Source organism: Rhyacophila brunnea, unplaced genomic scaffold (genome assembly GCF_057557595.1).
Source record: "Rhyacophila brunnea isolate RB1 unplaced genomic scaffold, BYU_Rbru_1.0 scaffold_23, whole genome shotgun sequence".
Classification (NCBI taxonomy): Eukaryota; Metazoa; Arthropoda; class Insecta; order Trichoptera; family Rhyacophilidae; genus Rhyacophila; species Rhyacophila brunnea.
Window position 1 is genome coordinate 23,581,912 of NW_028232893.1, and position 72,089 is coordinate 23,654,000.

General features: G+C 35.4%; 1 protein-coding gene across 1 annotated transcript; it reads right to left on the reverse strand.

The window, feature by feature from the left end:
* Positions 1–3,794: 3,794 nt before the first annotated feature.
* Positions 3,795–30,675, reverse strand: Rph (Rabphilin; the record flags this gene model as incomplete). Its single annotated transcript, XM_085950450.1, has 9 exons — positions 3,795–4,970; positions 9,825–10,000; positions 13,193–13,438; positions 16,133–16,277; positions 17,957–18,166; positions 20,106–20,376; positions 21,785–21,962; positions 24,057–24,280; positions 30,568–30,675. Coding segments are annotated over 9 exons (1,677 nt in total), but the record flags the coding sequence as incomplete, so codon positions are not given.
* Between the last annotated feature and the right edge of the window lie 41,414 nt (positions 30,676–72,089).

Here is a 72,089-nt window from a genome sequence, read left to right on the forward strand (position 1 = left end):
TCTTGAATTCATGAATTTTGACAAAATCAGCTATGAAAATTGAATTAATGTTCATATTGAATCTAATATAATTGGAGACCGTATAGTATACGGTCATCTCTTTCCGATAAGAAAGCTCACGGCGAACTGTGCCACGGTGAAATGTTTTACGTGTATGTAAATTATATTGTAACCGTATATTGTGTGAAAAATAAATTATAAAGGCGATGTGACGAGAGATTTGGTGGAATAAAACAAATTGATAATTTTGATATTTAAATATAATATATTATATTTATGTACTGAATATTGTCACGACATAATACATTGATGGGCATTTTACATAATATATGTAATATATAGATATATGTAAGTATATATTATATAATATATTTTTTTATTAAAAAAAATAGACAGGTTAGTGAAGATATAGCCCTAATTATACGATTAATCCTCGGACGACGGTTATAGTAATTAAATAAACAGAAGTGTTGTATTTTTAAAATTCAATATTTTTATTGAGCCTATTGGTTTCAAAGTCAGTTAACTAAATGCAGGCGCGCACGCAGAAAAAATATTAGGGGGTCCATTTCGAAAAAAATATCCACAATAACTTATTACTTATTCATTTTTAAGGCGCCGGGGGAGGGGGTGGGATTAATATAATCTAGCAGATGCCAATATCTTTCACATTTACCCCAAATTTTAATTAGTTTCTAGTCACTTCAATCGCGGACCCCACACTTTTCCTGGCACATTCCTCATACCCAAACTTTGGGTCTGGCGCAATGACATTATTAATGGACAACGCACTCAATACAGTAGCTAGCAAGTAAATTCGCACATAACGACATTCGCACACGTATAGGTAGACGTCACGCAATTTCCATTATGCGATATCACGCATCGAGAATTTATAGCAATAATTATGACCTTTATTGTAATGGCGTTAGAACAGTGAACCCGTTCGAACCGAACCATTCGGCAGACCCGACAAAAAGCATCGGGAATTTATAGCAATATCACCTTTATTGTAATGACGTTAGAACAGATTATGCCATTCGGCAGACCCGACAAAAAAGTGAGTGTCATTTTTTTTCCAGATGCTTTGTCCATATTGATGTCATTGGTCTGGCGAAAAACACTTGGCCTGCAGGTATAACTAAGTTAAACTAAGTGTGCTCACATATGAGTTATTGAGAGCTGTCGCATCCGCAAGTGGTTATCTAATGCACGAAGCCTAATGGTCATAATAATTATTATCGTTAATGGCCGTTTGTGTCGTCCACGCTGTTTTGTCTTTTAGACATACAGCATCATAATATTAAAGCAAACATTGGATGTCCCAAATCGTGAGTGCCACGAGTCATGCCGTGGTCAACGGACTTGCGTAGAATGCCGACAGGAGTGGGACCAACCCATAAGAATAAATTTTCCTGATCACGGCATGTGGTCCTGATGAAAATAAATAAGAACTAATACCCCGTGTACACGTGCGTGGATTTACTGCTGACAGTAAGCATTATCGCGGCCATAACAAGAAAATGTATGGGTAAACATGTATTATCCTGTAGTTTGTAAGATTGCATGCATGAATCAAAAAAGTTTGGAAGCTTCTGAATTATTTTCATGCGACAGTAGAATTTTTTCGATCTGCGCCTGCGCAGTAGAACGATAGTGGTGAACCTGCCGGCAAAAAAACCTTTTCACTACCTGTCAAACACTACGAAATAGTACCATAAAATGACAACATCGCGTCTCGCTCAATCTTAAAGAATGAATTGAAGAGACAGTCAGCACTTTTACGCGTAAACAGTTATTGTCATGATAGTTTATAATACTCACTATTGCTGCCAGTAAATCCATGCACGTGTACAGGCGCTATAATATTCATATTTGTATTTTTTCCGTCCCCGGGGGGGGGGGGGAACCCTGACCTCCTCCTCCACCCCCTTGAGTGCGCGCCTGCCATCATGAACTGATATTTAGAGATAATCACAACAACTGCCAACCAAATTTACGATAATAAATGGAATATTTCGTTTTGTAAGCATATTCAATAAATAATAATTATAAAAGTCAATGATGAATGTTAGCGACTTTGCAGCCAATCTCTGGTTTAATGTTACTTTTACTACTTTACTATATAAAGGATCTGGATTTAATGAACTTAGATTTACGTGACAACCAACGTTGGAAACGTCTCAATATATTGATCTTTGGAAAATGTCCTACACAACGACATGGGTAGTGATTTATTTAAAACACAAAAGTGAAAGAAGTCCTACATAATATACAGAATTGTGGTTTAAATATACAGCTGACTGACTCACTTATGGATAAACTCCGATGAAACTTGAGAAGAGTAAACTTTATTAAAACTTAAAAATACATTTAGAAAAGATACAAATGTATGTATATATATTATATAATAATATATTTTCGGAAATATCAGCTGTTAGATATTATACTAATGATGAATTGTGTGAATCAGAACCAGACTTGTCCAACCCACAAAAACGAAAAAACTAGACACCTAATTGCTATTAAATATTATTTTTTTGTCAGGTTCAAATATGACTATCACTAAAAATTGTCGTCTTAATTATGTTATGACATTACCATCTACAGTAATTTCTTGCAATCACATAAAGTAATTCATTATGAGTGTCACATTTGTCTATTCCACATAAAAAATGCGGACAAGTCTGACATTCGTGTAATGCTGCAAGAAACAAATGCAGATTTTTCTACAGGTAACAGAGAATACAAGCCTTCAAGTAATTCATCTGATATATTATCAGGTATGTTGCTAAAACAATATTGAGTTTTTTAAAAATGAATCTATAACTGAATAATTATTGTGGGTTGGATAAGCTGGTTCTGGTCCACATAATTCAGTGACGTCCCTAGTCAAAATGCCGCCCCTGGACAGCGCCAAAATGCCGCCACATTTTTTTATACAATATTTTTCATCATCCGCGTGTCGTTTCTGGTTACCAAGGACGTCGAAGGGCAACGAAAGTAAACTAGACATCGCGAACCCGACAAAAAAATACAGTCCTGTTAAACCTTTTATGTTAATTAATACATTTTGTTTCCAACCAGTGAGCTGAAATTTTAATGGAAATTTATTATTAAGTTTAAGTAGGTAGCTATTTCTATATATACCAAATGATTATCCTCGATTTGCCGCCCTTCGAGTAACTGCCGCCCCCAAGTGACGCTCAATCTGCCTACCCCCACGGGACGTCACTGACACAATTGATGCAGTGCTCTAAATAGACGAGAACGCAGCTACGGTCGAACCCTTGAGAATGTCGCTCCGTTTCGTGGTCAATTTATAAATTACATTTTGGATCATGAATTCTAATAAAATATTAAATTCATTTAATTACAATTTTTATGTTTAAAGTTCAATACGAAATACATAGTACGTATAGAACAAAAAATCGAACACACATTTAATATTTTCGAAAAATTATCGAGCGCTCCGGTTAGTATAATTTTCCATTTCAAGCGCTGAAGTGATGGATACCTATCCACACTTTTTTAATCAGGGAAGCAGTTTTATTTTAATAATAATTTGACATTGATTTAATACAATAATTATATTTTAACATAGCCAAGTACACGAAAAAGTCTAATACATAATACATCAGGAAAGTCTTTATTAATAAGCTGCCGATTAATTTCATATAATATATATTTTCACGGAAAATTGACCACACAGACAATTATTATTAACCGCAGATAGATTAAAAAAAATATTTGTTTATTTTATGGTTGATACATTATTCAGGAATGGGTTACAAGAAAAATTCACTTTTATCACTCATTTAATTGTCTGTAAGCTCGATGTATTCAAAATTAAAAATATGACACTCCAATCGTTATCTATGGTAAAACAACAATACAGTTTTTTATTATTTTAGATTGTCATAATAAGCTTGTGAATCTATCAGGGCATACAATATTTTTTTGTTATTATTAATAACCATGCCCTTGTTTTTTCATACAACGTGGTTGTTAGTAATAATTTTTGAACAATCACAAACACCCAGGCTTTGAGAAAATCACATATATTGTGTCCTCACCGGGTCGAACCCAGAGCTCCCGGATGGAAGGCCAACGTCTTATGCACTGCACCACGAGACCCGTCACATACAATTATTAATATTGTCCGCGTATGTTAGTTGGTACCTATTTCATATTCTATACGGTTTAAGAAATTAAATAGGTTTCGATTTCATTTGTACATACATAAGCAGATAGATTTAATATCAACAATAATTCGATAAAAATACAGAAATTTTTACTAATGTTTTTTGTTGATATAATTATGAGATTAATTATAGGGGAATGGATTGAGTGTGCATACAGACATTTTATAATACATAATATGTACAGACCTACAAACTTATCTGAAGAATGGGATGGGGGAGCCACTGTCGAAAACTACCTAATCAAGACTCGTAACTGGACAAAATCTTTCAATCATACAAATGAAATTTTCAAAATGGTGTCCTATGGTAGTTTGTTGTTCCATTTTTGGCCATTCTACAGGTACGTTAATTTGTAGGTGCTTCGATTTAAAATTTCAAATAACATATAGTGCTGCCCGTTGACAAAATTGCGAACTTCTTCTCTGTTCAAAGATTAATTCATAAAATAATAATATAGGTAGGTAATCAATTATTTTCACAAAATATGTATTTATTTCGTTCGAAGCGCTTGAAAATAATATATCAATAGCCGATTTGAAAAGAGAAATCGTAATAATATTGATCAAGTCTTGTACAATTCGATTTGAAAAATATTTTATTTTATATTACTATTATAATAGGTAGGTAAATAATTTTGTGCTTTTGTTTATGGTTCCGTTTCAGTCAAGCAGTGCCATTGTTCGTGTCTGTGGTCGGGAAACTTGATACAATCCAGCCAGTGCTTTAATCTCTTTCCTTTGCTGGACGCACCGATTACTAGACTGCCTGGAAAATTAAACAAAACAAAGTCATTAGTCATTGCTAGAGACCGGATTATATTATGCAACATAAAAAGCTTGGAAAAATGCTTAAAATATGCATGAAAAGTGTCAAAATATGCAACAGTAAATAGTAAAAATAGTATTTTTTAGTTTTTTTATTTCGAAATCAGCATACAATTAGTAAGTATTGACGATAATTATTATTAATTAACAATTCTTTAACATTTTGTTACTCTTGTAAACGTTAACAATCGGGTACTGTTCCAAATGTTCAGTAGTAACGTTGTGTCTTCGATCACTCAAAATATTTTTATAAGTGGAAAAGAACCGTTCCACATCCACTGAGGTAACTGGGCAGTATTTGAATTTGGGTGCTATGTTAGCACTTATTGTTTCTGGCAAAAGTTCACCCGTCCCATTAACCCATCGCACCCTATCGGCGCCAATTTGGCGCCGGTGTTACAGGATCCAGGACATGGTGAAAATCAAACAATTTTAATAAGTTGAAATTACTGTTAGTTATATATAGTCCAATATATATTTTTTTTGTAAGAAATATTTGATTTATAAAATCTATGTTTATTTAAATTTGTCAAAATAATGATCAATTCGCTAGGTATGCGGTGTTTGAGACAGTAATAACCATAAAATGGCCCTCCATCTTCTAAATATCTTGAAGTATTATATTTAGCTCCAGTTTTAGTATATCTTTCTTTTATTATTTACTTCTATCATGGACTTTTTATCTATGTCATTTTATATAAAAAAAGGCTAAAAAAACCCAAAAAACTATATTTGACATGTTTTTTTCACTCCACTTATACACAAAGTTTACTTAAAATGTAAATACTTAATAGAAAAATTCAAAACCTATAAATATTTAAAAGATTCATTTGAATTTAATGAATAATACATGAGTTATATCAATTTTAGTAATCAGTGTGCCTTTTTAAGTGATCCTGAAAAATTAATTCTGTCTGCATTAATAAAACTATCAATTGAAAGAAAGGTTCAAAGCATCGGTTATTGTTCAAAATGTTTTCAAACTTTTCTCTAAGTTTACGCGGGAATACCTCTGGCAATGCGGAGTTCATTTGGCGGATTTTATTCATTGACTGGATAGATTCAGTCAACCTTGAGTTTCAAGGTTTTTAATATTCGCAGGTATGTGGGGAAAATCACAGCTATGTTTTACTTTGTACTAGAATCGTTTAATGCTTCCTTGCACTGACAAACTGCCATAGCCTCTGCACTATCGAAGTCATTTACTACACCTTTGATGGCCTCGAAATATAAAATATGTATAGCGAAAATATGCATCATCACTAGATTTCAGTGGCGAAGGGTTACTTTTGGAAAGAGGTAGGCTGTGGAGATCTGATAAAAAGAGCACACTTGTCAGGTATACTTACGAGAATAGTACGATATTTACTACTAATGAATAGGTACACACTAGTAAATGACAACGACACACTAATTCAATGAAATTTCAAAAACTCATTGACGACATAAAAATGAGCGATGTGTTTAAATTACGTATTTTTCAAAACATGTATACCCATCAAAAATCATTGGATAAAAATTATTTTTATTTATAGAAACAATCTATACTTATTTATTTATTAATATTCGATTAAACGCCGTTGAAACTATTTTTTTAATTATCTAATTATTAATGATTTTGGACAAAGTGCGCAGTCGTGACAACATTATTATGCGCGAATGTTTTAGGCTCTGCGATAGGAGCTTACCTTATTTCGTACAAATCAGCAGACTTGCTAAGGTTCCGAGACGTAAAGTCCATACGAAAAAAATTCAGAATTATTTCACACATAATCGGAGATTTATTTACGTCGAGACGTCGCGGCGTTTATTATTTATTTACGGTACGCTGTGGTATATTTTTTAATACCTTTGCAGTTGTTTTGTAAACTGTGTAATACTGTAATACATTCCTACATATACGACATCTCTCGTTGGCAAAATAAATTATTTTTATATAACATAAAATAATGAAGTGATTAAGTATATAAATATGTCAATATGCAAAAATATTTTTCTTAAGAAGGTAGGCTTCAAATAATCGCCTAGTGGGGAGTCTTCGCCACTGCTAGATTTTAGGTAACATATGCAAAAACCGGTGAGAATGGGCTAAATATGCAAATGCCCGGTATCTCTACTCATTAGCTGATATCAATAATGTTTACTTGGCGGATGTTGGTCTTCTACAGAAACTTTCTCCATTCCGGACTAACCAGTGCTGTGTATGCAGTTCGCCGTATCACACTTCACCGTGAAATACATGGTCGTATATCAAAGACCGTCCAACCTCTTTGGTTGGGTCATCAAGCATCAGCCTGGCGGAGTCTTTGTAGTCTCCTGACTTGCCATCACTGTCATATTTTGTCAAGCGGAGGCGCTTAGCTGCTGGTTCTTCCTCATCCATAATGCTTCTATTTTTTATCATTGATTACGTAGGTATGTTGCCTAAAGTTACAGTAGGTTACATCACCCAATTCCTATTATTATAATTACCATTAAATCTGTTAGTTAACACACTAATCTCTCGATATGCCATTACCACTGTAAGCATCTGTCATTTTTTTATGATAATATTTATAAACAAATTCATTTGTTTTCTTTCATGACCCGATTTAAAAACAAACGATTCCTCCAATTTTTCAAATTAAGAATTCGCATTTATGCATATCCTTTTCCTGTTTCGCTTTCTCTTATGCTAAGATCACATAGGCAGGTGCCTTGCTTGGTGGCTACGTGCTAGGTGACATATCCTAGCGAACGAACGCACACTATTCTATCGCAATGGCCACACTGCACGCTTCGTGATTTATTTATTTAAGAATACAAAATATTGTGGACATAACAAATCTAAATTCAAGACGTAGGTACACAACATGAGATTTATATTATAACAAATATTACAATATAGATAATAATAATAATAACAACAGAAAAACAAATTAAACCAAAACATACTTAACCCTTTACTGCATAGTGTCGCAAATTTGCGACATTTCAAACTATTTCGATATAGCCAATGCCATCTGTGTAAATTATCAAATACTATCCTTTTTCGATGCCTAGAAAACTGTTTTACCATAAACATCCTACTTTACCGATTTTGTTTGGACATTTCAAGAAATAAAGCATTTCTGCATTATAGTCCCTGCATTTCTGGTTTGACAGTTGACGAATTAGTATGTACGCAAAAATCCGTATTTGTAAATAAATAAAAAAAAATATACAGAAGATTGAAATTGGTTGAATAAAAATATCTACACATCAAATAAGGTGTGTACATTAGTTTTTTATAATTGTTTTCATTTGGTTTTGTATTTTGTCATACTAAAATGTAAGATTTCCAAATGTCATAAATCTGCGACACCACGCAGTAACATACAAAATTTAATGAAATTTTCGAAAAATATTTTTTTCATTATTTTTCCTTCATTCACAAGGCATTTTAACACCAATAAAAAATAAAATTTTTCAAAAAAAAAAAATCATGCAGTAAAGGGTTAAGTACAATTTAATACAGACAATAAAATTACACAGAAAAATTAAGTTTCAAAAACAAAATGCAAAGTACATCACTGAAAATGTCTATGTCTTTAGGGAGCGCATTTACTAATCTTGCACCCCTCGCTAATGGTGCCTGATAGGCTTGACACGAGGAAACGGTTCCGATCCAGAATAAATCATGACTGCGACCACGTAGGTAATTGGCAATCGTATGTAAGTCGTGAGTCTCCCGGCGAACGTTGGTTATTTTTATTGTGTCACCTAGTGATTTTGCAAGATGGCGGATGTTTCTTCAGTATGACACACGTCAAACACCGTATATTTTGAGGTTATGAATAATGACGCACGGGAAAAATTGACATTTATTATGCACCCAACAAGTTCGAATTTGAGACTTTCGAAATTTTAAACTTAAATTCTCTGTGAGAAGTAGCTTTCTGGTTAGTTTTGAGAGTGACATATCCAGTGGCGGCTCGACGACTTTCTAGGTGGTGGGGTTTAGTCATTAATTATCAAATATAGGTACAACTGGTACAAGTATGTACCTACCTACACTCTCATATTATTATAGGCACATTATGTACGAAACTACTTATTATATATATATATATATATATATGATTTTATTAATGAGGAAATAGATTTACCATCATCAGTTTTGAACAACAACATACAACGAGCGTTTTTATTCACCTATGGGGTCATTCTATTCGGTCCCTAGTATGCGTATAACAACGCTAATGCTTTCACATACTTTGTAGAAAGCGATAGTACCGCAGCAACGGGATGGGACTGAATGACCCCGATCAGCAAACCATAGACGCCATAGCTTTCTTTTGTACATAGGTGTCACCGCGAAATAAGGCGTATTTAATTTAATAAGTTATTTTAATACCGCGTAATCATTATGACGTTATTACATAATTTACAATTATTGCTTTATTTATTTGTATAATAATAATAAATATCTCTCTAAAATTGCGACAGGTTTAGATAGATGAAATAAGTTAAATAATTCATTTAAATAAGTAGGTATAGTATGACAATGATAAAAATATCGGATGTTTTTTACGCATTCTCCACATGATAACGATGTGGGGATGGTCCCTATGAACCCTTAAGGTAGAGCTGCCCCTGGACATATCGTTGTTGATTTGAGCGCTCCCAAATGTCAAATGAATTTGTACCTAATCACGTAGCGTGCAATGTGGCAGTAATGTTTTTAGTAGACAAGCATATGTCTTCTCTCATACGTGACAGATAATCCATTACAAAATATGTATAAATTTAATAAAGTAATAATATAATTACTTACCTAAAAAGTCATTTGATTTCCCATAGTCTTTGTCCCATACCGTGAGCGCCAGGCATTGTTTTGATAGTTCTGTCGGCCTCGTCTCGAAAAGAAATTCTTCGTTGTAAACCGGATTTAAATTCCGCCATTTTATGGACGTTTTGTGCTTCCTGTGGTATGGGTCTGGTTCTAGATGCCTGTGGAAAAATAAAGAGCCCCTTCTAACATCATTCTATTATTATAAATCATTTATATCGTCACCACAATACTACAACTAGATAACTTGATTTTCACTGTTTTTGAGATGCTATTGAATATGATTCTACAATTAATTCATTCTCTACAAAATGATAAAACTACGTAAGTCAGAAGATAATGGGAACTGTATTAATTTTGTGTTTGAAAATATTAGAGAACTTTAAAACCATACATGCATTAAATAAATAAAATAATATAAGTAGGTACCTACAATATTTTTTCATATAATTGAACTTTATTTAATTGTTCCCAATTAGACATGCACAATTTTCCATTTTTATCATAAATAATAATTATAGCCTAGATTTATGTTAATCAATTAAAGCTTAAATTTCATTTTCCTGACAATGACCAAAAATCAGAGTTATTTAGTTGTAGTATTGAGATGACGATATATATTTTTTTTAAAGTTGCCATTATCACTCTTAATGACGTCCCATGGTTAGGCGCGCCCACAGAAAACTGGTTTGGGGGGGGGGGGGGGTCAATTTTAGAAAAATACCCATCATATCTCCACATTTACCCCGCCTACTACTTATATCTTCTCGTCGCTTAAACCGCCAATGTAGGTACCGAACTTTTACACGTACATTTCCCATACCCAGACACTCCTCACTTAGAGTCTAGCAATAAACATGTGGCCTACAGGTATAACTAAGGTTGTTAACCTACGATTTATTGCGAGTTGTCGCATCCACAAGTGGTTATCAAATGAGCGTGGCTTAACAGTCATTAATAAGTGTCTGTTTGTATTGTCCGTGCTGTCTTGTTTGTTAGACATGAGCATCGGAATATTAAAGCAAACATTGGACGCCCCAGATAGTTGCACCAATTTATGAGTGTCACATGTCTTCCAGTCACTACATGTGTCGCGTGTCGTAGAATTCCGAGTAGAGTGGGACCAACCCGTTGAGAAGACTATTCGACAGCCAAATCATGGATCACGATTTTCAGTCACAATGTCCTGATGAAGATGAAGAAGAATTAATTCACCATTTACCTAAATAGTTTGTATTTTTCCGTTTCTGGGGGCGGGGGGGTCCAGAACTGAAACCCCACCTTTGTGTACGCGCCTGCTGGTGGGGATAAGCAAAACATGCGTTGCAAATGACGGGGAGTGATGGAACGAATACAAATATTACGACTATTGAGACCAGTGGCGGTTTTCCATGGAGCATACGTCGACATCTCAGTTTAAAACATAATCGAAGCTTAAAAATCCTGACAACAATAACAATTTTTTCAATCAAGGATGCCTCCAAACCTGTCAGCGCCACAAACCTTCACATACCTAAAACCGCAACTGTTTGAGAGTAAGATTAATGGAAATTCTTTAATTTGCAGTAGATGGTGAGTATGTCAATTTAAAGCTTTTTGGTGTATTTGTCTGTTTAAGATAAACGAAAATAAATAATAAAATTGACAACTAGGTATATGGGTACCATCATACATTGTCAGGTGTTCAAATTTAGAACTAAGCTCATCACAGTATAAAAAGTATGCTTATGCTTTAATTCGCAGTAGACGGTGCGTATGTCAATTTAAAGCTTTTTGGTGTATTTATCTTTTTAAGATAACGATTCTAAGTAAATAATAATAATTACAAGATAAAAAGAAGTTTTTACATACAACGTTTTTAAATTTTCTGTTGAATTGTTATGCTCAATATGCTCAAACTTTTACTTGATATGAAGTAAATAAAAACAACCAAATATAGAATACTGAAATGTCATTGACATTTCATTTTGATTTCCATAGGAACGCACGTATATATTAATAATTTAGTTGCTAGGACCATCCCCTTAGCAACTAATAATAGTCTTTTACTTTTACGGATTTTTCTGAAATAACTTTCCATACAAAACAGAATTAACTGAAAATGAATTCAATTCTGCTTAAAAATGGCTAAAAGTATTAAAAGAATGCATTGGCATCGTGTTCTGATATATTCTAAAAGTTTCAAATGTCTAGCTAGTCGGGAAGTTAGTCAAAAATCGATTGCAAGATTTTTACTGGACAAACAACCACCGGACAAGCAAGAATACGAGCGAATAAAAACGTTGTAAAATAGGCAAAAATGAAAGGGGACGGCATTCTGTTTAGGGACGCCACTGATCACTCTCAGGGAACAATTTTCATGTGTAATGACTAATGAGTAATGAGATTGCTCGTAGAACTAATCTAACATGGACCAAATTTAGTTGGATGCAGGATGGTTAAATTGGTAAAGCCCATTCGCCGTAATCCGATTTTTGTCTCTAAAACTTTGTTTTAAATCCAGGCAGATCAAAAATATTACAGTCAAACATTGGCACCACACTCGGTCTTAATCGAGCATATCACGTGGCCCTACATTGGCGATGTGAAGCATCTAGTTCAGTTTTAGGCCGGGAATGCCCTAGGAGAACATACCCAGGACTGAGGTTGCTATGCTCAAAGTGAGCTCTGACTGAGTTTAAAGAAGTTACTTTCTAATGCAAAGTGCCGGGGAGAAGAGCGCACATGGAAATTATAAAAATAAAAATGATTCTAGTGTATGTTTATAACAAAAATAATGAAGCTAATCATACGGACAGTAAACATTATGTGAAGGGATCTTCACGCCCGCAGTAAGACGCCGCATTTTTTTTAAATGCAAGATAATTTGCCTTAGTAGCAATGACATTAATATGGACGAAGTATCTGGGGAAAAAAATGACACTCACTTTTTTGTCGGGTCTGCCGAATGGCATAATCTGTTCTGACGCCATTACAATAAATGTGATATTGCTATAAATTCCCGATGCTTTTTGTCGGGTCTGCCGAATGGTCCGCTTCGAACGGATTCGCTCAAATGAATATTGACACTAAAAACACTGTTCTAACGCAATTACAATAAAGGTGATATTGCTATAAATTCCCGATGCGTGATATCGCATAATGGAAATTGCGTGACGTCTACCTATACATGTGCGAATGTCGTATGCGCGAATTTACTTGCTAGCTACTGTATTGAGTGCGTTGACCATTAATAATGTCATTGCTTAGTAGCAACCAAGTCGGATGGCCCGATGGGCTCAAAAGCTGGTTGGACCGACCTGAGCATCTCCTCCCATTCGGAGTACATTTAAAGTCAAACACAAAAATCTTACAATTTAACAAACGGGTCAGAAAATCCGTTGCTATCCATGGCAGGAAGATTTCTGCATCTGCAGATAACAACCGCCAACGACCGCTTCTTTGTGTTGTATGACAGAGAGACGAGAATTTGTGCTTTCAGGAGTTGGCCTGTCAGTTCTTCTTCGGCTATCAGCGGGAGGGTCAATTCTTGTGCTTGGCGACCGGCTAAGGCGTCCTCGAGAGGTAAAGAAGCCGACCCTAAAATATCGCAGCCGTATCTGAAAACAAAAAGAATGTATAAGGCGAAGAAAATTAATTTGAGAGGAACTGGACATTATGGTTTCACGTTCGACTATAGGGAGTATGATGATAAACAACGCATGCCGTGTCAGCGGAAAATGGCGGACAGAACGCTACAGACAGCGAAACAGTAGACATTGTTAACTCGCGCTACGCATAAATGAAATTATAAAAATGTAACCATTAGTAGATATTGACGCAAATAAAACTCGTCGTTTCTGACCACAATTCCGGTGTGTTATTTGTCCACCTCCAAGTCCCGAACCCAGACGAAAAACCATAAAAGAATAAAAGTGACAGCATCTTTTCACTTTCAAAAATGGAGGGAGATGACAACATGTCACTCTAATATAAGTTCCCGGTCTGTTAGTATCTCGGTCTCTGTATCGCTCCGCACAACATCTCTTTTTACTGAGACTCGGACCTGGGGACAGTATCATAAGTATTGTAAGATAACTACTATAACATACTCTTATACCGACTGTTTACGCTGCAAATAAAACTCGCCCCTCATCCATCGGAGCAACACCAAATCTTGACTTCATCATCCACCATCCATGGCTCCCACAGTGAATACCACTCACAAGAGTATACTGGCCAATGGATGGTTAGTGATCGGATATATGTAAAAAACATTCAGGCGTTTTAATAAAGTCTTCCCTTCTAAATTTACTGTTATTTTGAGAAACTGTTCATGATTTAAAGAGGGGAAGATAAAGATGTAAGGTGTTAAATTCAAAGTAGGTACATACATTATCAATCATTTATCATCAGCTCGGGTCAAAAGAAGTTTCACCAGGTTGAATATCAGGGTTACATGTAAATTGAACGTAAAACATTCCACTGTGGCACAGTTCGCCGTGAGCTTTCTTATCGGACATATACTATACGGTCTCCATTTTTATTAGAATCAATATGAACATTAATTCAAGTTGCATAGCTGATTTTGGCAAAATTCATGAATTCAACAATGAAAACCTAACCTAACCTAACAAATAAGTCCAGTATATCGGCTATTTTCAAAAATTGTTTGCTGCTGGCTTCATGTAAAGTGTAAACCGACAAGAACACGTACGACATGAATTTTATGTCAGTACCATACGACCATGAAGATGAAGAGACGTTTTACATGGTTGGGACATGTGTTCCGGATGCCGCCAAAGAGTGCGACACTTCGTACCCTTGTGGCACAGCCTCAAGGGTTCCGTCGATATGACCGGCCCTCCCTCACCCTGCAGGTGTGCTACAAAATCGATATACGCACTGCAGGTCTGGAATAGCGATGGATCGAGGGAAGTGGCGCGAACTTTTGCTTGCCCTATGCCCCAATGCTGGGTCGTGACAGGGTGAAAGAAGAAGAAGACTATACGACCCAAAGAGGTTGGACTGTCTTTGATATACGGTCATATATTTCCGATACAACATTTCACGCTGAAGTGTGATACGGCGAACTGCATACGTACAAGTTTCCGTACACGGAATATCAGAGAGGAAGGACCACGGAAAAATTGTCAGATTGAAGTGAAAGCAGTAATAGGTGTCCACCATTCGGAGGTTCTTTAGGGTATTCTACATAGTATGCCAAAAGAGATATAGTCAATACGTGGAGAGGACCTAGTTTGGAACCGTTCCATGCTTGCAGGTCCAGACAATGTGTAGATTCAGGGAACTTAGAAATATTGGGAACTGAAATACCTAATGAGTAAAGAGAAGCAGGCAACCGATCTCGAGTAAGGAAGAACACGGGATAAATTTAAATATATGTCATACGTCGAATACTGACAACTGCTCTCGGTTTATGCATTGACGCTCATTTAATATTGGTGTATTACACACACACTTTTGCACGTCTATAATGCGTAGTTCATTTTCGTATTACAATCACACATTCAAAACCCTGCGGCAAAATTTACTGTATTGGTAGGTATATATTATAGCCTATCGGGATTCTATTTTTGAAGTTATACTTCTTTTGGCGCGTTTGGGAAATCAGATCCGAGTGTATTTTTGGCGTGTGATATGTAACACATAATTAATTTTTTTCACACGAAAAAAAAACGCATTCGATTGGATTCGAACCTCTGATTGTTCGGTTATCAGCCGAACGCACTACCTTTACGCCACATTATGATACTGCAATCGTGACGATTATAGAGTATAATATTATAGTTAAGAATTGTTCCGTTGCCTAGGCAGCGAATTTATTATTGTCGGCCATTTGCAATTCCTTACGTCAATAAACTATTAAACGTCAGAGTGACGGTTGGTACTTTAATAATAAAAACAACGAGAAACCATTATATAATTTAGTAATATAAGTTAAGTGTATAGAAATCAACTAACGGCGTTCCACTAAGCGGTCATTTTTCTTGAGTGTGTAATTTAACAAGATAATTAAGAGCTAGTCAAAGAATCTATTTTATCACAAGTTTTGTTTTTGTTTTGTGACGTCAAAGAAGTATAACTTCTAACGCGCGTACATAAGTACACACACCGATTTTTTTATTATCTGTTCTGTGTTCGTATCTAACTAGAAAGAGAAAGGGTGTTGAAAATGGGAAGAGTATCATACGCATATGCTTAGATGATCTAGGGAACACAGTTAATACTCAGGGGTGAACTTTTAGAATAAAAATATAGTTTCATTGTGAATTCTTGTAAAATATACTTACTTGTCTTCGTCCAATAGAGTGATCCTAAATGTTTTTGAGCTGATGTCAGAGTCAGTGACACCGTAAAAAGTAACAGTTTCGTTGAATTCTGGGTTCCTCGTTTTGTGAACAGTTTTTGTGCGTTGTCTGTTCGAACAGCTTCCATCTAAAAGATATTCACAGGAAAATTAGTTTCTTTTAAAAATCTGTAAAGTTATGTGCTAATTTTAATAACAGTGACGTCCCGTGGGGGTAGGCAGACCATGCGTTGCATAGGGGTGATACAACATAAGTGGCGGTGAATGGAGGAACGAATACAAATATTACAACTTTTGAGAGCAGTGGTGGTTTTCCATGAATAAGACCAGTACTTCTCAAACTGGGGGGCGCGGCTCCCGAGGGGGTCCGCAGCTCCCGAGGGGGTCCGCAGCTCCTGCCGGGGAGCTGCGAAATATTTCAGTTGAAAAAAAATACAAAAACGTGATAACTGGACTATAATAATTCCCAAAGTTAAATAAAGACCAAAGTACAATAATTGGATAAGAAGACCATTTGCAAAATCCTTAAGGGCGGACGTGCTCAGCGTGGGTCAAAATTGAGCTTTTTTTCTATTTTCAAAGCATGATCCTAGACATACCTTAAATGTTGTAGATAATCTATTTATATAATTTTGAAGCCTTATTATCCTTTATATTTATTTTAAATATTTGATGACTGCATAAAGTATTTTTATTACATAAAATAGTATTCTTTAAAACCTCTCGCTCTAATGTTTTAGAATATAGTCATATTTCAGTACATAAATGTGCAGTGGTTTACATTTATTAATTTTTAAACGCATTTATAAAACTATCAGTATAATTTATATCGACATTATTATAAATTAGATTTGTGATAAAATAAATAACCTATTAATACAACAAAGAAAATAAGGCAGGCTTCAAATGACGCATTGATTCATATTATGAATACTCAAAGAGGGGGCTCGATAAAAAAGAGGTAAATATTTCCTGCGCGGCGGGAATACAGTAGTAATGGACGGCTGCTATAAAGTGCCGTTTCGGTTTTTAACCGTTGCCGTGTAATGTGAAATGGACCATGATTTTCTTTACGCCACTAAAAGAATGTCCCCGATCGATTTTTTGCCGTGCGATTTTTTTTCCGTATGGTTAAAACCGTATTATGCGTTGTAGTTGAAATAGGGGTAAAGGTGGCTCTAGCTACAAATGTATCTGGAATGATAAGTGAGAGCTTATTTAATCATTTGTCTTCCCATTAACACTTTCTGCTTTACCATAATCTCAAAGCTCAATCTAAACCGAAGAAGGTCTTCTTCAAAATTTGGGACAGAAGTTAGCCGGCTCTTACATCAAAACTCGTCTCGTGAACCAAACGAACCTTTTGAGAACTGAGATTCAGTGTTGCTTGTGAAAACCACGCTCATCTATCTAGCGACAGTCTTGCGTAGCCTTCAAAATGTATAGATATTTGAATGCGGTGATCGGCGAGTCGGTATAGGAATGACCGATTCGTAGGTGTTTGGTGTTTGTAGTTTGTTCAACTCGGAGCCTGAGAAGGATGCAACTTGTCGATTGCAACAGCAGATGTTTTTTTCAAACGAAACAGTCGCATTCGACCAATCTGCGGAGCTCCATTTGGCAACATGTGTTTTTTTGTTTGTGTTGAACAACGATGACGTCACATCGACGTATTCGACACGTTTTAGGCGAGATGAGTTTTGATCTGAGAGCCGGCTAACTCTTGTCTAATCGTCACATCGCAGAATATCCACATCGTTTTGTAGAGAGAGAATATAACGTCAACAACGAATCATTTATCCTTTACCAGGCGGTAGTATCTCAAGACTGCAGTACGGATCGGCCAGCCCGGCCAAGTCTGTGGACGGGAGATTCCTCGCTCTGACGGCGGTGCAATGGAGCGTCCCGGCCGATGTGTCATGGTGGAGTCTCACTTCCGCCGTCCCACACACGCCTTTCGCGCAGGCCACTGATGCCGGGGAGCGCTGAGGAGTTTGCTGCGAGTAGCCGTAACCATCTGTTACGAGAAGGATTAAAAATATTATTAAATGACTTCTGGGATTTGGTAAAACTATAGTTAGGTATTTACTTACTTACAAAAACAATGGTACAAATAATAATGGAAATTGCGTTACCTTCCGGGTATGGTTGTAAGAAGGTATGATTATCGAGTGTGCATAAATGTAAGATAAACTTAAACACGTGTTGAAGAATATGTTATTTTGAATATTTATGTCTGTATCCATAATAATGTGTTAAGGTTTGTCGAGTCTAGGACGATTTGGCGCCGGGACAACTGGACGCCTCGCAATTTGAAAATAAATAGATGTTAGGAACCTTATTTAATACTATATTTTATATTTATATTTAAATTTAAATTATTATATTATGATTAAGTTGGTGAGAATTTAAATATGCACACGTAAATAATGATATCATCGTGCATATGTTTAAGTTCCAACGAAAAAAGAGTTTTTTTATTTTTATATAAAGCCTTAGGCATTATAATTCTCAATCCAAAATTAAAAAAACATTTCTACTAAGTAGTAGATAGAAACTGACTAAAATTCCTTGTCTACGTTCTGTATACGTGTTTACGACAGTGCGGCGTCCAATTGTCCCATTCCCGGTTTGTCGCATAAATGCAACGCGCTGTACAATATTGCTAATATTTGTGAACATTCCGACGGTTCTGTATTGGTCTATCTATGGCAACCGACTATTGCTTTATTACTTCCCTTATTAAACTGTTCCGTGACCTCAGTTTTGGGTAACTGCTCCAGACACATTCCCAGTCATAAAAAACTGATGCTTAACATCTAAACGAAGGGTTTGTGATACGGCTGATTAAGACCGGGTGTGGCGAGCTGCAGCTGTGATTTGTTGAGGCCATTAATTTTAATCTTCTGTGACGGTTACCAAACACGCCAGAGTTTAGGGATACTCAATAGATAGATAGTTTTCAGTCAGGTTTTGGATATAAAATTACCTAGTGTTCCCTGAATAGTGACATTTATTCAACAATTGTCATGTCTATAAAAAACGAAAAACTTACCAATAATAGATTTTGATTTACTATCATCCTGAAATGAGAGTTCCAGCATACTGCAACTCGTTATCCAAGAACAGATTAATGGTAAACGGAGCATAGGACGATGTCTCATTTCGTGGTTCAAGAACCTCCGTAATTGATGCGAGTGCAAGTCCGCTCGGAAGAGTAGTAGATGATAGAGCAAATCGTTACCTTACTATTAAAACCACAGAACAGATAATAAATATAATACCGATTGGCTATATTCAACACGCCGCACGTTGAAGCAGGGTTTTTGAATGTGTGAGTGTCCTACGAAAAGAAGCACGCATTATGCACGTGCAATAGTGTGTGTAATACACCATCATTAAATGAGCGTAAATGCATAAACGGAGAGCAGTTTTCAGTATTAGACGTATAACGTATTCTTGACACGTGTGTAAGTTTAACCCGGAGTCTTACTCGAGACGGTTACCTGCTATCGCCTTACCCGTTGGGTATTTCAGTTCCCATTATTTCTGAGTTCCCTGATTAAGACCTTGTAAGTCTGTTTGAGTAGAATGTTGAGGGGAAGGAAAAAACGTAATAAAAACAATATTTTGAACACATCTCTAATCGATGAATCTGCTAACACTGGTTGTGAAATACGAGGTTTTAATTCCATGTTTGAAACCACGAAACCTACGAGTTTTTAAAATTTGTCGATAGATGGACAGCACACTAGTCTTGGTCTAGAGAACCGAGGTTTTGATAATATGATTTAAAATGTTTTTTTTTGTTTAAATGTTGTCGAACAAACTTCATTTTTCCATAATATTGGACTTACGAGGTTTTAATAGTAAGGTGACGAAATATCAACCTGATGGTGGAGACCTCCAATAGGGGATGGCAAGACAAGAAGAAGAGATGATATTAAATAACATACTTTGACTAAGAGATGCTGAGTCCACCCCTCCATTACTCTGACCCGCAGACCCATACTGTCCGTTGGTGGTCGAATTGGAAGCCACACTCCTCGCACTGCTTCTGCTTGACGTTCTTCTCAGAGTTAATGCTTGTGACTGGGATGTCTGTTTCAGGCTGTCTCCCCTGTTCAGGTTCGACATTGAGCTCTTGTTTTTGAGACTGTCTGTTCTGTTGAGGCTCATGGCACTGAAACCGTGATGGAGCATCGCTGTACTTTCGTCGCTGCTGTCCTAGAATTAGGAAATTACCATACAGTCTCGTTTTGTTAAAATTTAGGTATTCTTCACTAGCGCTAGATAGCCCACTACATTCGTCCGGGTGAATTACGAAAATAAGCGTGTCGTTCGTATACGGCGTCACGCCCAAGAGGTGGGGGTTTAATATTATAATCATGGCCCCACATCCGGAAGAGGGCCCCCCTACCTATCGCTAAGGTGAAGGGCAGTGTGATTTTTTTACATTAGTGTTCCCCAAATGGTATTCCGCGAAACTCCAGTTGAGGTCAAATTAAGGGTGTTTCGTGTATTCTTAGCGATTTTTGTATTTTTAAATAAATCCAGTTGATTTATTGAGTTCTTGGCACTCAGCGTCAAGTAAAATGCGACCCTTTGACATATTGGGTAAATAATCATTAGTCAGGAAACACAGTAAAAATAATTATAAAATGAAATTTTACACAATGAATTATCATTTAACTATATCAATCTTCATATTACATCAATTTGCATCGCACCTTATGTAAATGTCTTCATATATAATAGCTCCGCAGGCGACTTTTTTTACTATTAAAGTGTATGTATTAGTAGTGTATGTATATCTCACATAACCGGCCACGCCGGGCCCCCAGTCTAGAGTCCTGTCAGCTGCCCATCTGTGGGGACCATGATAATAATGTGATAATTTCGACGATCCCCTTCAAATCTTAAAAACAGAATATCCCAGAGGGGTATGGCTCGTAGAAAATATGACGTTACAAATATACATTATATATTTATTTCTGAGCATAATATTCAGTGAGAAAATTATACTGAAATCGATCATATGGGTTTCGTTTATGTTTTACGGGGAGGGGACAGTTAAAATATGAAATAATTTAAACAGGGGAGAAAAATATTTTGTGACGATCGGGAGAGTTATGTAAATTGTACGTAACACATTTCACCTTGGCACAGTTCACCGTGAGGTTTCTTATCGGAAAGAGATGATTGTATACTATAACAGTCTTTAATTTTATTAGATTCAATATGAACATTAATTCAATTTTCAAAGTTGATTTTGGCAAAATTCATGAATTATTCAAGAATGAAAACCTAACCTGAACTAACCTAACCTAACAAATAATCCAGTATATCAACTATTTTAGAAAAAGTTTACTGCTGGCTTCCTGTAAAATGTAAACCAACAAGAACCATGTCTTATTTAGACATGAATGTTATGTCAGTACTATACGACCCAAAGGGGTTGGACGGTCTTTAATATACGGCTATATATTTCCGATACAACTTTTCACGGTGAAGTGTGATACGGCGAACTGCACACGTACAAGTTTCCGAACACGGATCGGGAGAGGTCAAAAATATTTCTGACTCACATCGAACAAACGTTTCGAAACGTGGATAAACGTTGATTTTAAATTACCTGACCATCAGCTTGTGAAGATGCCGATGCTTCTTGCTGAACAAGGGCCGCTGCCAACCTCGGCGGAGGACCTCGTCTCTCCGGCAGGACATACTGTGGAAGACCCTTGTAGAACCAGGCGCCCGATTTCTTCCACATTTCGCGGGTCTCGGCGCAGATGTTGCATAACCAACGGTCGCTGGAAATAATATAATTTAGTTAGATTATACATTTGTGCTTTTCATAATATGAAAATAGCTGGAGCAAGTCTCATAATTCTAAGCAACAACACTCCGATCTCCTCAAACACCTTACTCAGTTTGTATGAAAATAGTAGATCCCTTTTATATCACTTTTATAATATTGTGTCTAGACTAGGTTGTTCAAAAAGGATCCAAAGTGTACAAATCTATACCTCCCATCTTCATTTGGGATTTGTGTTTTGAAGTTGTGAAGCTGTATGCAGGTAAAATGACATTTAAACAAGGCCTGAACACAAACAAACCATAAGTGCGAGTGAGTAAGCATTCGGCATGCTTATATCTTCGCAATATGCCTTAGAGTAAAATAGATTTCATAGGGCTAAATTAAATATTTTAAACGTCGCCGGTAAATATTGATTTGAATGACTACACCAATGACTACACTCATTTAAAAACTGCGAGCACGTGTTGCTGAAATTTATTATTTTTGTGTTAAATAGTGTTAATTATTTTTAGTTAATTTAGTAGAAAATATGGTTAACTATGTTGTGTTGAAATTTAGTATCCGTACCAAGAAGCAGTATGATGGTATCATAGTTAAGCTAACAATAATAAAATTGAGGTTCTACTGTGCGCTATACGCAAAAAACACGGCTTTATTTTGCCGAACAATAGCCACTCTCTTTAGATTATTACTCTTAGGCGTAAAACTCACTTAACGCAGCGAGTGGGGCGCTCGCGCAAAATTTCACAAGTGGCGCGTAAATCATCGAAAATACAACGTAATCAAATACGCCAGCGCATACTGGATTTGACGACGCATTGTGCCCGCCTGCCCCATGAGTTACCGTTGTGTGGCTTCTCAGCGGCACGAATTAACGAAAATACAACGTAGTCTATTCATTGAACACGGCAAGCAAAATCACGCTCCTGGAAGCGTCGTCGATAGACGGGCGAGAAGCCATTATTTAATAACAGAACTTATTGTTTAGTTATTGCGTGTTCGATATTTCGCTGGTAGAATGATGTCATCGTGAATATTAATTACAAGCCCCGAGAAATAATATAATATTTTTATTGCTTTGTTATGAGAGACGCTGATAATAATAATTATTTTGTGCTTCTTGGGCCCCTTATTACATAGGTGAAGGGTAATGCGCGGGTGAGAGGGGGCCTACTCAGTAGTGAGCGTACCGAGCGCCGCTTTGGTGGGCTTTATGCCTTAGGCACAGGTAGATAATCGGATTGGATGACACTTTAATTCAATAAGGCAATGATCGCATTATTTTGTGATAAATCTTTACAAGTGTTTTAGATACCATGTTTAATTTTATGATAATTTCCCGTGAAATATTCCTGCGGGTCTACCTCATACAAAAGGCGACTATCGACCGCTAAAGTGATAGTATTTATTACATATTTGTATTGAGGTATATAATTTATTATTATTACAATAAGTTAGCCGTCTAAACAGTCAAAACTGTCTATCTGGCTCTAAATTTTATCACAGCCCACAGAGGTGCTGTTAAAATATAGCACTTATTGCAACAATTACAACCAACTTATTGTAATTGTAACCAAGAGATATCACGGAGACTTGAAGCTTTTGAAATGTGGCTGTATAGACGCATCCTCAAAATTCCTTGGACTGACCGGGTGACAAATGTTCTACGCAGTATCAAAACCAGGAAACTACGGTACCTCGGTCACATTATGAGAGGACAAAAGTAGAGCATTCCCCAACTTGTCATTCAAGTAAAGATCAATGGTAAGCATAGCAGAGGACGGCGCCGCATTTCGTGGCTAAAGAACCTCCATGATTGGTACGAGTGCAGCTCCACTGAACTCTTCCGGGTAGCAGACGACAAATCGAAGATTGCCTTGATGGTGGCCGACCTCCGCTAGGGGATGGCACAATACGAAGAAGATTGTAATTGTTACAAGAAGTGCTAATAGTACAAGGTTAGCCGTCGTAGCGGACGAAAGCAGCCTTGTGTATATAATAGACCCGCTGGATGACTATGAATAATTGGATGATTAATGATGTCATGGAGCATATCGTGGTACAGTACAATACTGAATATTGTTACCTATTGTGAGCGCTTTCCACGGCGCATCTGCTGCAAACACAATGCCTGCAGACGACGCATATTTTTAAGGAGTGCAATAAGGGCGCTCTCTGCGAACACGCCCTGCATCTTCTCTGGCCCTGCGGGGGCGCTGGGGACGCTCTCCGCAGCGCCTCCACCCGCTCCACCAAGCGCCCCACCCGCCGAGCCTCGGCTAGGCCGATGGCTTCAGATCTTCTTATCACCTGAAATGTAACATACGATTTTACAATATTATAATAATAGTAGTTGCCTAAAATCGTGGTCTTCAAGGACAGTTTATATTCTGTTCTGGATTCGTCTCCAGTTGTCGTTGGATTTCATTCTTAATTTGTTCTTGCACACTTCCTCTTTGACCGTGTACTCTGTTAGTCGACAAGTTGATTACACAAACGACATTTGTAAAAAAATATGATTTTTCAGGAGAGAGAAAAAACCTTTATTATGATGTTTTGAACATACATAATTTTTGAAAACACTTCTGAGAAAATATATTATAACCAATAGAAAAAATCTTTTTGAAAATGTACGACACACCGAACCTGCATCTCACGGGATTAGCGCCCAAGCACATAGACCACTTTGCTATAGATACATACTTAATTACAACAAATTTTAACTAATGACTCTTATAATACTATCTGAAGCGTTTTCTAAATTGAGCTACTATTAGCTTTTATATTTTAAATCAAAGTAAGTATTACTTTAATTACTAACCGACGTCACGGATCACTCCAAGATATTTTAGTGCTGTAGCTTCCTTGAACTAGTTAATAATTTTTAATTAACCACCTTTTTATTCAACGAATAATTCACATTTTTAAGAATGTAACATTCTAATTGTTGATCATAAATAATTTTTGAAAACACTTCTGAGAAAATATATTAAAATCAATAGAACAAATCTTTCTTTCACTTTTGTGAATGTTACATTCTTAAATCTTGTGAATTATTCTTTAATTAAAAAAGATAATTAATTAAAAATATAATATTTTTATAGGAACAACGACTATTCGTGACCGGTCTCTCAAAACAAATCATTCTTATAGTCCAGGAGTGGTCAACCTGGTCCCTACCGCCCACTAGTGGGCGTTTCAGGTTTCATGGTGGACGGTCGGGGTTTTAAAAACATGTTCATTATATATTCAGTTTATTTATACCGTTCCCTACCTCATATCTTGTGGACTCAGGCTTTAGTGCTGTTTTTCATATTATGACCAAAGATAGATACCGCCTGAATACTTCTCAAAGAGGAGACCTTCGTTTGTTACTCACAAAAATTGCGTCAGATATCCAGTATTTAGTTTCGCAGCATCAACCTCAGGGATCTCATTAATAATTTAATTAATTAAATGTATTTTCATCAGACTTCAACGCTTCTACTTATGCAAAGTATAAATAAAAATATATATTTAACTACAGTATTTACTATATATTTAACTACATTTGGTAAGTAATTATTAATATATGCTTTAACTTGTCTTGCTGTTACTCTGCTTTATAAATTTTATAATGTAAAGTTACTTCCCTACTTTATAAATCTGGAAAAATGGAACTGTGGTAGGTATAAAAAGGTTGACTACCCCTGTTATAGTCTATCCACGTAAGAAGTCAATTAGTTAAATCCACAGAACAGAGGACATGCTGACCTTGTCTTTTGACTTAAATGTAACATCATCCATTTTCATTTTACGTTTTGCGTATCTACGTATCTTCAAATGGCGAGCATAACGGTCCATCCTAGCCCCCTTCGTTTTCAAAGCAGTAGTTTGAAACAGAAGACGTGGGTCATGGGTTCGACCCCGCGGCTGATCCAAAAAGTGCTTCTTTCTTTCCAATCTGAATTTGATCCAGCCGTTGTTACCCGGTGTTGCAGCTCTGCAGATCACCAATTATTATGTAGACTGATTCAATATTTCAAGACTATTCGTATGCGGTCTACCAATACATGAATAGGTATAAAAATTAAATTCAAAACAAAAATGTTAAATAAGAAAACGTGGAGGTAACTGACAATACCGTCGTAATTTAATATGTCAATCTTGTAAATATGGTATATTGAATATTCAATATACCTATAATAACTTTTTTGCGATTGACGGTATTTTTAAAATAATACATCAAAGAGAAGGGACGGCTGCGCTATTTTGTAAACATAAAGCCTTTTAAAATGCACTTTGCAGCGGTGAGCGGAAAAGAGAAAATTAATTTTACTTGCCAAGCGAGAAAACTTGTCTGTACATTATTTACATTTTCAAATCGAGCTAGCTTTATGCATTATGCACCGGTCGGCCATGGGAACTTTTGGTTTCTCATGTGGTGTCCATGAGAGATTCTTTTCAAGTAGTTTACTGCATCTTACGGCATACTGAGTAAAAATAATATATATGTGTTCTCTATTGTCGAAAATAGTATAACATATCGTGGGCTACAGCGCTCGAAATGGAAAAGTTTACGAACCGGAGCGCTCGACAGTTTTCTGAAGATATTTTTTAGTTTATTTATCAAATTTTATGTGTATTTCATAAAAATAAGTGTGTTCGTTTTTCTATTATACATAGGTAGCCGTTTATAATTCGGGAATTGGCAACACTGGTGTTGCTAGGTGCAATTTTACTTCTGTATTTTGAAGTTTGACTTTTTTAACGGCAAAAGTACTTAGAAAGTTTTAACAAACGGACGCTTTTTGTTTTTATTAAATTCATTTAAAAAATTTATCTCGACCAAAAAATAGAATTAACACATGAAAATTTTCGTGTGATTATTTTTCATAACTTTCGACGTAGATTATGGCGGGAACAGTGCATCGCTGAACTTAGTATTTTATATGGCTATAAAGCACCATCAAAAATTACGGTATATCGCTGGTTTAACGAATTTTATCATGGCCGCCGTTTGCTCACCGACGAGCCACGTGAGCCAAAATCGGTTATTTCTCCAGAAAACATCGATGCTGTGCGTGAACTGATAATGCAAGATCATCATGTGATATACCTTGAGATTGAGGCATCCCTGGACATTAGTAACACCAGCGTTTATATGATCTTGCATGAACATTTAGACGTGAAAAAAACTATGTTCGCGTTGGATCCCGCATAATTTGATAATCGCACAAAAAAAGGCGCGTGTCGATTGGTGCTAGGAAATGCTCTAAAAATACGATTGGGGTGCTTCAAAAAACGTTTATAAGATTGTTACATGTAAAAAATCTTCGATCTATACGTATGAGCCCGAAACTAAGCAGCAGTCGACCGTATGGGTCTTCCAAAATGAGCTTAAACCAACAAAAGTTTCTCGCGCTCGAAGCACTTCGAAGCAAATGGTCGCCTGTTTTTTTCGGAAAAACGGCCCATATCGCAACTGTGCCTTTAGAGAATTGTTGAACAGTCAATTCTGAATGGTCAAAACCATTTGTTTGCCAGATTTTTTTGGTGAAATAAGGAAAAGCCACCATCGGCGTCAAATCATCAAATAAAACTGTTTTAATTTATAAAAAAATTGTTTTTGTTTGTTATTCCCGAAATATAAACGGCTATATGGCCTATCTAGCTCAGACGGTCAAATTATTTTTTCCACGAAACGGAGCGATAATTTTACCGATTTCACGAACAGGAACGGCGCCCCGGTGCGCTCCGGTCCATTTCGAGCCCTGCGTGGGCATTCTGACAATTTTACTTAAATTCATGTTTTATATCCATTCAATGTCAAATGATCTTTTGCGATTCATTTCAAAATTAACAAAGTTTAATAAGCATTATTTATGGCGGATCTTAACAGCCTACCTCCACCCTTCGCTACTGCTATCTATACATGGAACAGAATTGAAATTAGTTATTTTGTTTAAAAAGTAATATTGATTTTATTCCTGATATTTAACCTAGTAGGTATTTATTGTATACAATGTTGTAGCGATATAATTATATTATTTGAATATTCTGCCCCGCATTCAAATACTCAACAATAATAACCAAATATAAAAATGTATTTTTTCTTTTGACCATGTCCGATCCTAATAAGATCATAATATGGGCCTCCACAGAGTTTTTACGAGAAATGGATGTCCGTATACTGAGCTTCGAAAACAGATGTTTGCGACGGATACTAGGTGTGCGGTGGGTATGACTTTAGGAGCAACGAGGAGATAATAGAACGCACCAAGCAGCCTCTCATTATGCTTGGTCACGTGCTGCGGATGCCAGAAGAGAACTTCAACCTGACTTGCCTGTTCTTCAAGCCGACCGACCTTCCTGTCCTTCTCCGTCCTGGAAGGCCGCTAAATACTATCTATATAGTGTATACGGCGGAGCTACAGGATGCTGGTTTGACCCGGAATGAAGCAAGAATACTGGGACTGCGACAGGGATTCTTGGAAGCACCGCGTGGTGTCCATATGCTCCAACTATGGGGCGGATAATATGGCCGAAGAAGACCTGACTAAAACTGAACGAGGAGAGTTGAAGAAAACGTTCGACGACCTCAACATGATGGGCAGATCCATACAGATTGTGAAGAAAGAATTTGACCACCTCCAAAGGGTCGCACTAGAGATTGGCTTAAGAGTAAATGAAAACAAAACTAAAGTAATGGTACACAGTATACAAAATCAGAGTAGACTGGGCCAAAGTTACAGTTTTGGAAACCATCAATTTGAGGTTGTCAACCAGTTCACTTACCTGGGTTTCAATATTACAAAAGAGAACGAGGAAGTGGAAGAAATAAATGCCCGAATAACCGCTGCAAATAAATCGTACTTCTCATTGCTGCCCATATTCAAATCCAGAAATGTCCACAGAAAAACTAAGATCCGGCTCTATAAAACCGTCATACGCACAGTCGTTGCATACGGGTGCGAGTCATGTACGCTAAATATGAAAGCAGCTGAAATGGTGGACTGCTTTGAGAGAGGTCCTGAGGCGGATATACGGACCCATGAATGATGGTGGGGAGTGGAGAATTAGGTACAACACGGAACTATACCGCTTATACCAAGATTCAAAACTCTCCACCTTCATAAAACTCGAGAGGCTAAACTGGGCAGGCCATGTCTAGCGCATGCCTGAGTCACGGATACCTTAGAAGATCCTCAAAGGAAACCCAGGGGGGAAAAGGCCAGTGGGAAAGCCACGCACACGATGTGGAGATAATATTACAAAAGATGCCAACCAGCTGCTAAAAATCAGGAACTGGAAAAGACGTGCGGAGGACCGTTCTGAGAAATGTTCGAAAATGTTCTGAGCTGTTTAGTAGGTAGAAAACAAAATCCCAAACGCGCGTCCGTCCACTACACCACTGCGCCACTGTCGCCGAAACCCAATATTCAGTTGGTCAATAATTCATTTAATAATAATTATTAAATTATCACGCGTTGCTGAAATAATTTAGTTTAGTGGGCACTTCACTGGAATTCAGTCACGTCACGTGCGGAAATAGAATATTATTTTCCCCACAATGCTAATATTATTACCTACTCACTATTATATGAAGACTGGAAAATATTTTATGATTACACTACGCGTTATAGTAGGGCGCCGTATCCATGAACCCAGTGGCGAAGGGTGGATGTAGGCTGTGGAGGTTCGACATAAATAGTGCACACTAAACTTTGTCAGTCATACTTATTAGATTTCATTGAATTAATAATGCAAATTACAGATGGTATTCGTCTATTCGATGGTGGGTCAACATGGTTTTCGTCGACATGGTCAAAAGAAAAGAAGAAAAATAATATGGCCGAACGATAACTTGACGGTTTATAATGTTGTGTCCCAGGTTCGAATTCCGAGTCTGACAAATTCACATGTTATTCTGTCAGTGACGTCCCTAGATAAAATGCCGCCCCTAGGCAGCGCCAAAATGCCGCCTCATTTGTTCATACATAATTTTTATCATCCTTTCATGAGTCCAATATCTAAGAAATGTGTTGTATGCAGTGTTGCCAACCGTACTATAATTATATTACAATACTATAATTTTGATTCCGCTAAAAATGTAAAATACTATAATTTTTCGCCAAATATGCCAAAATACTATAATTTTAAATGATTCAAGACGAAAAATGTTCCTGTACTATATTTTTTGCAGAAATACTATAATTTTTACGCCTTTGTACTATAATCATCATAGAAAAAGATGGCAACACTGGTTGTATGGATATATTACAAACCAAATATCAGTAATTTTATTATTCGCAAATCTGCACGTGTCGTTTCTGGTCACCAATGACGTCGAAGGGCAACGGAAGTAAACTAGATATCGCGAACCCAACAAAACCAGTGAGCTGATTTTTTTAATGGAAAGATATTTTCGTTATTACTAAGTCAAGGTACTTAGCTATTCTAAATGATTTTTCTCGATTTGACGCCCTTAGAGTAACTGCCGCCCCCAAGCGACGCTCAATCTGTCTTCCCTCACGGGAAGTCACTGTATTCGGTTATTCATTCTCTTTGGACCCAGACTATGGACATAATAGGTTGAGCAAATTGTTATAATTTACCTCTAATATAGCTGCTTGTTCGGCAGGTGTCAATGGAGATACTCCTCTAGGTACGCACCAACCGCTTCGTAACCTGAAAAAATAATAAATACAATGGTAATACGTAAATTAGTAATATTGTGAAAGAGATATGCAATCGAAAATCTTACACAATAATTAGCACTACTATCGGACCTCGCCGTTTAAGGCGATACCTCTACCTACCAGAGGCACCTAGCGGGAAAATACAAAGCTTGCAATTTGAGATATTTTTTGATAATTTACAATTAATAAATATGTATTAATAATAATTAATATTTTAAGTCAATGATAAACTTTCAATAATTGTAAAAAAATGTGAATTTGTCAAAGGACCCCATCTTATTATCCCGTCATATTTTTTATTAAAATTTAGTTTATTAAGTTTTCTATGTTTTATCGTAGAGATTTTTGACTAATTCATAGTTTTAATATTTTTTAAGTATATTTATTTAAAAAAAAACATCGATTTTTATAAAAATATAAATGTGTATAAGTTGAAATCCTTTTTATTTATATCAATTCGAGCTTCAATATTGAAACCATACCAAAATAAGATTTCTCCACAGCGATATGACCGTAAATCAAACTCTCTTCCGAGCGCACAGGCGAGGCCATGCCGGGATAGTAACTTCACGCGGCTAGCCGAAACCAGCAATGCGCCGATGCGATATTTTATCATTTTACCTACCCCTGCGCATCTATTCTATACATAAGACTGCTATTGGCCGCTATCGACGGCTATCGATGGTAGTTTTTCAAATTTTGTATCGAACTATCATTATGATTACAATAAGTTAGTTGCAATTGTTACAATAAGTGCTATGTTTTAACAGAATCCCTCTTCGCCATGCTAACCTTTAGAGTGAGGTAGACAGTTTTGACTGTTTAGACGGCTAACTTATTGTAACAATTATAATACCTCAATACAAAAATATGATAAACTATTCTCGATAACCGCCGATAGCGGTCTTGTGTATAGAATAGATTTCATGGCAAGTTACCAAGGCCTGAACAAAAACGATGCATAAGTGCGAGTGAGAAAGTATTCGGCACCATTATCTCTGCGACACGCGCTAGAGTAAGATAACAGGTTTACAGATGTTGGAGATGATTTGCTGTGGCGTTGCCGCCAAATATTAGATTATATTATACATAGCTAAGCGTCGATAACCTGCGAGCGCGTGTTGCTAAAATTGATATTTTTTGTGTTAAACATAAAGTCAGTGGTAAATATTTTTAGTTAATTAAGTAGAAAAGATGTTTCTGTGTGTTGTATTAAAATGTGGTAGGCGTACTGATAAGCAAGAAGATGGTATTACGTTTCATAGGTAAGTTGATACATTTCGTGATAATTTATTTGTATATTATTATATATTTTAATATCAGTGACCTAGTGTTTCTTTAAAATAACTTAAATTATGAATATCTTTACCTAATGGTTGCATTTTGACGGCTTAAAAATACTATATGACGTAAAAAAATAGAAAATTATATTTTAATTCTGAGCGTCTAGTGCGAGCACTTTGGGCGAGCACTAGCGAAATGGCCTATGGTCTCAAACATTTGACGAATGCGTTCGCGCGCCCACAAACCAAACGCACGGCACGCAGCTTCATTTAGCAATGCAATGAGTGGCGTCTAGATGTATATAATTATCAGTGGCGAAAACTCTATACTAGGCGATTATTTAAAGCCTACCTTCTTAAGAAAAATAATTTTTATTTTCATGTTGACGTATTTATATAATCACAAATAATAATATATTCAATATGCCCAAATACATCTATCGTATAACTGTCATAATTTTACGATATTTTCCCATATTTCAATAAGCACCATCTATGGCATCTCTCGAAAGTTTAAAAAAATAGAGCACAACGCGTTTCGCTTCACATATTGTATAGGATTATTTTCCCGCGAATCGACGGGTTTTTCAATATGAAGTTTTTTTCTCATTATTTCAAAATGTCTGGCGTCCCGCATACAAATGTACAAGCTGTTTCGTTAGCGCTTACGTCGCGAGAGCACTTTTATTCAAAATAATTAATAAGAAGATAATTTAAAAAATAATTTCCATGGGATTCAATCACATAAACATGTATTGATTGTTGTTAAAAATATAAAATAATTTATCTCGTGATTTTTATTTATTTATTAGTTCACTCATTACCTGATTAGATAATTTAGATATCTGATATTGTACCTACCTAAGTCTGTGTTTTAAATATAGAAGTATTTTAAAATGTCTAGTTTTACGGGTTAAATTATAAATTGTTATGGAACATAATATATATATATAACAACGGATATTTTCATAGATGATAGATAAGTAATATATTTTGAGCATATGTTTCGTTTATAAATGTTTAGGAAAATACATAAGTAATTCAAACTAATTGTTTGTTTTTATGAACTAACTATAACAAACCAATTAAGCTTTTGAAATTTCTTCGTTTTAGCATACCTATTCATCACTAGTAATATTGGGTTATCTTCTTATTTCCCGCAAATATATCTGACAAGCATGGTTACTCCCACAGCCTACCTCTTTCAAAAAGTAACCCTTTGCCACTGATAATTATAGTCTAAGAAAGTTACATATTTTTTTATCCGCAACAAGAAGATGTTTTTTCCGTGTGTAAACGCTATGTGTGGCAGTACCTACATTAGCTTACACGTATTTTGAAAAATCGCAACGACAAAATCGACGTGTTGCAGTCGGAAGAGTTTCAATGTGCGACCAGGCTATCGGATACTTCCCTTCGAATATCTTTTATGGTGGGAAATGCATTATATTATTAATTTAATTAAATGAAACGCAAATTTGTATCGTACTTGTTCCACTTCAGTTGAAAATGTCCATTTGAGGTGGACGAAACCATTCCAAGTCATCGTATATTTTATTGTAATAACTGTCAATTCATGGTGAAAATGCATTGTATTATTAATTTTATTAAAACGCAATTTTTTATCGTATTTATTCCACTTCAGTTGAAAATGTCCCTTTGAGGTGGACATAACCGTTCCAACGCATCTATTCTATACACAAGACTGCTTTCGGCCGCTATGGCAGCTATCTAGGGTAGGTTTGTATCGAAGTAATTACAATAAGTTAGTTGTAATTGTTACAATAAGTGCTATGTTTTCACAGCACCTCTTTGGGCTGTGGTAAATTTTAGAGCGTGACAGTTTTGACTGATTAGACGGCTAACTCATTGTAATCGTTACAATAAATGTTAACAAACCTACCCTAGATAGCTGCCGTAGCGGCCGAAAGCAGTCTTGTGTATATAATAGATGCACAGATATTAATTATTAATAAAAGTGGAATAAGTACGATAAAAAATGCGTTTTATTAAGGCTATTATACCTCAGCTGAGGCATGATCTAAAAATATTGTAACTTATGCGACGCGCGGATTGTGCTAATGACGCGTGCCGAACGAAACATAATGTGTCATAAAAATTCAACATGCATCCATTTAGTTTTATGTTTATTATAATACTAGTAATAATAATGATACATTCATTGACATGTTTGCTTTTTCGAGAACATGCATAACTTTTTTTAGTCATCTTTACACAACATAAGAATATATTCTTACGACGCCATCACAAAAAAAAAATCGACGTGCTCTAACCTCGAATGCCTCTCGGCGTTTGGCGACGATGCAAAATTTCGTTCCACCTATTGTTGAAAATTATTTGCCGTTTCACTTATGTATGCTCTTAAATTAAATTAATAATCATCGAAATATCATCCCTCATTAAAGATACTTTCGAAATTCTTATTAACTCGATTTAATCAAATGGAAATACTTCAAGATATTTTTACTGACCTTAAACGCAGTCAAACGTTAATTATTATTAATTGGAAAGCTTTAGCGAGAACATCTTGAAGTTTGATTAAAATCAGGAATTAATTATTGTCATCTTGACGGTATGTAATTAGATTCGAAGTGTCAAGTAGTCTTACAAAATTTGAAGACACCTCTTATTGGCTTATTTAAGGGAAGGGGAGGCGCTAATGACATTTGAAGATACCAGTGGCGTAGTTTACTGGAAATTGTGCTCCCGATCGATTTATTTTAATTTAAAAATACAATTATTATTTACTCGATTTAATTTAGTTAAAATTCGCATCAATAGTTAACAGTGACGTCTCGTGGGGGTAGGCAGATTGAGCGTCGCTTGAGGGCGGCAGTTACCCGAAGGGCGGCAAATCGAGGAGAATCATTAGGTATATAGAAATAGCCATCTAAACCAAGTAATAATGGAAATATCTTTCCATTAAAAAGTTCATCTCACTGGTTGGAAACAAAATGTATTAATTACTATAAAAGTTGTAATAGGACCAGCGCTCGAAATGGAAAAATTTACGAACCGGAGCGCTCGACAGTTTTCTGAAGATTTTTACATAGTAAAGTTATCAAAGTTTATGTGTTTTTTTCATAAAAATAAGTGTATTAGATTTTCTATTATATGGCCTATCCAGCTCAGACGGTCAAATTATTTATTCCACGAGACGGAGCGATAATTTTACCGATTTCACGAACAGGAACGGCGCTCCGGTGCGTTCCGGTCCATTTCGAGCCCTAAATAAGACTATGTTTGACTATAGGACTACGCCCACGGTGGCCGCGCGGCATAAGCGTTGGACTATAAAGCCGTGGGTCCCAGGTTCGAATCCTGGGTCTGGCAAGTACACATATTGTTTTTCAATTTGTGTGTGTCAGGGTATGGACCTAATAGGTTGAGCAAGTGGCTGACATCCATTTCTCGTAAAAAAAAAAACAAAATCTGTCAATACAAACCTACACTCTGTGGAGGCCCATATGATGCTATCAGGATCGGACATGGTCGAAAAAAAAATGTTTTGTTGGGTTCACGATGTCTAGTTTACTTCTGTTTTCCTTGGACGTCACGTCCTTGGTGAACAGCAATACCACGTGCAGATTTACGAATTATATTTGAATTAGGTATAGCTAGGTACATAATTACTCAATTTTGTGTAAAATGTTTGCTAGTCACTCACGAGTTTTGGAAGTTGTCAGGCGTATTTTTAAATGTATCTGAAACCGTGGACTCGCAATACCTATTAATTATCTATTGAAGCAGGGATGGCATTTAGTGGTATACATCTTTTAATATCGTATACATCTTGTTAGTAATGTATTCATACAACACATTTCTTAGATATTGGAGTCATGAAAGGATGATAAAATTATTGTATAAAAAAATGTGGCGGCATTTTGGCGCTGCCTAGGGGCGGCATTTTGTCTTTTTGACATTTCTGATAGTTAAACAATGATATTAAATACCATATAGAAAGATTAATACATATTTGAGGTGCTGATGATTAGTTGAGTACAATATACATTGAATGCAGAACTATTCTCACATTTGAAATGTTTTGCAGAAGAGTATTTTGAAACAGCCCACTTCAGTTATTTATTATTAATTTATAATATAGACAAGTTTAGTGTATGCACCATTTTTTCATCAATAATCCTACTAAAATATGATCCGTTTATTTATCCATAAAGATAATAAATAATTTCAGTAAGTTATTTACCAATTAACTCTCTCCTCAAAATTTTTTAAAAAGTTAGAATAGTTCAAAAAAGTTAGAATAGTTCTAATTTAGTGACATATAAGTTAACAAAAAATGAGTTAGAAGTAGTTTTCATAATATATATTACCACAAACCTATCTATATATGGAACAGAATTGAAATGTTTTATATTTTTTTTAAAGTTATAATGATTTTATTCCTGATATTTGACTTAAGTATATGTAGAAAATGTTGGTATTAAGTATTTTCCTAGCAATATATCTTATTTGAATATTTTGGACCACATTCAAAATAAAAATGTTGATATTTTTTTTATTTTGACCATGTCCGATCCTAATAAGATCATAATTATAGGCCTCCACAGGGTGGAGGTTTGTATTAACAGATTTTGTTTTTATGAGAAATGGATGTCAGCCACATGCTCAACCTATTAGGTCCATACTCTGGCTCATACACAGATTGAAAAACAATATGTTTACCTGCCAGAACCAGGATTCGAACCTGGTACCCACGACGCTATAGGCCGACGCTTAAGCCGCGCGGCCATCGTGAGTGTAATTGTATTTATGTGTTCGATATCATATGGAGTTTTATTAACTAATTAAAATAGTGTTCTGATATATTCTAAGAGTTTCAAATGTCTAACTAGTCGGGAAGTAAGTTAAAATCGATTGCAAGATTTGCACTGGACAAACAAGAATACGAGCTAATAAAAACGTTGTAATAAACTCGTATTTGTTTCTTCTCGCGGTCTTCTTTCAGGGTAGAGTAACGATCACTCTTCCATTGCCTCGCCTTCCCCGAAGGTTATTCAAAAGCACCAGTCTCTCCAGCTTAGACTATATCTCCAGGTTAACTGATCCGTGGCGAATTATTGCAAAAAATTTATTCCAAAACGTACAATGTGAACTTTTTGCTGGTGCGTCATGTCAGTTGTATGCGTAGATATTGTGTTAAATGAAACGCGTCCCGGACCCCGGTAGCCTTAATTGAGTCTGCCATGCCACTATCATATTAGTAAGGAGCGGCCCACGCAAAAAATGACAAAGAAATTAATTTGTGGTGTCAGCGAATCGGAGCCGGAGTTGTTGAACGATAATGATTTTACACAGAGCGGCCTTAATTAAGTAGGGATACCGAGCAACGAAAATATTTGCGAAAGTCTTAAATTTAGAATATATTTACATACAATTTAATATACTTAGGTAAAATAATATACAATTTTATTCCGAGAGAACAGGATAATTAAATTGTACGTGTTGTGTGTTTATCAATTTGCTACAAACTAATCTAAAGATATATTCCACCTACGTGAGATGAGTATTATATATATATATATATATACATATATATAGGTGGGCGTTGTTTTATAAATTCTTAAAATAGGGTCCACTTAGCTCATTCGGTGTGTTTCCATGCTTTATAATTTATATTTTTTATATAAGTATTTTTTTTTATAATTTTGTACCTTTTACTTTACTTTTCATGCTGTTTTTGTGATACTGCATATATTTATTTCTTCTTTATTCTGTCTCTTTATTAATTTTAAATGTCATGTTGTGAACGTCTTAAATTTATAATTTGTAATGTTCACGGTACCTATGTAAAATAAATATATTTGAATTTGAATCATAATAATAGATGTTATTACAACGTTTGTATTAGGTCGTATTCTTATTTGTCCGGTACAAATCTTGCAATCGATTTTTAATTAACTTCCCGACTAGCTAGACATTTGAAACTTTTACAATACATCATAACACGATGCCAATGCCTTTTTGAAATACTTTTAGCCATTTTTAAGTAGAATTAAATTCATCTTCAGTTAATTCTGTTTTGCATGAAAAGTTATTTCGGAAGAAATCCGTAATCCAATCCACTATTATTGGTTGCTAGGAAATTATTAATATATACGTGCGTTACTATGGAAATCAATATGAGTGTCAAAATGACATTTCAGTATTATTATTTCTATCAAATACAATTTTTTTTTGATCGTTTAAGCTAGTCAAGTCAAGTCAAGTTAGTATGAAAAGTTATTTCGGAAGAAATCCGTAATCCAATCCAATATTATTGGTTGCTAAGTGGGTGGTCCTAGCAACTAAATTATTAATATATACGTGCGTTACTATGGAAATCAAAATGACATTTCAGTATTCTTTGTTTGTTGGTTTGTTGCAAAATATCAAAAAAATGATTTGTTGACAATTGCCTTATTTGTCCTAAATTGTGAATACATAGAATTGTCAAGTTTATATAATTCAACAGCAAATTTAAAAACGTTGTATATAAAAAGTTCTTTTTATCTTGTAATTATTTGTCGATATTATTTCTTAAACAACTTATTTCTTCTCCTATGTACATATTGTGCATTTTAATTTTCTAATTTTTTCGATGTTCATACTTCATGGAAAGTATTAACAGCATTTTTATTAGAAATAGCAAACATAGGTTTTTGAAATCCCGTCGAGCATCGCATTTTTTCATATGTGATTTTTTTAGTGTGTATATATCTGAGGTGTTTTCAAGTTATGTATGTTCAATATAATATAATATGGAATGTTACATTCTCAAATATTATGAATTATTCGTTGAATAAATGAAATGATTTATTAAAAATTGTTAGCAAGTTCAAGTAGACGTTCTAACTAAACATTTGGCGAGAGCCGGACGTCGGTTAGTAATTAATGTAATTAATATTCCTTGATTTAATACACAAAAACCTATAGTCAATAATAACGCAATTTGATAAGCATTTCATGGCGGAAAAACCTACTAGTTTAAACTATCGCAATTAGGTAGGAGGCTTGTAGCTTAATTGGTTAGAGTATATTGGTGCGATACCAGTGGTTTTACGGGTTAAAATCCCGTTTTTTTTAGTTTCACTGTTATAACTACGTAAATGAGATGCCTAGAATCATAACTCACATATTCAAAAAAACGAGTTTTGAGACAATTGCAAAAAACCACCAGAGCACTGTTTTTTGTATTAGAATAAAAGTATTGAACCTCCTTGAATATTAATGAGTGAGTTTAAAATATATATATATATATATATCTATATAATGGCTGCTAATAAAAGGCTGCAGGCACACAGAACTAGAGCTTCCTGATTGGTTAGAAAGGTCTTGATGACAGTTGAACAATGTGAGTTATGTTATGACACCAACAGTCAACTTTGTTAACGATTTTTACATGGTTTAAGTTTAAAGTGACTTTTGATAGCCAACTATTTTTCTTCATGTGCCTTTAGAATCACTTGGTATATGTAACTAAACAATAACAAAATTTTTAATTAACTATTTTTTTTATTCAACGAATAATTCACAAGATTTAAGAATGTACCATTCTAATTATTGAACATACATAATTTTGAAAAACACTTCTGAGAAAATATATTATAACCAATAGAAAAAATCTTTTTCAAAAAAGTAAGCCACCCTGCTGGAATCGAACCAGAATCTCTTGGTTTTACGCCCCGTCAGCGCATTATCCTCTACGCCACGAGGCGACATACTAATTGCGACAAATTTTAACTATTGGCCTTTTAATACCTGCTCATCAGGTTTTGGTTATAATATATTTTCTCAGAAGTGTTTTTCAAAACTATTTATCGTCCATGTTCTGGCAGAAGACACTAATTCGAAAAAATGACATATTGAGTTAGTTATACCAAAATGTTCCTTATTTCAAACTTTACCGTCTGGAAACCTTCTTAATAAATAAAGAGTCTTTATTTTAAAGTCATATTTTTTACGATTACTTAATAAACTCACATGATAGACCATTTCAAACATTTTAACAACTTCAAAGTCAAATTACTCAAAACTAGTATTCTCCAGTTAGTGTGTTCTGCCAGAACAGAGACAGTATGTTCAATGACAAAATTGCAAAATGTGAGTCATGACTCTAGTTGACTCAAATGTTTATGTTGACTAGGTGAATAAAATATTAGTATACTCACTAGGAAACATAATACTGCAATGGGAGGAAAGGTTTTTATGTATTGTATGAATAAGTCAATGGTTGTATGTAAAGGGAGAGATGGCTGAAAAGCTTCAAATAAAAATAGAACGTGCGTAATGGACTACTAGGGTTGCCACTAGAAAAATATTTTTCACGTAAAAAATGTGGTCGGCCCAAAAAGGTTTCACTGTGCCTGATAGGCCTTATACTCCAGTACTAGCAGAGGGCGAAAAATATACATTTTTCTACACGAGGTAGGTGCAAATCAGACCTCATATTATAGGGGTAAACTACTCTGCTACTGAACTATTAGACATACACATGGGAAATGAGTCACTTAATAGGGACTCTGGCAGATTAGGTCAATTACGAATAGTGATTTGTTCGGACAGATTAGGTCAATTGTGTCTTTTGTGTTTCGCGTCCTCACACCCTCATTTCTTCCTATACTGCGCTCTCACTCTCGCAGATCTAGTTCGCGGTGAATGACAAATGTAGTTCGCCTGGCAACGTATCCTCACACCCTCGTTTTATCCTATACTGCGCGAACTAGACGAACTGCATAAGCGCCAGATGACACGGGACCGATTCATTCGCTGGCTATAGATTCGTTTAAAAAGATTCGTACGTTCGCGAACGACGCATGTCTAATTAGACAGACAAAAGACAAGAAGAAAAGTTAAGTTCAAAGAGGTAATTAATATGGTTTTAAAACAAAGTTTATTGTTAATCATACAATAATTAAATTATTTAGGGCTATGAAATAATCTCCTTAACGATAAAAATATAACTTATGTCATAAACTTCAATCTAAATGCTTGTAGCTAAACAGAAATTAGGCCCCCTCCCTTTTACCATAAAAAAGTAATTTTATGAAATACTTTTTTACAACTTGAAAATATGTAGCACCTGTCATGAAAGAAAATTTCTTTAAAGCTATAACTTCAGCTGGGGCACGGTTTAAAACGATCGTGACTACGCGACGCGAAAAATGTGTAAACGACGCGTGCAGAATAAAACATAATTTGTCATGCAAGTCAACATGCGTCCATTTAATATTATGTTTATTGTTCTATTACTAATAATAATAATATATTCATTGACATGTTTTCTTTTTCAAGTAAATGGGTAACGTTTTTTAGTCATCTTTACACGATTTAAGAATTAATTCCCCCGTCGCCATCACAAACAAATTGACGTCTTCACAGCTCGACTTTCGCTCTCCGATTGCCAGCCAGTCCGAAATTTCGTCGCACCTATAGTTGAAAATTATTTGCCGTTTCACTGAAGTACCGTCTTAAATGTGCTTTTCGATCTGATAGATAGAATTACGCCGCAGTCGAATGTTTTCTGTGTTTACGAGGAAAGTGTAAAAAATATATGAAAATATTATAACTTTCAGAATGTCTCCGGTAATATCACAACATGTGTTGTGATATTTAATAATAAAATAATTGTGTTAGAAACATTTGTTATAATAAATAAAACAATATACTAACTTAATGATTTATTCGAGATACTTCTCAATGATTTTTTCGACAAACTATAATAATAATAATATGACAATGCCCCTTGAATTTAACTAATTTTATTTTAAAATGAGCGTATATAATATAACTAGGGATTGCAATACCGAATGAAAATGTCAATACCGGTTTTTCGGTATTTATTATTGGATACCTGTATTTCTTAAACATTAAAAAACAGAAGTAGGTGCTTATCAATACATATAGCTATTAAAATATTTTTAAAATATTATTTTATAGCAAAAACCTCATCCAATCCTCATCAAAAAGTCATCAATATTTATAGAATTTGTCACGGATGTTTTCTATTTCGAAATAATATTATGATAATTCATCGCGACAATTACTTATATATTTTGATGAAATTTGTATTATTATTTTTTCACCTCTGTTGGATTCACTCAATATGTTTGCATTTTAGCAGCACATAACTTATAATTCATTTTCAAAGACGTAAACGAGTGTGCTTTCTTAATACCGAAAATTCCGGTATTTTCGATTTTTAAAACCGGTATTTCGGTATTGATAAATACTGGAATACCGGTTTTGAAATACCGGTATTGCAATCCCTAAATATAACGTAAACGAAAAATTTTATTATTCCACGAGACGGAGCGATAATTTCAGGGATTTTACGAACCGGAGCTGAGTTCCGGTGTGCTCCTGTCCATTTCGAGCGCAGTTTCATGGCTTTACTGATGGCGTTGAAGCAGCCGTACAATGTTGCAAGAAATGATCTGAAAATGATTTTGTCAGACTCGTAGTGAAGTAAAATGAAGAAAAAAAGACGACGGAGGTCAATTGTCGTTTGGCGAGTACCGCCGGAAGTGGATTTAAAGCGGGGGCTAATGGAAAAACGTGGTCTGAATAAGCGCCCTGCTGTTTAACGACCTTCGACTCGGGGGGATGAAAGTGTTTACGGAGGACATTTCATTTTGACCGCGAATCAATTATCGTGTTAGCTCTAATTGATTCTCTTTACTTACTTACGGCGTCTGCACATCGCTTATTAATGCTTAGAATTAAATGGTTATACATCATTAGTAGTTAATATTATAAACTTTAAATTCAATGGTTGTTTTAGAAGTGGCGTCCCAGTGGCGAAGGGTGGAGGTACGCTGTTAAAATCTGCCATAAATAGTGCACACTAAACTTTGTTAGTCATACGTATTTGTTTTCGTTGAAATAAGACTACAATTATTTACAGCTGCTGTTGGTTAGTTTTTAAGATTCAATTAAGCCTTGCGAAAACCAAGCCATAATAAATAATTAATAGAAAAAAATAACTCGTCAATCTATAAAATATCTAAAATTATGCAATTAAATCATACATAACTTTGGATATTTTATAGATATAATAATATTTTTATCTATTATAGTTTGATTTAGGCAGGGCTTAATGAATTTAAAAATAATAATTACAAGATAATAAGAACTTTTTATATACAACGTTTTTAAATTTTCTGTTCAATTATTATGCTCAAACTTGTTCCTGATATGAAGTAAATAAAAAAAAACAAACAAACAAACAAATATAGAATACTGAAATGTCATTTTGATTTTCATAGTAACGCACGTATATATTAATAATTAAGTTGCTAGGACTACCCACTTAGCAACCAATAATAGTGGATTGGATTACGGATTTCTTCCGAAATAACTTTTCATACAAAACAGAATTAACTGAAAATGAATTCAATTCTACTTATAGATGGCTAAAAGTATTAAAAGAAAGCATTGGCATCGTGTTCTCATATCTTCTACAAGTTTCAAATGTCTAGCTAGTCGGGAAGTTAGTTAAAAATCGATTGCAAGATTTTTACTGGATAAAAAACCACCGGACAAACAAGAATACGAGCTAAGAAAAACGTGGTAAAAATGAACCATCAATATTTGTAATATGTACGAGTATTTTTAATCCAACTTATGGATGAAAAAGTGTACACAATTGTGTCGTATCGCCCAAAGTATACCAAAACTATTATGGTTCGGTTTAGGCAGGGTTTAATTGATTTTTAAAAACTAACAAACACCATCTCTAAATTGTAGTCTTAGTTCAATAACAACTAATACGTATGAGTAACAAAGTTTAATGTGCATTATTTATGGCGGATCTTAACTAAGTTAAAAACCTTTTTTAGCCTTAATTAAGTGTAATCTTGTTAGGTATGTTAAGATGCGTATGGTTAAATTGTCCCAGAAACAACATTTTTTTCACACTTTTACACTCTTTCCGCTAATTTACGAACATACCCAAGGGAGAGTGTTGCCAGATAATATAATTTTCTGGGAAAATTGCTTTAGGAGCGTAGATATTGAACTACTATACTCAGTGACGTCCCTCGACAGAAGGCCGCCCCTAGGCAGCGCCAAAATGCCGCCTCATTCTTTATACTTACAGTATTTTTTTATCATCCTTTCATGACTCCAATATCTAAGAAATGTGTTGTATGGATACATTACTAACAAAATATAGACTGTAATTATTGGCAAATCTGCTCGTATCGTTTCTGGTCACCAAGGACGCCGAAGGGCAATGGAAGTAAACTAGACATCGCGAACCCAACAAAACCTATTACCTTTTATGTTAATTAATACACTATGTGGGGTGGCTTACTTTTTTCAAAAAAGATTTTTTCTATTGGTTATAATATATTCTCTCAGGAAGTGTTTTTCAAAATGATGTATGTTCAATAATCAGAATGGTATATTCTTAAATCTTGTGAATTATTCGTTGAATAAAAGAAATAGTTAATTATAAATTATTAGCAAGTTCAAGTAAGTTACATCATAAAGGATATTGGAGAAATCCACGACGTCGATTAGTAATTGAAGTAATAGGTATCTACTTTGATTTAATAAAAAGAAAAACCGATTGCCAAAGTAGCTTGATTTCGAAGAACGCTGATGAGTGGGTATTTAAAAGGCCAATAGTTAAAATTTGTCGCAATTAGTATGTCACTGCGTAGCATATTGGTAAATGCGACGGACGGGGCGTAAAACCCGGGAGATGCAGGGTTCGATTCCCGGCAGGGGTGGCTTACTTTTTTCAAAAAAAGATTTTTTCTATTATTCATAATATATTCTCTCAGAAAGTGTTTTTCAAAATTATGTATGTTTAATATACTATGTTTCCAACCGGTAAGCTGAATTTTCAATGGAAAGATATTTTCGTTATTACTAAGTTTAGCTATATATTCCAAATTATTTCTGATCGTTTTTCCGCCCTTCGACTATCTGCCGCCCCCTAGCGACGCTCAATTTGCTTACCCCCACGGGACGTCACTGACTATACTGCCATGCTTAGTAAAAAGACAGTGTTTTTTGTTTAAGTGTAATGAGAACCCAAGTTTTAAACTACCCTTTCTCTTATATTATGTAAAATTATTGGGTTGTTTTGAAATAATCTCTCAATCTCAATATAGGTACTTTCTTTTTCTCTCTCTTCGACCATGTCCGATCCTAATAGAATCATATGGGCCTCCACAGAGTAGAGGTTTGTATTAACAGATTTTGTTTTTACGAGAAATGGATGTCAGCCACTTGCTCAACCTATTAGGTCCATACCCTGACCTACACACATATTGAAAAACAATATGTGTACTTGCCAGACCCAGGATTCGAACCTGGGACCCACGGCATGATAGTCCAACGCTTATGCCGCGCGGCCACCGTGGGCGTATATATAGGTTCCAATATAGGTACATTGCCTATTAATGTAGTTTAAAACTTTACGCCGACATTTTTATGAATAGTTTAATTTGAAAAATAAATATTATCCATTCAATTAAATTTGAATTAATTGACTTGCTTCAGTGGCTTGTTAAATCAGAGTACTTCCTAAAAATAATATACATATTTTAACCAACCGAGTTCAGGAAAAAAATGATGACAGGTTGTTTTTTTTTTTTTTTTTTTAATAAATTGGGCTATTAAAATAGAAAGCATGTTGACATCGTTATTCGGCATGGAAAGAGGAGGGGGAGGGGGGGATGAACGCAAATTAAGGAAAATGAATGATAATAATAATTATTTCCGATGACATTTTATCCTCCAATTATACGTAAAATAATATCTGGTCGTGAGATTTGAGAGGTAAAGTGACTTAACTGAAAAATATATTTTGGGCTCGAGACAAAAACGAAAATCTGTAATAATTGAAGATTGTCGTCACATAGTTTTTGTATGTCCGTATTATTTAGTTTGGGTTTTTTATTATATTTATAATTAAATTAATTTTCTTTTATGTTAGTTCTCCGTGCTTTTCTCTATTATGACACTTTTTATTCAAAAATCAAATCAAATCAAATTTATTTATTTTACATATAATGAACATAACAAATTATAAATTCAAAGCGTTCACGACATGACATAAAATAAGTGTTAATAATTTTTAAAAATAAAAATACAGAGAATGAGTAATAAAATAAGAAAATAAATAAAATAAGTAACAAAATAAAAGTAGATGGAAGCACACAGAGTGAACTTTGATAGACCCTATCTTAAAAACTTATAAAACAACGTCCACCTAATTTCACTCTCACGTAAGTGGAATATATCAATATCCGAAGCGATTTCATTAAACATGGTTACTGCCCTCCCAATTGGCATTACTAATGGCAGGTTAGTTCTGCACCGTGGGAGAACAAACAACGGATGCCCTCGATTCCTAAAGTAATTATCAGAGACACACAAGCCAACACCACCAAGAATGGCAGAGTTCACATTTACGCCGCGTATAAGTCTGAAAAAATATGTAGCTAAATATAGATCCCTTCTAAATTTTAAGCTACGGTATGTAAGCATCCCTAAGAGAAAATCAGTCGGATAGAGCCACGGATAATATCCATACAGCCGAAAGTAAAGGAGTCTTAAAAATTTCTTTCCGACTCTCTCCACCATAAGGCCGTACTTCAACTGATGCGGGGCCTAAACGTTAGACCCACTCTCAAGTCTGCTTCTAACTAAGGAGTTATAGAGAATTTTTAGTACCGTAACATTCGAAAAGACCCGGGAAGTACGCAAGACAAAGCCCAACATCTTTAGCGTCTTTTTACAAATGGTATCTATATGACCACTAAACGTCAGTTTACCGTCAAACGTAATTCCAAGATCTCTTACAGATGATATTCGCGAGAGAACTCTGCCATGCATCGAGTACTGGAAAAACAATACTCGTGATTAACTTAAGTCAACTCAGTAAACTCAGTCAAAGCTAACTTGAGAGCGTGGCAGTCTAGGGTATTTGCTCCCGAGACATTACCAGTACATTACAGTAGCTTAATTTGATTGCTACAGCAGACACAGGTTCAATTCACGTCGATTGTCGTATTTTTTTTCTACAAAATGATTTTTTCTGGTCTGTATATGCATTAGATGTTTTCAAATTATGTATATACAATCCAGGTAGTTTATTGTTATATCTACCAATGGATAATTCACATGATTTGAGAATGTAAGATTTGTTATTGAACATACATGATTTTGAAATACATCAGAAACATACATATTAGAAGAAATCTTTTAAAAAATATGGCAACGGACAGGACTCAAACCTACATCTATCGAATTCCGCCCAATGTGATTTTCCAATATAATTAATTTAACACATGTGTCCTTCCTAATTATGAAAAACTATAGATGTTTTGTGGTTTTTAGGATCCATTATTCGAATTAAGCTTGTTAATAATTACTCTATTCGTATTATTTTACGACACTTTTAATTGGGCAATTGAAACACAGTTTATTATATATGTTACGCCGAATGTGCGAAATTGAATATTACATGAAATGGGAAAAATTTTGCCTAAATCATGAAAAATGCAAGCCCGTTACCTTATTCATGAATTAGACAAACTATCTGGAGAGTGCGTGAATTCGGCAGTAATTTTTCTGTCCAGTTCATGTCTTGGACAAATTAGATAGTAGCGCTACGGTGGTATTTTTTGCAACTAAACCAAATGTATCAAAATGCTCATGCATTGGTCAAAATATACATATATTATCTATGGTAATAGATGATCGCGCTCCGGTGCTATTTTTTTGAAACTAATCAAACTAAACAAATGTGTTAAATGTCATTGATTATAATATAAAAATATACCAATCAATAACTGCAATGGCTGTCACATCGATTTACTATGCGCAAAAAAAATCAAGAACTATAATATGATAACGGAAGAATTTTATTGAAAAGTATTTTCGTGATTTGATTCGTGCTTGGTCGATTGAATGTTTGTGATAGTTTGTTGACACTTGATAGCTAACCTCAAAATGGACATTCAGTTGAATACTCTAATTCATAATTACAAAACCAAACCTAACCTAACCTAACCTAACCTAATAATAATAATATTATGTTATGTCCAATTATAACTAATAAAACCATCCGTATTAAATTTACTTTTTCTTCTGTCATGTTGACAGTTCAAGAATTCCATACCCTGGCGAATTCATGTACCCAGCAGAAAATTTACCTAATTCATGAATAAGGCAACAGGCTTGACTGTTACATGAATTAGCCAAAATTTTGGCCATTTCATGTAATAGTCAATTTCGCACATTCGGTGTAACATATATATATATATATATAAACATATTACAAGCGTAATGAACTTAATAATAATAAGTGTGTTGATATTTATTTGAAGTAGTATGTCCTTCACTAGAAACAATAGCAAAGGAATTTATTAATATAATACGAACCGTCTGAGATCGTAAATCGATGAAAATATATTTCTTCGAATTTTCCAGTTTATTAAAAGATACGCAGAAAGTTGAAGATAAACAAACTCGTTTCACTGAAAAGTTTAAATTACTAAAAAAGTCTTTAAATTTAATATTAATGTAATATTGTGTATTTTGTGATACTTGAGTGGGTACACTTTTTATGTTTAAAACAAAGAGCTTTCAATACAAAGCAATGTGGACTTTAAAAATGTCCGTTTTATCGCAAGAAAAAAACATAATCTATTTCATTTCTAAAGATGTTTAATAAAGACGTCTTGATCGAGACGAATTCATGAAAGAGGTAGGAGATTACTCTAAAAAATGTTCTTCAATCGAGGGCTGTAATATTTTACAGAATAGCCATTCCATTTCGACATTCCCCATCTAGCTTTTTGTAAGGGAGAAATGATTTTTTTATGTATCTTCCACAGAGCGTATTCTTGTATACGGTAGAGTTACGGGATATTGGTATGACATGGGAGAAGACTGGCGAGTGGCGACCGACAGGGTTCTTGGGATGCTGCGTGGTGCTCATGTCCTGGAGTGGAGGTGGAATTAGACATAAGAGAAACAGCGGCCCTCGTAGTCTAGTACGTATAGCGCTGGCCTTTCATCTGGGTCACTTTTTCAAAGCCTGGGTGCATATGATTGTTTCAATTATATTAATAATTATTACATTACTGTTTCACTACATCACTGTCATTGCCCATTGGGCATGGGAATTATCTCTTGAAAATTTTAAGATTCAAATAGTCGCTTATGTAATATGTTTATGAAAATATCCACCCACTTGTTCTATATCAGTAATATTCTGAAGTGTATTTGAGAGATCTTGAAAAATAAATGTTTTTCATGAAAATTAAACATTTTTCTCAATTTATTCAAGAATTTCAATTGAAACAGGCTTTCACTGTATATTTGAATACTCCCTATCTCAGTGATGGCAAACCTATGGCACGCAAGATGATTATGCATGGCACGGGAATGTTTTATTTTGAAGAGAAAATATAACAGTATTTCTTTTACAAAAAAGTTTTACAAATAAATATATATTCCTATAGGTATATAATATGTACTTTATATTAAAAATAATGACGACATAGCCATGCGTATTTTCGTCGGTTTTTAATATTTTTTTTACAATACTACAAAAATAGCAGGCAAATACTCTTGAAGAATAAGCATAACGTTTTATTGCATAGTTCGGTCCTTACACTTTATGCATCTCACGTAATATTATTGCACTGATCTCATCAGGCGGCGGGGAAGCATGAAAGAAGAGTGTTTAATATGCTCCCACGATCTCTTTGAAAATTTAAAAAATATGTTCAAAGAATAAAAGATACATATGTCTTTATGGCGACAACCATTTATACCTCTGACCTCCCACCCGAAGAATATAGACTATCCGCGTGGGAAGTGAACCTAGCCTCTGAGGGTCTCGAAGATTGGGTAAAGCCAGCAGAGCATCTCCCACCCGGTGCCAGTCTCGGGTACCGTCCATGGAAAGCCCTAAACAGACTGAGAATCAAGGAACCAAGGCACTCGAGACAACATGGTAAAATGGGGGTTCTCTGATGACCAAACCCTGCGAGTGCGGTGAAATTAAAAACATAGAGCACATTTTTTCATGCAAGGCTTGCCCAGTAAGCTACAATTTCGATGAGATCGTACAAGCCGAAGAAAATGGTGTTGCCTTCGCCAACTTCTGGAAAGACACATTGTAGCTATTGAAGACCCGATACGATGAAGAAGAACCTATGCCTTCGGCTAGAAATACTGTGAAAAAACTGTGTAATTTTTAAAAGTTTTTAATGGAATTCCCAAAACCATTTTTTTTCCTATGAAAAAGTGCTTCGCACTGTTATGTCCTCTCGATGAGTACTTTCGGGAAACAGATGATCTGGGCTGGCAGGTATTCTGTATGGTTTGATGGTATTAACCTTCATTAAGTTTCTTACCGGAATTGGGACACTCTGTGAGACTCCTTGATGTTATTATTCACAGTTTTACGTTTATAGACCGTATTGTCTTGAAGGTAAATTTGTCAGGAGAATGACCTTCTAGGATGCTGGAGCGGTGGACGTTGATAATAGATTGTGAACACGGTGAAGTAATAGAGTTTTACGTAAAGTAAAACTATACTGTTTATTTCAGTTGTAATTTTAGTACAAAATATTTAACAGACAGAGCTACGTATTAGGTGAACGGTTTCGAGGCAATAGACAACAGGGATGACATTTCCTGAGATTATATACGATTCACTTTAATGGTTTTTTTGACTTGAACAAAGTCCATTTCATCTGCACGTGTTCATTATATGTGCTTATCAGTAACGAGAAATAACATTTATAACATTTAATGGGATCTTTGGCTCAGTCCAAATTCCAATTTGACTATGCAGGTGTCCATAAGTGTCGGTTTACAGCAACGAAAAATAACATTGATAACGTTTAATGAGTTTTCTAGCTCGGGTCAAGGGTTAAAAGAGGGTGCGAATGCAGGTGTCTACCCCAAAAAGGTAGATAACAGATTGCATGAGCTCGTAAATAATATTGATAACAAACACTTAAGTGCATTCATTGGCTCATGTCAAAGTTTAAAAGAGAGTAAAAGTCGATATAAGAATATGCACGTGTTCAAATCAACATAGATAAGATATTACTTTGACTATAAAATGTTGTTATATCAACACATATTTAATATTTTATTACTGGGCACGTGTGATTTAGTTTAAAAACGTTACCTCAGTTAATTTACTGTTTTTTAGATAAAAAATTGAATGTTGTGAGACTTTTTGAACATTTCTTAGATTGACACAGTCAGGTAGGTACATAAATGTTTATATTATATTATATTGTTTATTTTGAAAGCTTAAAGTTTGTATGATGCAATAATCAAATGGTATTGTAAACATGATAGGTGTGATGTCTTATTAGTGTACACAACAGCACGTAGACAGTCGGAAAATAATATCTTGAAAATTTTGGCACGGCTACGTAAAAAGGTTCGCCAACCCTGCCCTACCTATTACCCATATTTTATATTTTGTGAAATGTATATTTTATTATATTTCACAAAATATATGTTAATTTCACAAACCTACTTGAGAAATGTAGCGGACAGCTGAGTCTCTCAACTGGGGTGGCACATTTTAAAACTTCTGGGTTGTAAATTAATTAGGTACCTATATAGTACACACATAATAGATTGCTAGACAAAATGTCTGTATCTGAAGGTTTTCATAATTGTTATGTAGCATATACACAGTGCCAACATAAGTAAACTAGACATCGCGAAACCGACAAAAAAATACAGTTCTGTTAAACCTTTTATGTTAATTCTTAATAAATTTTGTTTCCAACCAGTGAGCTGATTTTTTTTGAAGGAAAGATAAGTTAAGACTAAGTTTAGGTACCTATTTCTATATAATATACATTACTCCTCGATTTGCCGCCCTTCAAGTGACTGCCGCCCCCAAGCGACGCTCAATCTGCGTACCCCCACGGGACGTCACTGTATATACATCCTGTAATTTCAGGAGTGCCGAATCCTTATGAACAATACCTACATGCGGGCGAACCAAGGGAGAGAATTTGTCATTCTTTCTTTATTTATTTATTTGTTTCTTTGTTAAACACCACACCAGGTCGTGAAGCCCAATTACAGTGACAAAACTCCCAGGCTTGAGGAATTTACATATTAGATTATGTAAATATAAATACACTCGTAATCATTGATTTCATAATATAATACTGACAAATGTTTCTGTATTACTTTTTATAGGTTAATAACCCCGATTAAATATAATTATACTATGTCAAAAAGTACATTAAAGCGTCAATCTGAGGCGAAAGATCGTGGGATAATTTTTGATTCTTCATTATCTTTTCACTCATAGCTTCTACAGCTCTACGTGTGAGTAGGGATTGCAATACCGGTATTTCAAAACCGGTATTCCAGTATTTATCAATACCGAATTACCGGTTTTAAAATCCAAAATACCGGAATTTTCGGTATTAAGAAAGCACACTCGTTTACGTTTTTGAAAATGAATTATAAGTTATGTGCTGCTAGTGGAAATGGAACTACTAATGCAAATATATTGAGTGAATACAAAAGAGGTGAAAAAATAATAAAACAAATTTCATCAAATATAAGTACAAGCGTTGAATTTATGATGATTTTGAGGGCTTTTGTAAAAATTATCAATATATTCAAATTATTTGTAAAAATTCACTAGTTCTACAATTATTATGATTAATATATATTTTTAAATATTGTCAACATAATAAATGTAGGTATGTAGGTTTTTGCTATAAAGTAATATTTTTAAACGATTTTAATTGCTATATTTTTATTGATAAGCACCTACTTCTGTTTTTTTAATGTTTAAGAAATACCGGTATTAATACCGGTATTCAATAAGAAATACCGAAAAACCGGTATTGACATTTTCATTCGGTATTGCAATCTCTACGTGCGAGTAAGCTTTTAGGATTCAAGAATCCAAATGTCTTACGTACACTCTACGTCTCATTAGTGCGGAGTATTCTTGAATATGGGTCGATTATCTGGTGTCCTTATGAGGTTTCCAATAAGCTTATTTTAGAACGCGTCCAGAAAAAATTTCTTCGATGTCTTTATTTTAAGACATACATATAATTATGTTTGGCAACGTTGTATTGTCCATATACTTCATCTTGTTCACCGCGTGTACATGGGCAAGAAGAAGATTTATTCTAATAGCAGTTATAACCAAAATGATAATACTGCACCATAAAATGCAATATCGTATTCCAAAACAAACATTTTATCTAAGTATGTACTAAAACAATTCTCTATTTAAATGTTAGGGTTGACTAGATGGAAAAAAGTACCTATATTCGTTTCATAGAGGTTCCAAATTTTTTAATTCAAACAAACATATTTAAGTCCCCGCCCAGCGTAGGCGCGTTCGGTGGAGTGTTGAGCGGCGCGTGCAACTCAAACATATAAACGTATAACCAAAAAAAGAAATTGTCTACGAACATTTTCACACATGGTTCACGAGCGCTAACACCAGTTAATTCAAAATGAATTATACAATTAACTATCAAAATACAATAAAATAGTAGAGATAATCGATCACTGACAATTTTTATTACATTAGAAATCTCCCTGAAGTAAAGTGGTACTGTTATAAACACAGCAGTGGTCTATTAATATCAAATGTTCACAATCTCACAAGAATTGCATCAAAAATTGTTTATTTTTTAATATTAATAATACGGGAAATGAGTTGTTTTTAATGATTTTACCGAGGCTTTGACTGTCATATCGCCTCTTCTCTTCTAGAAGGGGATCCGTCGATCAGGTCCTGACTCCAATTCTGTTAAAGACCTTTACAATTTTGGCAAGCTCTTCCGTCTTACCCACCGCCAGGGCACCTTTCAATTCGTCAACATTCTCAAAGGTATCCGCAATTCGTAGCTGTACTCTGTGTCGTTCATATTTAGGGCATTGTACGGCTATATGTACAATAGGCAATGATTTTTTTATTATAGTTTACTTCACTGTTAAGGCATACCTACATTAAAACCTTCAACCCGTTAAGGCATATTGAGGAGATAAACAGATTTATAATTATTATTTTACCCTGCGGGAAATTATTTATAGCTAGCTTCTCAGAAACGGGCAGCAAAGCCATATTATATATTGTAGAAATAGATTTATCGGTCATCAAATGCCCAAAGTGGCGGTGGTCTGATATGACCAGACCCACCTCCGCTCTCGGAAGCCATAACACTTAATACCAGTTAGCGAATCATCCATCTGACAGTGGTCAGATTAAATTGTGCGATTAAAATTGTTAGAAAATAGAAATGGAGCCTAAATGTTTGAAACTGAAGCAAAAAAGACCTCTGTGCATCTATTCTATACACAAGATTGCTTTTGTCCGCTACGGCAGCTATCTAGGGTAGGAAAGTATAAGTGAAAGTATTTCAGATGGTTAACTTATTGTAACAATTACAATAAGTTAACCATCTGAAATGTCAAAACTGTCTATCTTGGTCTAAAATTTATCACAGCTAAGAGATGTGCTGTTAAAACATAGTACTTATTGTAACAATTATATCTAAATCATTGTAATTGTTACAATAACTTTTAATAATTCGATACTTTCCTACCCCATTTAGCTGCCGTAGCGGACCGAAAGCAGCCTTTTGTATAGAATATACCCGCTGGTTCAGACGGCTAACTTATTGTAACAATTATAATACTTCGATATAAACATATGAAATACTACCCTCGATAGCTGCCGATAGCAGTATTGTGTATAGAATAGATGCGCATGAACCTACTTACGTGCAACAGATTGGGGCATGGGAGGAGGGGGTTAATACAAAGTTTAGACCCCAATAAACATGGCTGTCTTATGTACAGTGGAACCCCGATCCACTGTTCTCGCATAAATCGTTTCCTTCACGGATCGTTCATTTTTGAAAGTCCCGCCAAACACACATAAGAACAATGTTAAATAATCTCGCTTTTACTGTTCCTCGATTTATCGTCTAAATATTATGGTCCCGTCACAAATATTATCCCGGTTGTCCGTTTTTGTTGAATATTTTTCATTTCGCTTTCGTAGAATTATTTATGAAACATACGATTACAGACCTTTCAGTGGCGTCGCTTTGTTTGCACAGGTCGGTCGGCGCTCAGGCTTTTACCGCATCTAGTATCACGAATTTTTCGTCGCAACTAAAATCCCCCCCATGAAGAAAACTAGAACTCTAGCTGAGAAACTGAAAATAGTTCAAGACGTTGAAAAAATCCAGGAGAAAAACGAGTTTCTTTAAAAAAATATATATATCCCACATTTATCGTTGTGGTATTTATCGGGTCTCTTAAAAACCGTAGAATTGGGGTTTCACTGTATTTAATTATGTGGGTTCCCTTGAAATATGATTTTCTACGGGCTACGCATATCTACGGCCTACGTTACAGCTTCTACGTCGTAGCTAATTTAAATGTTGACTTTTAGTATTATCCTATGTTCACGTTCCTTGCTTTGTTGCGTAGTAGTTATAAACACACTATTTTCTATCCATATGTAAACAAAGCGCTTTCATCCCGCTCTACGTTGTACGTGTTCATTTGCCTGACCGCGTTTTTTAATCACAACACTGACACCCACTAAATATACAAACTGCTACGAAATATATTATTATATACCAGTGGTAGATAATAAGGGGTCTAGGATGATTTGGCGCCGGGACAACTGGATGCCACGCGATTATGTTAAGAGTAAAATTAATTAAAACTACTAAGTAGTAGATAGAAACTGATTAAAATTCCTCGTCTACGTTCTGTATACGTGTTTACGACAGGGTGGCGTCCAATTGTCCTGGCGTCCAGTTGTCCCATTCCCATAGTAAGTCGCATGTAAGCCATTATTAAACATGTGAAAATTTAATTTCGCGAGAAAAGGAAGCTTTCTAAAACAATATGTCGCGAAGATATCACGGAGTAGTTACCGTTTATAATAAAATATACGAATGGTTCATAATATATAATTATATAATATATTATATTAGTGGCGTGCAGTAACTTTTGCTTGCAAAGATGCTTTAGAAGTACCTATATCATGGCTCCCACAAGGGGGGGGGGGGCTGACAGGGCTCTAGCCTAGGGGCCGGAGTTCAGGAGGGCCCAGCGTGGCGGGTCGACCACATAATAATTATTGAGATAAACACACATCTTAAATATGCCTTAATAGTAAAAATAAAGTCGCGTGGCGCTATTTTTCTTCGGAGTTATTACCATTTTAAAATATAAGAATGGTTGTGCGATGCAATTTTTGGTTATTGTGTGTTGATAACCGACAACTCCCTAATTCGATGTGTGAAAAATCGCTAAAAATAAACTGAATTTTTATTGACCTCGAGCACCATTTAGAAAACGCCATTGTAGAACGTCAGACTGCCTTTAACCTTGGTGATAAGTAGGGGGGGCCGCCAAAGATCCTGGCCTGGGGGCCCGCTTCAGGATGTGGGGGCCATGACCTATAAACTTCTATTTTTGCTAGCTTATATTTGTGAGTTTGGAATTCACATGGGTATGACTGCATTCAGCCAGCTTGGAGTCGCATGTACATCAAGGCTGTATTCTGTGAGGACCAAATGTAATTTGTTCAACGCGTGCGTGCTACCTGTGCTCCTATGGCTGTGAGACATGGCATCTTACTAAGCTTCAAAGGTCTAGGCTTTTGAGCTTTGAGAATCGATGTCTCCGCCGACGAATATTAGGGGTACATTGGCACGACCGCGTTACAAACACCCGAGTTTATGAGCAGACACAGCAGCCTTTGGTGAGTGAGAGAGATCATGAAGAGATGTTTTACGTGACTGGGACATGTGTTCCGGATGCCGCCAAAGAAAGCGACGCTTCGTACCCTTGTGGCACAGCCTCAAGGGTTCCATCGTTATGGCCGACCCTCCTTCACACTGCAGCAGTGCTACAAAAGCGATCTACGCATTGTAGGTCTAGAATGGCGGGATGTGCAAGAGTTGGCGATGGATCGAGGGAAGTGGCGCGAACTTGTGCTTGCCCTATGCCCCAATGCTGGGTCGTGACAGGGTGAAAGAAGGAAGAAGAAGGTTTGCTATAAACTATTTTAGGGTTTGTATTTAATTGGATCTTGGCGGGGGTCGATAAAGTTATATGGTGTGAGGTATTTCATATTGATAACGAACGCGTCGCGACGCCCGGCTAAATATTTGAGTTACAACGTCTACTTGAACTTGCTAACAATTTTTAATGAACCATTTCTTTTATTCAACGACATTTACATAACTTGAAAACACCAAAACACGAAAACACAAAATAACTCAATTTGATAAGCAATTCATGGATGGCCCCCACAAGGGGGGGGCTGACAGGGCTCTAGTCTGGGGCCCAGCGAGGCCAGTCGACCAGATAAGTGAGATAAACATACACACAAATTTGCTTTAATATTAAAAAAAGTCACCTGCGGCGCTATTTTCCTTCAATAATCTTATTACTTAAAATTATATGGTTATATGATACAACTTTTAATGGTACTGTTCGGTTAAAGCGGATACAGCGAAAAACGCATTTTAAAAATAGCCGATAAACTGGATTATTTGTTAGTTTGGGCTAGTTTAGGTTAGGTTAGGTTGGGTTAGGTTAGGTTAGGTTAGGTTAGGTTTGGTTAGGTTAACAGAGGAAAGTTTGTCTGGATGTAATCATTAATAATTGTAAACACATGTTCATAATAGAATAAATATCATTTTTTATACTATTGTATACGAATTTGAGCCAAAAAGCAAATTGCTAATTAGCACACGTGTTTCAACATTTCTTTGAAATATGATATTACCATCCCAGTTGACAAGGCTAACGGATGACATAATTTTCTTATAATAATAATAATGAAATAAAGAATAACGCAAGTATTATATTATTATGAGACGTATTGCTAATTTTTTCGTAGAAATTTATCTGATATATTTTATCGTATTTGGTATACATTATTACATATACGAAATTGTGTATTTTATTTATAAATTTGAGTCGCATAACTGACATTTTGAAATTTTGTCATTTTTGAGTTAAACATACCAAATGATTCTAAAGCATTAATCTGTGCGGGTCATAGTCAACGTTCCCTCTAATTTTTCTATTGTATGTGCGGATCATCAACGCATATGAGCAGTCGTGCCGTCACCCGGTGCGGTAAATTTACACCCCCCCACCACAAATACAGACATATATATATTTTTTATTATACCTTATATTTTTAGGGTATTTATTAATTTCAGTGATCTTACAACGTTTTTCTTATGTCGTATTCTTATTTGTCCGGTACAAATCTTGCAATCGATTTTTAACTAACTTCCCGACTAGCTAGACATTTATTTGAAACTTTTAGAATATATCAGAACACGATGCCAATGCATTTTTTTAATACTTTTAGCCATCTTTAAGTAGAATTGAATTCATTTTTAGTTAATTCTGCTTTGTATGAAAAGTTATTTCGATAACATTATTGTTTGCTAGGGGGTCCTAGCAACTAAATTAATAATAATATATACGTGCGTTACTATGGGAATCAATATGGAATGACATTTCATTATTCAGTATTTCTATCAAGCACAATTTTATTGATCGTTTAAGCTAGTCAAGTCAAGTTTATATGATTCAACAGAAAATTGAAAAACGTTGTATATAAAAAGTTATTTTTATCTTGGAATTATTATATTATAATAATAACACTAACAACGACAAAACTGAAATACAATCAAATTGATCTGGATCACTATGTGCAAAGTTTAATAAACAGGAAAATGTTTGAATTGAACGGGACGCATATACTGATCCCGCTCGACGTAAAATTTCACCTGCGTGCTCGCGTTAGTCGCACTTGACCTTCGCCTTCCGAGGAATGAGTCGAAGAATTGTGCATGTGATGGTTTCGTGCATTCGAGCAAAACTAAAATCTGGCAAAGAAAACTTTATTTTATAATGTTTTTGTGTGAACACTGTGCGGGGGATAAAAACATGTGTGCGGACACTGAAATCCCGAAATCCCGAATACCGAAATCCCGAACGCTGAAATCCCGAAGGCCGAAATCCCGAATGGCCGAAATCCCGAAAAATTAAACAATATAAACAGTAATAATTGCGCAATCTTATCTTGAGTTGCGCAAATTTTACAAGAGAGACGAAAACCATTTTTTGTAAAACAAATGGGTTTTTGTCTCTCCGGTCTCTCCTGGCAAAAAAATGCGCAATTCAAGATAAGTGTTGCGATTGCGCAATTATTACTCTTTTATTTTTCGGGATTTCGGCCTTCGGGATTTCTACCCAAACCCAATAAATTATACATCTATAGAAGTATACTTCTCGGTGTACTTCTTTGAATTTCTATAGATGTATAATTGTATTTTCACTACTTTTGTATGTCTATAATATATTATGTTCTCTTTTTATATTTTAAATTTTTATCCCTTTTATTACTTTTATTTTTCTTTCTTCTTTATAATAATGTTTCATGTCATGTTGTGAACGTCTTAAACTTATAATTTGTGATGTCCACAATATGTTAAAAAATAAATTAAGATAAGCCGACGATAATAAAAATGGGTTATATTATGTGTTAACAAAACTATGATTTTTTTGCTAATTTTACAATTTAATTTATCCAAATGCATTATAAATAGTGAATAGTTTCAAATATGGAATTTTTGATCGTTATTCTTCAACGTTTTTGGTAGAAAGTATTTTATGTGATGTTAACAATGTTTATATTTAGTGAGCTGATCGCTAAGCACGTCGTTAATTCGTTAACAAACGGTTCGGCGAGAGGATACGGATTTCATAAACCGCAGAGAACCGCTCGCAGAAGGGTTGGGTTGGGGCATTGCCGACTGAAGAGGAAAGCCGATACATTCACGAATGGTCCTACCTTTCCGCCCCTCCCTTTGTCTATGGATGACCTCTCATTGTCTATAGAGTGCTCACACTGACGCGTCTGTTGTGTTCAATTGTCGGAGTATTCTTAGTTTCAGATAATTTTAACGTATCTTGGAGACCTTGGAGGCTTTGGAGTTCATCTGATTTAGTGGTTCTGTATTATTAATAATTGGAAGTGACGATCAAAGTAAGTAAACTTCTTCTGTGTATAATAATATCATAATACACTAGGGCGTTTGTCAATGAGACAGTCGATTCCAAACAACAATAACTAATAACTTATTTATACTCTTCAGTCATTATATAATACCAATCTCTGCTTGCAAGTCATCTTCTTCTTCTTCCACCCTGTCACGTCCTAACATTGTGGCATGGGGCAAGCACAAGTTGGCGCCACTTCCCTCGGTTCATCGCCAACTCTTGCGCCTCCCGCCATGTCAGACCTGCATCACGTAGGTCGCTCTTGTAGCACCGCTGCAGAGTGAGGGAGGACCGGCCAAGGCGACGGAACCCTTGAGGCTGTGCCACAAGGGTACGAAGTGCCGCACTCTTTGGCGGCATCCGGAATACGTGTCCCAGCCACGTAAAGCGTCTCTTTGTGATAACTTCAATCACCGAAGACTGTTGTGTCTGTTCATGAACTCGGGTGTTTGTAACGCGGTCGTACCAATGTACCCCTAAGATTCGGCGGAGACATCGATTCTCAAAGCTATTGCTGGGAGACATGGCATCTTACTAAGCTTCAAGAGTCTCTGCTTGCAAGTACGTTATCGATAAATAGTATGGCAGTGGACCACTCGTTGCTTGTGCAAAAAGTTATACTCAGGCTTTATTAATCTAAAGATGGCGGTGGGTGGGGGCACGATTCGGTGAAAGGTAAATAAATTAACGTGCTTTGTGAGCGATCACTTCATTAGCGAAATTCCTCCGCTTAATTGCCTCCATTTCAAAATACATAGTTAATTAATTATTAATATCAACAAACGCCTATAGAAAAAAAAAAACAAAAAAACGAACAAGACTGAATACAAAGTAAATTGATAATGTATTTAAATAATTATTATTACAACGTTTTTTCCCATTCCAAGAATCTAATTTTCCCCAATAGAATTACCGTACTATTTTTTTCAATCCTGGCAATTATTATTTCGAATATGGAATATTAAATTAAGAACCTTATTTTTTATTCTCTTTTTTCTGATTTTTTTAAAATTTTATATAAGTAAGTATTTTATATTCTTATGTAAAGTATTTTTTTGATAATGAAGCGACTCCCTAAAATATATCATCATCATCAGCTTGAATCTATCCACTGTTAGATGAACGCCTCTCCAAGCTGATTCCACTCTCTAGGTCCTGTGCGTTGGCGCGTATTTTCGTATAACTTAATCATTTTATCGATTCAGCGGCCTCTAGGTCTACCTTGCGGACGTTTTGTACCTCTTGGATACCATCGGATGACTAAATTTGTTCGAAGATTGTCCTTTCTTCGAGCTATGTGTCCAGCCCATTTCCATTTGAGGTTTTTAGCGAACTCTATAACATCGCAAACCCGTGTCTGTTTCCTTATCCACTCATTCCTCTTTTTGTCCTTTCACGTTATGCCCAGCATGCATCTCTCCATACCACGTTGTGCTGCTTTAAGTTTCTCGATATATTTATTATGTATTATATTATATAATATGTATCATGTGTATGTTTATATACGTGTACCTAACATTTTTTGTCGCGAAAAACTCCAATTTTAAAATGAATTTTTCTACTCAATACCTGGTGACCGATATTCAAAACAAATGAAAGTTCTGTCCGATAAAAATATCTCGTCGATAACAGGAAGTCGCTGTAGTCGCATATAGAAGATTTCTCATTGATATACCTGTCACGGCGGCAACGCATGTTCGGCTCTCTTTTTAGGTGCGATTTCTTTTCTTCATCGCAAGAAACCAACAGTTTACTAATAATACTTCTAACATCACTCCTAATCGTTTTAGACATATTTTTATATTATAAAAAGCATCAAATTTCATAAATTGATAGATCCGTATACGGAAAGTGCGATTAACTGGACAGTAGAAGCTTGTTAGTTCACAGATTTAACAGGTGGACAAGAAGTTCTGGTTCGACAATAGTATTGCTATCAGTTGCATTAGGCCTGATTCAGACGGGACACCGGTGTCACGCTCGATATAATATAGGATGCCTTTGTATTCGAATAAAGGGGCCTGTGTATTATGTTTATGAACGACCCAGAGCTAATGAGTCAACGTGTGCCGGTACACTTTTCCGTCGGCCGCTACATTCTCAAGCCGCCGATACACTTGTTTTTATTACCGCAGCCAGTTTTATGTTCAATTTATAACGCGAAAGTATGCGTTGACTCATTAGCTCTGGGGCGTTCATAAACAAAATACAAAGGCCCCTTTATTCGAATTAAAAGGTCTCCTATATTATATCGAGGGCGACACCGGTGTCCCGTCTGAAACGGGCCTTAGACAGGCGTGGAATAGGCAAGTTAATTACATATTTAGAAATTAGTTTCTAATAGTGATACTTATATGATAATAATATTCAACTGTATCAAATTAAACAAGGCTGTATTCTGTGAGGACCAAATGTCCTTTGTTTAACGCGTGCGTGCTACCTGTGCTCCTGTATGGCTGTGAGAGATGGCATCTTACTAAGCATCAAGAGTCTCGGCTTTTGAGCTTTGAGAATCGATGTCTCCGCCGAATCTTAGGGGTACATCGGTACGACCGCGTTACAAACACCCGAGTTCGTGAGCAGACACAACAGCCTTCGGTGATTGAAGTTATCACGAAGAGACGCTTTACGTGGCTGGGACACGTTTTCCGGATGCCGCCAAAGAGTGCGGCACTTCGTACCCTTGTGGCACAGCCTCAAGGGTTCCGTCGTCGTGGCCGGCCCTCCCTCACCCTGCAGCGGTGCTACAAAAGCGACCTACGTGCTGCAGGTCTGGCATGGCGGGAGGCGCAGGAGTTGGCGATGGACCGAGGGAAGTGGCGCCAACTTGTGCTTGCCCTATGCCCCGATGTTGGGTCGTGACAGGGTGGAAGAAGAAGAAGAATAATAATTAAATTCACTAGATATCTCTACCAATAGCAAGTCACACACCATAGCACATTCTAGGATGGGGAACTTTTTCGATGTATGAAAAAGATTTATTTGAATGTATCAAAAGACATTCTGACGAGTTAGTTAATTCTGCAATTAATACTTTAACTTAGCAAGTAGGTACTTACGCAAGACATTGACTATAATACAAATGATGATGGAGGGATTATGGAGCAATTTTATAGGACTATTTTTATAGGCAATCGTCCACGCGAGACACCCCCAGCGCATTTATTCTATGAACAATACTGCTATTAGGCCACTATCGGCAGCTATCGAGGGTAGTTTTTCATTTTTTGTTTCGAAGTATTAACACAATAACAATTACAATAAGTTAGTTGTAATTGTTACAATAAGTGATATGTTTTAACAGCATTATTTAGAGCGAGGTAGACAGTTTTGATTGTTTAGACGGCAAACTTATTGTAATTGTTGCAATAAGTGCTAATATTTCGATACAAAAAATGAAAATCTACCCTGGATAGCTGCCGATAGCGGCCTATATCAGTCTTGTGTATATAATAGATGCGCTGAAGAATATATAGCACACGTCTTCTGGGAGTATTCGAAGTTATGTTGTTTGAAAGGGAGCAGCTTCTCAAGTCGGTCCGACCCTCAGTTGGACCGGTCGGCCATTGCGACTCGGTATGAAGGTTTTTTCTCACCGACAATTGATCCTAATTTACTATATCAAAATATGAATCACACACTCTAGTGCACGCCAAACCAATGTCTTGGGAAGTTGCTCCTGGGCACTCTCAGCACAACTTTGAAAGGCGTCTAACATTCGTTACGTCACGGTATATGCCTGTACAATGGATGTGGGGAGGTGGTTGATTGTGGAAGAAAATGCAAAGTATATAATATAGCCCATAATGTTCCTAATGAAAGTATTTAGATATTTTTTCGTACATCCTTGAAAGGGCTGTCCACCCAGTGACATCCCTAGACAAAATGCCGCCCCATTTTTCTATACAGTATTTTTTATCATCCGCGCACGTGTCGTTTCTGGTACCATGGACGTCGAAGGGCAACGGAAGTAAACTAGACATCGCGAACTCGACAAAAAATACAGTCATGTTAAACCTTTTATGTGAATTACTCAATACATTCTGTTTCCAACCAGTGAGCTGAATTGTTTAAGGCTATACCTCAGTTGAGGCATGGTCTAAAAGGATCGTGGCTAGGCGATGCGCGGATTGCGGGTTGCGATAGTTGAAAATTATTTGCCGTTTCACTGAAGTATTGTCTTAACGGAAAGATATTTTCATTATTACTAAGTTAAGGTAGCTATTTATTTATATTATTGCATCTTCGAAAAACTGCCGCCCCCAAGCGACGCTCAATCTGCCTATCCCCAAGGAACGTGACTGTATTCACCTGATTGATTTATAATGCACATTTCCACGAGTGTTCCTATAATATGTTTATTTAAAAATAGATTTTTATGTATTATTAAATCCATAAATGAAAAAGAAGAACAAAGAATAGATGCTAATGATTATTTGCTATTGTTTTTCAATAATACTACTCAGAAGTAGACTTTTGCAACGGCCTGTATTATTACCTTCCTACGTACACGTGTTTGGTGCTTCGTATAAAATGTATTTATAACTATGTAGGTATATAAGACTTTGTTTATCCAAATATGACGGAAAATAGCTGATTGAATATAATCAAATATACGAAAAGATCCTTTGTAGCCCACGCTTAATATTATGGCGACGTATGGAGTAAACCACTAAACAAATAACTTATTTACCGTCAGGACACTTCATAGCTCTTTGAAGCAGAAACGAAATAACAAGTCAACAAAAATCTGAACAACAATTTTCAATATATCTATAAGTATATATTTGTCTTATATTAACTGTATCGTATGAAAGAAAACATATGAAAATGTGTACGAAAGCGAGGCGGTTACATGTAAATTGTACGTAAAACATTTCTCCGTAGCACAGTTCGCCGTGAGCTTTCTTATCGGAAAGAGATGACCGTATATTATACAGTCTCCAATTGTATTAGATTCAATATGATCATTAATTCAATTTTCATGGCTGATTTTGACAAAATTCATGAATTCAAGAATGAAGACCTAACAAATAATCCAGTACCAATATCGGCTATATAATGTTTGAGACTTTCAAGGTTATTTTTTTATCGTAATAGATTTTTGGGTTTCCATCGTGTGTACTTCTCCCTTCTTTTCTCGACGTTTCGGGCTCGTTGCTGAGGCCATTATCAAGAAATGATATATTTTTATGATTTTCTACCAGTGTGTGCTTCCCGTATTTACATATGCGTGTGCAACATGTACCCGAAGTAAAAATGAGATCCAGAAACAGGAAACAAGAGTAGCAGAGAGTGGTATGGAGAGGTGCACGCTGGGCATAACGCGAAAGGATAAAAAGCGGAACGAGTGGATATAGAAACAGACAAAGGTTTGCGATGTAATAAAGTTTGCTAAAAACCTCAAATAGAAATGAGCTGGACAGGTAGCTCGAAGAAGGGAGAATCGCAGGACAAATCTAGTCATCCAGTGGTACCCAAGACTTGCAAAACGTCTTCAAGGTAGACCTAAAGGCCACTGAATCGATAAAATGATTAAAGTATACGAAAATACGCGGCAACGCAACCCACAGGACCGAGAGAAGTGGAATCAGCTTGGAGAGGCCTTCATCCAGGAGTGGATAGATTCAGGCTGATGATGATAATGATAATGGCACTTAACATATAATAGGTTTATCGAAATCAGTGCTTCAAATATTTTTTCGCATGGTTTTGCAGCGTTTTATAAGTTATATAATATCATTACAATATTATATTATGTGAGATTACACATAGAATGTGTATTATTTGTTGTTAGATTTTGATCATATAATAATTATTATGTGTGTCGTATCAGTTTTTTTTAATCAGGCACTGGAATTAAATTAAACCATTTTTGAATTAAATACTTTTATTCAACGAATAATTCACAAGATTTAAGAATGTAACATTCTAATTATTGAACATACATAATTTTGAAAACACTTCCGAGAAAATATATTATAACCAATAGAAAAAATCTTTTTGAAAAAAGTAAGACCCCGCAGGAATCAAACCTGCATCTCTCGGGTTTCGCGCACACGCACAGATACCACTATGCTAAAGGTACCGTACTTAATTACGACATATTTTAACTAATGGCTCTTAATACTCTCTGAAGCGCTTTCCAAATTGAGTTACTATTGGCGATCGGCTTTTGTGTTTTTAAATCAAAGTAGGTATTACTTTAATTATTAACCGATGTCATGGATCACTCCAACATTTTTTGTTATAGCTTACTTGAACTTGCTAATAATTTTTAATTAACTATATATTATTATCAACTACGAATAATTCACAAGATTTAAGAACATTCTAATTATTTCAATTCGAAAACGCTTCAGAGATTAAATATTAAGAGCCAATAGTTAAAATTTGTCACAATTAAGGATGACGCCTTTAGCATAGTGGTCTATGTGCAAGGGGGCGAAACCCGAGAGAATATGCAGGTTCTATTCTGTTATTACTGTTTTCAAAAAGATATTTTCTATTGTTTATAATATATTTTGTCAGAAGTATTTTCAAAATTATTTACGTTAAACCAATTTTAATGGGAAATGTTTTTTTTGTGAAAAATATTATTTGGAGGAGTTTCAACGTGGTTTACAAAGTTATAATGCGGCTCTGGGTGCGCATCCATTTTCCGGGATGGATTTTTAATATCAGCAGTAGATAGATACCTAGGTACATATATATGATATCTGATTTTATATTTATTATTTCTACTATGAAATTTTCCGGGAAATTTCAAACGTAATAAAGCATATTTATTACTTTTCCTACAAATATGCTCGCAGCGAAATAGGCCGCGTCGGATGTTTTCTAAGCTGTAAATATTATTTCGCGAACAATACAAAGTTTATGAGGGCCTCGGGTGATTTTATTTTGTTTTTGTTTGTGTTTTATGAGTGTGGACATTAACGTCAAATAATGGTTAGAAAATGTTTACATTAGCTTTTGTTTTAGAAACAGAAACATCACTTGACATTCAACCAAAGTCAGAATTCTCCTTTAATTAAAATTTCATTTCGTTTCGACAGAGCTAGACAATGGCTCCCACAAGTAGGGGGCTGACAGGGCTCTAGCCTGCGGGCCCAGCGTGGCGGGTCGTTCCGTTAAGTGAGAAAAACACACCACAAATTTGTTCGAATAGTAAAAAAAGTCGCCCGTGGCTAACATTGTAAAATACAGTCAAATTGGTTATTACGATCACGGAAATAGGGAGATCTTTGATGTAATGAGGAAACATTCGTTTGCATTTTAGATTATGATTTTCTCTATACATTAATTCACTTTTATAACGAGCTACTTCTCGGGTATACCAAACAAAACTGTTAATGTGTCGATCGTTTAAAAACAACATTTTCGACCCTAAGCAATAAAATCCGACCTTGCTGTTACCTAAACCGATGCCGCCGGGATCGGATTACGTTTATGACACTAGTCAAGTGTTTAAATACCTAATTGGTGTTTTCGCCGACAACATTGAACGCATATGCTTGAAATTGCATGAAAAAATCCAAGCTTTGTGAAGTCAGTAGCCGGCGGGTGAGCATTTCATTACAATAAACAACCTCTTTTGTAATTTATGAATGCCATGCTTGTTTCGGGGATTTTTACGATGGTTTTCAGATTTTTTATGTTCTATGCTTAAGGCTATACCTCAGTTGAGGCATGGTCTAAAAAGATCATGGCTAGGCGATGCGCGGATTTCGGGTCGCGGGTGCAAATGACGCATGCCGAATGAAATATAATTTGTCATATAAATCCAAAATGCGTCAATTTAATTTTCTGTGTATTGTTCTATTAGTAACAATAATAATATATTCATTGACATGTTTTCTTTTTAAAGTAAATGGGTAACGTTTTTAGTCATCTTTACACGATTTAAGAATTAATACCCCCGTCGCCATCACGAAACAAATTGACGTATTCACACCTCGACGTTTGCTCTCCGATTGCCAGCGAGTCCAAAATTTCGTCGCGCCTATAGTTGAAAATTATTTGCCGTTTCACTGAAGTATCGCCTTAAATAGAACGTGGCGTGAAAAATAATATATAACGAGTAATGCTTAAACGAGCGAATTCAGTCGGTCCCATCTTCCTCGTAATAACCAAGTTCGACTGTATGTGGCGTACGATGCAATATGATGTGATATTATGATGATTGGTATAATTCAATGATATGTGTCGCTGGATTTCAAAATCAGCCAAGTCCATGATAGATGAATAGGTGAAAAACAGGTTTTTGTTTTCTCAAGTACACAGTCACAAGGGTGAAAGTTTATATTATTTCGAGTATAGACTATTTAAAATTAATAAGTTCCACATTTCGATAATGCAGAAATGTTGGAAAGCAGTAGTTCTTCAGCAATTTACAAAAAAGTCGAAAATACCTATAGGTGGACTTGGCTGATTTTGAAATCTAGCGACACATATGTAATTAACGCGTAGAATTATACTTTAAAATAAATTGTTCTAAGTATGTTTCCTGATTTACAAAATGGCTATTTACCCAATATGTTACTTGGCTACCACAAAAGGAGGTCGCACTTAGTGCTTCATAATAATATGATGATGAGTGCGAACAACTCAATAAAGTATCTGGATTTATTTAAATATCTCTAAAAATACACGGAATCACTTTAAGGCAGGGCAGGGCAAACTTTTTGGCTGGAGGGCCAAATTCAAGAATTCAAAATGAGTGGCGGGCCAAAATACCATTTTTAGATATACACTATTTATTATCACGAAAAATAAACATTATAAAAAAAATAATGAGAAGAATGAAACTGTTGTACATTTTTGAAAATTTTTTTCAAATTCAGGTGTTAATTTTGTAGTTAAATTCTCAAAACTGCTTGTAAATGGGCATCGGAGATATTTGATCGTAAAGAATTTTTATTGAGGTTCATGATCGAAAATTTTTGTTCACATATATAGATTGATCAAAAAATAACAAACATTTTTCTTGCATAATCTTTAAGTTGGTCGAATTTGTCTGAATTAAGGGCATTGTAAAATTTGGAGATTTCTTCACGACGATGCAATTCTCTTAAATCAGTGTCACACTGCAGATCAATAATCTCAAGTTGTATCTCTGTCGGTACACTATCAATATCTATTGAAAATGGATCGCGTACTATTGCTAAACAAATTTTAATCTATTGTCAATATTTTTTAAAAAATATTTAAAAAGTTATTCGTTATCAGAAGTACAATTAATGATATAGGGCCGCAAAAAAATACCCGGCGGGCCGCAGTTTGCCCACCTCTGCTTTAAGGGAATGGGACGACTGGCCTCCGGACAATTGGACGACGCACTGTCGTAGACACGTGTAGACGAGGTATTTTAATCAGTTTCTGTCTACTACTTAGTAGTTTGAATTCATTTTACTCTTAACATAATGTATTCTTTATCGCGGATTGAGAATTACCATTCCTAAGGCTTTATATAAAATAAAAAAACTCTTTTTTCGTTGGAACTTAAACATATGCACGATTAAATCATTGTCAATCAAACCAACTATTAAATCATAATATAATCAATGAAATATAAATAATAATATTGAATATATTTTTTAAAGTACCTATAAGTACCTAACGTCTATTTATTTTCGAATTCCGTGGCGTCCAGTTGTCCGGTGCCAAATCGTCCTAGACCCCACTTTAACTCTGGGACTCCGCGGAAACCATTTGAGGAACACTACTGTTGAAAATCACATTGCCCTTAACCTTAGCGATAGATAGGGAGGCCCGCCATATATCCTGGCTTTGGGGGTCCGGTTCAGCGCTAGACTATCCCAAACGCCATCAAGGGCTTAATTACACCGGTAGAATCGCAGACCCAACCAGATCCAAGAATCGTCGACTTTAAATACCAATTACATGGAACGATTCAGTCACCAACTCGATCGTGTTGACGTTTGATTTGATTGGTTAAAGCAATTATACTTCAGTTGAGGCATGGTCTAAAAAGATCGTGGCTAGGCGATGCGCGGATTGTGCAAATTACGCGTGCCGAACGAAATATAATTTGTCATAAAAATCCAATATGCGTCCATTTAATGTTATGTTTATTGCAGTGGCGAAGGGTGGAGATAGGCTGATAAGATCCGCCATAAATATTGCACACTAAACTATGTCAGTCATACATACTTGTTTTCATTGAAGTAAGACTACATTTTACGGATGGTGTTGGTTAGTTTTTAAAATTCAATTAAACCATGCGAAAACCAAGCCATAATAGATAATAGTCAAAAAATACTCGTATATCTATAAAATATCTAAAATTATGCAATTAAATCATTCATAAATTTGGATATGTTATAGAAATAATAATAATATTTATCTATTATGGTTATGTTTGGGCATAGCTTGATGAATTAAAAAAATGAACCAACAATATGTGTAATACGTATTCTTAATCTAACGAAAATAAATAAGTAAGAATGAAAAAATTTGCACAATTTTATTATATCGCCTAAATTATACCAATACTATTATGATTTGGTTTAGACAGGGTTTAATTGATTATTAAAACTAAACCAATACCATCTGTAAATTGTAGTCTTATTTCGATAAAAACATGTACATTTGACTGAAAAGGGTTAATGTGCACTATTTATGGCGGATCTTAACAGCCTACCTCCACCCTTCGCCACTGGTTTATTGTTATATTACTACTAATAATAGTAAATTCATTGACATGTTTTCTTTTTTAAGTACATACGTAAAGTTTTTTAATCATCTTTACGCGATTTAAGAATATTTTCATCCGACGCCATGACAAAACAAATCGACGTGCTGACACCTCGATGGTCGGTCTCCGATTGGCGACTAGTGAGAAATTTTGTCGCACCTACTGTTGAAAATTATTTGCCGTTTCACTGAAGTACGCTCTTAATAAGTTAACCAAAGAAAATAATATTGGTCAGCTTGGCGGCAACTCTAAACAGTCTCTCATTATGTTGCTGATTGTATTTTATTGTCTGTTGAGATAATGAATTAAATCAAGCACCCTTAATTTCATTATATAAACCTCAAATTTGTGTTATGTCAAACGTAAGACAGGACACGCACTTGTGGCCACTCTTTGAAGATCATGGTTAATTTGGACATTTCGTACGTTCTCGGTAATCTTCGATACGATCGTGCCCAAAAATAGGAATTGTTCCAATTTGGTCACGACTCCAGGGAACGACTCAAATATGATTTTTCACGATCGGGGGCGATCGTGGCAGACAGTCGGTCTGAGAATCTGCCAATGTAATTTGAGCTTAAATTTATTCCATTCGTCCATAGATGGCGACCTGGGGGCGGCAGGTTATATGAAAGTATGGTGATGCAGGCTGGTATGGTGAAAAAGTATGGTGAGGCGGACTGGTAATCAAGTTGCGGCAAATTTCCACGTTAATATTATATTATATGGGTACGTTATAATGACCAAAGTTAATCCTCCGTGATGCCCTGATTTTTTGTTATCGCGTCGCTATTTCTCGTAAGTTGTCGGTTATTGTTGGCCTGCTTCATTCAGTTGTATGAGAAAGACGATTCCTTGTCACTCTTTTTATTTAATACCCCCATGATGGCGACACACAATTTTCGGTAATTTTGACATTCGCTCCTCATCGTCATAAAATTGTTTACCGCCCTTTTAAAATTATTATGCAAAAGTCAAAGGTAAATAATACTTATTATATAGGTACAAAGCGGATGTTAAGAAAATAAGGTTTTTTTTCAACATCTTTGCGTCTACATAGGTACTATAAAATATATATATTATGACATTTAAAATTAAAATAATAAATTTGGAAATATTTTTGACGAATATATCTATGCAAAAAAAGTGAGATTTAAATCATATTATAATTATTATATATTATAATAATATGATAATTAAGCGTCAAAGTCGAGATTTTACAATATTTTCACTTTACTTAATGTAAATATCTGAAAAATTCAATCTAAGAAAATCATGAGAACTTCAAATGAAAATTAGCACAT